The following is a 72089-nucleotide window of genomic DNA, read 5'->3' as shown; positions in this document are numbered from 1 at the left end:
CAATTTTGGTTTGCTGGGAAAATATTACTGGTACATTGTGTTATTACAGTACCCCCCCCCCCCCCCCACACACACACACACACACACCCCACCCAGATGTTGTATGTGGGGGATAGAGGAAGGGGTGGTCATAAAAAAAATCTGAAATCCAAGGGGGTTGAAATGTATGATTCCCACTGTACATATTTACATAGGACTTCATTTGGGATTAAGTCACATAACATAGAATATTGTCAATAAAACAATATTCATTCCTCATGTTACTGTTATGTCATTGTGCCTACTGTTTTTATTTGTCCAGGTTTCTGGATCATGGGTAATTCCCTTAAAATATCAGTTGTTCTATTAGAAATAAAGTACAGCTCACCACAGACACCAGCCGTGGCATCACAAACACAGAAAATAAAATATGGAGCTTGCATTTCCTTTTCCCCAGAGGGCCAGTGCACTTATTATTTGTCAGATTCACAGATGTTTTTGAAATGACGGTGTCTTGTGTGTGTTGAACCTTTACCAAAACTCTACCATGAGAGACTACTGCATTTTGCATACCATCTGATTGAAGAAGCCTCCATGAAATGAGGAGTCTCGTGAGTCTGAGGGAATTTACACTTCTGTTGGATGCTCTTTTCTCTGTATATGTCCATGATGTCGCTCTTGCTGCGGGTGATTCTTTGATCCACCTCTACGCAGACGACACCATTCTGTATACATCCGGCCCTTCTTTGGACACTGTGTTAACAAACCTACAAACGAGCTTCAACGCCATACAACACTCCTTCCGTGGCCTTCAACAGCTCTTAAATGCTAGTAAAACAAAATGCATGCTCTTCAACCAATCACTGCCCGCACCTGCCCGCCCAACCAGCATCACTACTCTGGACGGTTCTGTCTTACAATATGTGGACAACTATAAATACGTACCTAGGTGTCTGGCTAGACTGTAAACTCTCCTTCCAGACTCACATTAAGCATCTCCAATCCAAAGTTACATCTAGAATTGGCTTCCTATTTCGCAACAAAGCATCCTTCACTCATGCTGCCAAACATACCCTCGTAAAACTGACCATCCTACCGATCCTCGACTTCGGCGATGTCATTTACAAAATAGCCTCCAACACTCTACTCATCAAATTGGATGCATTCTATCACAGTGCCATCCGTTTTGTCACCAAAGTCCCATATACTACCCACCACTGCGACCTGTATGCTCTCATTGGCTGGTCCTCGCTACATATTTATAGCCAAACCCACTGGCTGCAGGTCATCTATAAGTCTTTGCTAGGTAAAGCTCCACCTTATCTCAGCTCACTGGTCACCATAGCAACTCCAACCCGTAGAACGCGCTCCAGCAGGTATATTTCACTGGTCATACCCAAAGCCAACTCCTCCTTTGGCTGCCTTTCCTTCCAGTTCTCTGCTGCCAATGACTGGAACGAATTGCAAAAATCACTGAAGTTGGAGACTTATATATCCCTCACTAACTTTTAGCGTCTGCTGTCAGAGCAGCTTACCGATCGCTGCAGCTGTACACAGCCCATCTGTACATAGCCCATCCAACCAACTACCTACCCCATCCCCATATTTGTTTTTGTTTTTATGCTCTTTTGCACACCAGTATTTCTACTTGCACATCCTCATCTGCAATCCAGTGTAAATTTCTAAATTATAATTACTTTGCCACTATTGGCCTATCTATTGCCTGACCTCTAACTTCATTTGCACACACTGTATACATATTTTTCTATTGTGTTATTGACTGTACGTTTGTTTATCCCATGTGTAACTCTGTTGATTTTGTCGCACTGCTTTGCTTTATCTTGGCCAGGTCGCAGTTGAGATCTTGTTCTCAACTGGCCTACCTAGTTAAATTAAGGTGAAATAAAAATAAATCAATAAGATGCCCTTCTGGTTGTAAAGATTTCCATCCACCAGCAGATGATCTCTTGGCCCGTTTTGCCTTTAGTTCTACTTCCCGCAGTTGCACGTCTACGGGACTCACCTCACTAACCGTAGCACCCTTTTCATCAGCCTCTCTCTTTGGAGTGGATTCCCTCCTCCACCAAAGCAGCCTCAAGCTACTCTTTGACTACTGCTTCTGACTGCGAAGGTGTTATACAGATGTCAAAATGCTTAGCAATGAGGATGAGATTTGCCTTGATACATCAGTCTTGTACTTCCCTAGTGGGTTTTTCTTCAAATGCTTTCACATCGAAGTCCGTGGTCTTTTGTTTATGCAACTTTCCACTTCTTCAGAGTGATTTGAGCGACTACAACAAACCTGGGACACAACATGCCGGACGAGACCCCATTTTGGTACGTTCCCCAATACGAAAATAAAAAAAGTTGCTCAACAGAAAAAGGGAACTAACAAATGAGTCACTGGGTTCTGAATGGCATCCATGTGGGGCCTACTGAGTGCTGGCCAAGCAACTCCAGTTGGGTCTTAAAATATCTCTTCTATGGACCCCCACTGGATTGCCTTATATCAGAAAACTAAAGTAGAAAACCCACACCTACAGTACGAGTCAAAAGTTTGGACAGACCTGCTCATTCAAGGTTTTTTCTTCAAAACAATGAAATAACACATATGAAGGACAGCAGCATCAGATGACCTGGCCCCCACAATCACCTGATCTCAACTGAATTGAAATGTTATCTTTGTTTTACTAGGCAAGTCAGTTAAGAACAAAGTCTTATGTTATATGATGGCCTAGGAACAGTAGGTTAACTGTCTTGTTCAGGGGCAGAACAACATATATTTTTACCTTGTCAGCTTGGGCATTTGCTCTTGCAACTTTTTGGTTGCTAGTCCACCACTCTAACCACTAGGATACCTGCCACCCCATGGTTTGGGAGGAGTTAGACCGCAAAGTGAAGGAAAAGCAGCCAACAAGTGCTCAGCATATGTGGAAACTCCTTCAAAACTTTTGGAAAAGCCTTCCAGGTGAAGCTGGTTGAGAGAATTCCAAGAGTGTGCAAAGCTGTCATCAAGGCAAAGGGTAGCTACTTTGAAGAATCTCTCATTTAAAATATATTTGATTTGTTTAATACTTTTTTGGTTACTACATGATTCAATATGTGTTATTTCATAGTTTTGATGGGTTCAATAATATTCTACAATGTAGAAAATAGTAAAAAATTAAGCAAAACCCTTAAATGACTATGTGTCCAACTTTTAACTGGTACTGTACATAGGATAAGTTGTGAAAACAAAAGTGGAGCAAACCCAAACAAGGGAAAACAAAAAGGTAAAGGCTCCTAAAGTGGAAGAGCTAAACATTGGTTTAGCGCTTCCAAAATCTATTTTTCCATCTCAAGTACTTGGCCAGAAGCCCTTAAATATCAGCTTTGCTAGCACAGGTAAAACGCCTTCTGACTAACGAGGACAACAGGTGCAACACATCCTGACTAACGAGGATGATTCCAATCAGCATGCCACACCCAAAGGGAGCCAAACCCAAAATATTTACGAAATTGATGGGAGAAACAGAATCTGTAACTCAGAGGAACAGCAAATTCCAGTGAAAATATCACCAGTTATATGTGGACAATTACAGCCCCTCTTAGATTGTACATGGAATTGGATGAGAAGTGCTCATCTGTCCCTGGAACCACTCTGAGATGGAGACATCACATCATTCTCTTCACTGATATGACAACATTGCTGGATTTAGATGACTTATAATGTTTAGGGATCTTATATATATTTTTTTTAAACAATCCTTTACTGTCCACTGCAAGCCTTACTCAACGTTAGAGCATCAAAACATTGCCTGACAGTAAATGTTTTAGCATTTGACATGTACTACAGTATTTTAAAAGACAAAGCCCAACTCAGTTTAACAAGTTTTGGATCATTTTATGATTTTCCTAATGAAATCACAGTGAGTTTTCCAGATCAGTGGCTGCATTTAATGGTGTTGGCCACCCTTTCCTCCAACAAGGTGTCCTCTACAAATCCAGAACTGCGTGGCATTGAATGGAACCAGCACTTCACAGTGAAGTGAAAATGCTTATTAGTCAAACAATCCACATCGGAATAATGTCAGCGTCAGCCAGTAGTGAAGGACGATACGCTGAAACCCCAGCACATGGAAACCAACTGTTTGATGTATTTGATACCATTCCACCTATTCTGCTCCAACCATGACCACAAGCCCGTCCTCCCCAGTTAAGGTGCCACCAATATCCTGTGAGGCCAAGGTAATGACAGTTATGTTTAGCAGCATATGCCTCTTACACTGAAAAAAATAAAGATTCTTCAATGGTTCTGTGGAGAACTCTTGCCCGATAAAGAAGCTTTGAGTTATGAATGGGGTTCTTGATGTGGCATATACGGTTCTTCAGAAATCAAAAGCATTGTTTTGTTTTTCAAAAGTTTTGTTTTTCAAATCCATTTAGGAATACTGGCTGTCCAAACAGCAAGTTACAAGTGACCAAATCGGATTTGTGCGTGTTCAGACAGCAGTCATTTGCTGACATGTCTATGCTAGTTGTCATAGTAATGATGGTTGTGTGTGCAGTAGTGTAGGCTGATTTGTGGGGGTGCTCATGCTTCATACCACTTAGAAGTTATGTAGCAAGCTAAAGCGACAACATTGCCTGCCAAGGACGTTTCCCAGTTGATTTGAATGTTCAAAATCATAGAGTAAGAACACTTTTAAAGCCTCGAAGAACAAGATGATACAACTTCAAAACAACTAATTGTTTGCTTAGCCACAGTAGTCAACTAGCTAGCTAGGTAGCTGTTTGGCTTTCTAGCACATGCACTAATTTGTTTGTGAACAATTAACAAGCTAGTTAGCTACCACATGTTCTTGTCAAACTGTCAACAGAGTAGCTAGCAAGCAATAAGAAAACCACATGAGGCCAAATAAATCAGATTTGACCGTTCAGTCACAAGTCGCATGACAGGAATTAGATTTGTATCTGATTTCAAACCACCTATGCCTATGGTTTGAAATGTGGCTTGAAATATCCTATTCCATGTGATTTTTGGCTGTTCAGAATGCAGGAAAAATAATAGATTTGAATCGGACATGCCCCAAAATTGTATTTGAGTACCTTCAATCCGTGTACAAGGCTTAAAATGTGTACAAGGCTTAAAAGGTTTTTGAATTGTATGAAAACCTGCAGATGGGTCCCTTTCATAGCACACAGCAAATTGGCCATTGTTAACTAGTGTTGATCTTTCAGTGTAACATTTCTGGTGTTGTTTCAAGAGTTAAATTAACACCATAGAGTTAAATTAACACTCAGTGGTGTCAAATAATCCCAGTGTTGGTGTTAATAACCAGAGTTGAACCAAATCCAAAACCACGCCCATCATTATCATATTTTTTATATATGTTTTATATTGTTTCAATATCTATGTTTCTACATGTACCTTGATTATGCTACTCAAATATAAATAAGATACATTTTCCTAAACTATTCCAATCTGTTACTTGGACTTATTGTACCTGCACTGAATTGGTTGTTCCAGTTTAGATGTTAATATCTTAGTCTTCCCAACCTGGCAGTTATTCTGAATGCAGGCTGCGGGTGGATACAAATTCTGAATTTTGGATATCCCCACTCTGTCTGGATTCCTATAGGAAATACACATTACTTTGCATAATGTGCCAGCATAATGTGACTTGCAGGCCTGATGTGGCCTGTAAAATGAGTTTCAGACCACTGTAATTAGGGTAAAACTCTCAAATGAAGGCCTTTCGAAATATGAGTTGTATTATCTTAAATAAATACATTTGAATGACAACATATTCAATTAGGATCTCACTTGGTGAAGACCACAGAACTAAAAATGAATTAATGCAACAACCATGTCTCTGTCAATAGCAAACACAGTCATGGGGGGTACTTCACTTGAAAGGCACCCTGGGAAAATAAGCCTTAAACCCCTAGAGCAGGACTATTCAATTCTGTTCCTGGAGGGCCAAAATATTTATTGTTTTGGATTTTTGTATGGTTCTTCAAAGAACCATCCCATGTATAGGTTCTTCAGGGACCCTCAAATGGTTCACCTATGGCATTGCTCTCAAGAACCTTCTTGAGTTCCTCCATGAGTTTTTAGCAAATTCATACATTTCTATACATTTTGGGATGTTACTGGTCTGCTTTTGATCCTTTTTCAAAAACTTTTCGTCTTGGTCAATCAGAGAGCTATGGTCATGTAATGCTGATCATCTTGTACATTGAACTATGATTCTAACACACCAATCCTTTGTTTCCACATGTTTAATGCAGAGGTATGTCAAAGCAGTGGGTATTTATGGGGAACATTTGCTGCGTATGGAAAAGTGTGGAATCAATTTCCCGCTCCTACTGATAATTGATGGCTTTTCTGAGTGTGCTCCTGGAGGGAAAGATGACAAGCCAGGTCTATCATATTTGGAACGGTAGTAAAGCTGCCAGGGCCTAATTTCCTGGAGGCTTCTGACCCCTGAGCAACCCAGTGTCTCTCTTAAATGCTTAGAGCCAACACTCATTCATCAACCAGGCCTGGAACAGGTCCAAAATGTCAATATCACTGTCAGACATATATTTCTATCTATAAACTGTATGTATGTATCTATATTTATTTATCTCTGTATGTGTTATGGTAAATGTGTAAAAATCTGAGATTATAGACACACTGTAGGTTTCCCTGTTGTACACATTTAACGTGACATATCTATGTATCTACAGTATATATCTTTCTATCAATATTCATCCATCAATCTACACTCTGTCTCTAATCACAGTGGCGTGTAAAAACCATTGGTTAGATTTACTGCTTAACTACATTTGTCTGTTTAACATTCTCCAAAACACCTCATCAGTGAGTCGGCCCTCTCAAAAGAATTGTCATCCTGTAAATCAGTCTGTCTCCAAGCGAACCTGATACTTTGAAAGTGACAACAACGACGACCTTGAGATGTATTTTTGTCAGACCTAAAACTGTCTCCCTCAGCAGTGAGAGATGTGCCTGTCCAGATGGTTTTGCGTGGCACCGTCTTGCTAATTGTCAGTGATGCCATCAAAGGGGATGTGGCAGACCTGACAACATAGCTGATGAGCAATGAGATGAGCATGATGAAATTAGAGCCGAAAAACATGTGACAGTTATTTTGTGCACCTTATACACTATAAAGTATATGGAAATGACAACTTAAACTCCCACATTTTTATCCACCAAAGAGATGAATGATATTGTGATATTCAACACTTCTTTCTGATGATTATTTCAGTTAGCAGCCATAAAATCGCTTCATTGAGTATTTAGCCAGTATATTGACACCTATTAAAGTATAAGGCTTCATTCACTGTCAAATGATAACACTTTATTTGAAGGTTAGCTACCTACGTAAGGACGTCATAACACATTCCTAATACCCAACATACCCCAACAAATAAAATCAAACATCAAATTAAGTGTTCCCAAATAGCTTACTATAAGATGCAGCCCCAACCAATCCCATGGCTGTTCATGCTGATTGTGTTACTTACAAGACAAACCATATGACACACAGGATGATCCTGACCTCAGACTGACATGTGCTAAAGTGCATTATGGTTATAGCTGGGATAAAGGTCATGTAGCCTGCTGTTATAAATGAAACAGGACAGCTCCAGCATACATGCAGTGTCAAGTGGGAGGAGGTCTGAAGGGAAATCCCCTTGGATCTTTTAGGGACACATGCAGAGATCGTATTAAAAGATCTTCCCTTCTGTCCTTGTGATTAGCAGACACTTAATCATCAAATTTAACAGAGAGAGTGCAAAGTATTTTAACCAGTTCATCATATAATAGAGATATAATAGACATGGAGATGCTGTGCCTCTGTGTTTAAATGTGACAATGCCCTTTTGATTTTCACTACTCTGTCTGAGCTAGAAGGTTTGAAACATGCCAGGGGGTCATAGGAATACTGCGTCATGCAGGAACAGTTAACGAACACTTCATACTGGCTAATTCATCTCTGCTCCATGATATTGTCTGGTCGTCATGTAAATTCTGAGGTCTTATTTATTCTATTTCAGAATTTATTATATCTACATATTCATTGCAGCCATAATGGTCTGTCAGCTACACTGTCAGGAGCAGCCAGTGTGCAAGCAGCAGACTTTTGCTCCGAGAGAACAAGAGAGAGAGAGAGAGAGAAAGAGAAAGAGAGAGAGAGACTTGAAAGGAAGTAAACAAATGAATGCAATGCCTCATTGACAGGGTTTTATTTGACCGTGGCCAATTAGAGAGCATCTGTAATTTAAAACATTCAACCTAAATAAAATAAAACTTATTTAGCCAAGAGCACATTTTTCTCATGGGACTCGATCTTTTCCTTGTTTTCATTCAAATTAAGTTTTTCCCTGTAACACACGTTAGTGGAGTGTGTACAGATATCGCCGTTGGTATATTCAGACTCAAATGCATGTAGATGGCTTACAGCATCTATCTACTTGGAAACTTGGGATGATAGAGAACGATGTGAATAGTTTTGTACTAGGACCGGGACGACACCAGTATCGAGGTACTTATTAGTATCGTGGCAAGTAAAGGAAACATGTAGGGAAACAGATCTAATGTTGAAAACAAACATCGTTATGTTGTCATCTAGAGACACAATTATTTATTTTCCAAGCTAAAGCACACAATGTTTTACATACATCAAAGAGTTTGGTCTGCTTCGTGTTTGAATTTTTGCCATGGGGAAAAAATATCCTGATACTGGTGTCGTCCCGGCCCTACTTTGTACATGAGGTCAAGGTTAGGGCCAGAAATCACAAGGCTCACATCTGTCTGACATGTTTGGCTATTGCTCTTTGTAATCAATATTTTTCCACCCTGTCTAAAGCAATGGACACTTGGCTGAAATATTGGTGGGCTGCCCTAACGACAAAAACCTGCAGCTCTGCTTGAGACAAAGTTGCAGTCAGAAATAGATTGACAGACAGTTGGCCGATGAATCACTCCCTCAACTAAAGATTAACATGGCATACCTCACAATCACAAACCGAGACAGCGGGGACTGAAAAATGGATACAAGAACAGTAGAAGACATGGCAATTGATCCGCACCAATGATAGCATCACGACCAAAACAAGATCCAGACCCAAATGCTTATTTTGACTCAGAGACTCAGCCACGTGAAAAATAGTAACACCTGTATTGCTTATACTGGTTGTTAAGCATTGGAATAAAATGTTGTGCAATATGCATAACCAAATGTTGGAATAATGAGCCATCTGTATGTGTGGTCTCCTCCTTGGAGATGCCAGGAACGGAGCCATCTGTGAGGCTGCTGCCAGCTGTTTTCTTTCTTATTACATGTATATTAAAAGATGGAGTTGTTGTCCTTTAAAAAAAAAAAAAAAAAATATGGGGTGGCAATGTCTGTCTGTAATCCTATTGCCTCCGTCATCTCCGTTAGACAATTTTGGGGGATTAATTTCCAACTTCCATTAAATATTAATGAACAGTTTAAATAGAACAGTGGCAATGCTGGTTAAATGTTTGTTGTTTCCTTTTCAGTGAAATGTAACGTCAAAATGTAGATTTCCGCCTAAATAGACATACCCAAAAGTAATTATTTATCATGGGAGGGCCATAAACAATACCTTGTAATGCTTATACTGCCAGAAATAATCAAATCTCACTTTTTTTGGTAAAGAATTTTTATAAATTACTGAGGTGTAGTCACTTTTGAGGACTCAAGCTCACAGTATAAATATGATTAAAAATGACAAAATCGTATATAATTGTTTGTCCTATTCAGCAAAAGTGGGGTAATATGGCTTGAAATGCTTTCGAAAATACACTGAGTGTACAAAACATTAGGAACAACTTCCTAATATTGCTTGGCACCCCTTTTTGCCCTCAGAACAACCTACTAGGTGTCGAAAACGTTCCCCCGTGGACGCTAGCACATGTTGACTCCAATGCTTCACACAATTGTGTCAAGTTGTCTGGATGTCCTTTGGATGGTGGACCATTCTTGATACACATGGGAAACATTTGAGCGTGAAAAACCCAGCAGCGTTGTAGTTCTTGACACACTCTTACCAGTGTGCCTGGTACCTACAGTGCATTCAAAAAATATACAGACCCGTTGACTTTTTCACATTTTGTTACGTTACAGCCTTATTCTAAAATTGATTCATTTGTTTGTTTTTTCTCATCAATTTGCGCACAATACCCCATAATGACAAAGCAAAAACAGGTTTTTAGACATTTTTGCAAATGTATAAAAAAACTGAAATATAACATTTACATAAGTATTCAGATCCTTTACTCAGTGCTTTGTTGAAGCACCTTTGGCAGCGATTACAGATTTGAGTCTTCTTAGGTGTGATGTTGTATTTGGGGAGTTTCTCCCATTCTTCTCTGCAGATTCTCATCAAGTTCTGTCAGGTTGGATGAGGAGCGTCGCTGCACAGCTATTTTCAGGTATCTCCAGAGTTGTTCAATCGTGTTCAAGTCCGGGCTCTGGCTGGGTCACTCAAGGACATTCAGAGACTTGTCCTGAAGCCACTCCTGCATTGTCTTGGCTGTGTGCTTAGGGTCATGGTCCTGTTGGAAGGTGAACCTTTTGCCCAGTCTGAGGTCCTGAGCGCTCTGGAGCAGGTTTTCATCGAGGATCTCTGTACTTTGCTCTGTTCACCTTTCTCTCTATCCTTCCTAGTCTCCCAGTCCTTGCTGCTGAAAAACATCCCCACAGCATGATGCTGCCTCGACACTGCTTCCCTGTAGGGATGGTGCCAGGTTTCCTCCAGATGTGACACTTGGCATTCAGGCGAGAAGAGTTCAATCTTGGTTTCATCAGACCAGGGAATCTTGTTTCTCATGGTCTGAGAGTCCTTTAGGTGTCTTTTGGGCAGTGGCTTTTGTCTGGTCACTCTACCATAAAGGCCTGGTTGGTGGAGTGCTGCAGAGATGGTTGTCCATCTGGAAGGTTCTCCCGTCTCCACAGAGGAATTCTGGAGCTCTGTCAGAGTGACCATCATATTCTTGGTCACCTCCCTGACAAAGTCCCTTCTCCCCCATTTGCTCAGTTTGACCGGGCGGCCAGCTCTAGGAAGAGTCTTGGTGGTTCCAAACTTCTCCATTTAAGAATGGAGGAGGCCGCTGTGTTCTTTGGGACCTTCAATGTTGCAAGCATTTTCTGCTACCCTTCACCAGATCTGTGCCTCGACACAATCCTGTCTTGGAGCTTTACAGACAATTCCTTCGACCTCATGGCTTTGTTTTTGCATGCACTGTCAACTGTTGGACCTTATATAGTCAGGTGTGTGCCTTTCCAAATCATGTCCAATCAATTGAATTTACCATAGGTGGACTCCAATTAAGTTGTAGAAACATCTCAAGGATGAACTATGGAAACAGGACTTGAGCTCAATTTCGAGTCTCATAGCAAAGGGTCTGAATACTGATACTGGTATTTCTGTTAACATTTCTAAAAACCTGATTTACTTTGTCATCATGGGGTATTGTGTGTAGATTAATTCGTATTTAATACATTTTAGAATAAGGCTGTAACGCAACAAAGTGTGGAAAAAGTTAAGGGGTCTGAATGCTTTCCGAATACTACCCGTACCCCATTCAAAGGCACTTAAATATTTTGTCTTGTCCATTCACCCTCTGAATGACACACATATCCTTATCCAATCCTTATTTAACCTGTCTTCTCCCATTCATCTATACTGATTGATGCGGATTTATCTAGTGACATGGATTCACCTGGTCAGTCTATGTCATGGAAAGAGTTTTGGAACATGTTCCTAATGTTTCGTACACTCAGTAACAATCACATTATAAACGACTTACTTTATTTCACCTATAAATAAGATCATGCTTAGTAATAGTACAAAATTGGCACCGTTTCGTATAACTTTTTTGGAGCGAAGCAGAGACGCCATTCAAATGCCTGCTGACATGGAGATTTGCAAGCGGAGCTGCGAGGTACACAGCAAGAGGAAATCTATACTTTGTCTGGATAGGCCACAAAATGTGACATACGGCTCCCTATGCAAATGAGGTGTCAGATTCCACATACTGCATCTCAGCTGAGAAGCAGAGAGCGGCATGTGAAGCGGGACAACCAGAGTGCACAGCAATGGATGTTGTGCCATTCACAGACTGCTCTGTACATAACAATGTCGGTCGGAACCAGTCCAGAACCGCTCAAAGTCTTTACATCTAAGATGTTTTAAGAGAGCTATGAGTCACTATAAACACAGACATAAAAACTGGAAAAATATTCATCAAATATCACCTATGACCTATGATACCATTTGTATGATACTACTTTATCAACTGGATCGTATCTTCATTATGCACAAGTATTATTCAAAATCTCATCATGAGATCAAATCAAATGACTTTCCATTTTCAGAGTCAATTAGCAACATATTGGTTTACCACAATCAGGCATTCATGCACAGCAGGCAACCTCCAACCTAAACTCCTCAAGTCAGAATCAGATCAGATCACTCGTAATTGAGGGTGGCAGAACTGCAGACCACCCTCTGTACCTGTCAACAAATTTCAGGAACTCAAAGTAAGCTGCATCAGGGATGCATCCTGCCATCCTGCCTGGGATAGGTGATGGACACAGAGAAGGAGCACTGGAAATGTCCATCAGCATCCTCTAGCCAGTGCCATGTGCTGAACAAGACAGGTCAGGTCTGAACTGACACTGACAAACCCAGGGTGGACACACTGTCGACACAGACTAAAGCAATGCCAAGGGACAAGTGACAGGCTACTTTGATGCCTTACCTAACTGCTCACTGCAGTAGGCCCACATGCCAACAGGGAGGCAGAAATAGGCACATGGAGTGGATACTCTCATGAATGTGAGTACACAGTACTACACACGCACGCACAGAACGCACACAAGCACACACAACCCACACACACACACACATGCACACACAGTTTTGTAGAACTGTGTGGGTAAAATCACTGGGGAAGCCAAGCCAGGAAAAACGTCATACTACAACCTATGTGGTGATAATAGCGTTGTTTGCTCTATACCCTTTAGTTCATACACCATCGTGATATACAATAAGACAGTGACAACAAAAAGACAACAGTCACACAGTGGTGGAATAAATTCCACGGCACAAACGTTTATTTCATCACAAGACCGGAAAGCAACATCTATCCAGTGAAGTCCACAAAGCAAATATTGCATTATCACCTGCAGCACGGTCAAGCAAGTGAATGTTTTCGACAGTTTACTAAACAACTACTGATTTTGAACCATGGAGTCACCTCAAGTCAGCAGAAAGACAAGAGGAGGGATGTCTATATACAGGGTGCTTAGTTTAACACGCTGAGAACCCCCCCCCGTAAAGATACTAAAGCTATTTAGTCGAATCAATGTTGCTAAATATCATGTGGCTGTCCATGGTACTGAGTTCTGTCGGTGTGGGTGTGGGTGTGTGCGTCCGTGTGCAAGTAAAACAACATGATTGACTCACCATACTAGACTAGGGCGGCAGGGGTGGCAGGTAGCCTAGTGGTTAGAGCGTTAGACTAGTAACCTAAAACCTAAGGTTGAAAGATCAAATCCCCGAGCTGACAAGGTACAATTCTGTCATTATTCCCCTGAACAAGGCAGTTAACCCACTGTTCCTGGGGCATCATTGAAAATAAGAATTTGTTCTTAACTGACTTGCCTAGTCAAATAAAGGTAAAAAGTAAAATAGTTGAACTCCAATGCCATTCTTCTCTCTTTCATGTTGACAAAATGGTCTATGGCTCTGTCATACATTCCACTTTTCGTTTTTGTTGACATAAACTATGTACCTAGCTTAAAATACTTGCTAGCCTGACTTCCTCCCATGGGCAACAATGAGCCAGCTAAGTTAGCTAGCTAACGTTAGTTAATGTGAGGCTACTAGGCTACATATTGAACTTCAATCGTTTCAGACCAGTGGCACAATATATTCACTTATGTTTTGATCGGAATTGGTGTCATAATCATTGGCTTGTACAGAGAATTAAGTCAAAACCACAAGTCCAAATCCCTATCTACATTCATGGCTTAAGAAAGGTCCGATTTAGTAAGATAGCTACTACGGGACATCAACACAAGCAGACCAGAAACAGACACGTTTTTCAGAAAAGTGATTTGATTGGTGTGAAGCCAAATCCAAATTGGCCTCCCCTGGGGGTGTTTTGCTGCGGAAGGATAACCCACAGTTGAGCTCAGCTCAACACTGATTGGGAAATTATTATTTTTTGCTCCAGAGCACCTCAGACTGGGCGAAGGTTAACTTTCCAACAGGACAACATCCACAAGCACACAACCAAGACAACGCATGAGTGGGTTTCGGGACAAGTCTCTGAATGTCCTTGAGTGAACCGGCCAGAGCCCGGACTTTAACCCGATCGAACATCTCTGGAGAGACTTGAGAACAGCTGTGCAGCAACGCTCCCCATCCAACCTGTTAGAGCTTGAGAGGATCTCCAGAGAAGAATGGAAGAAACTCCCCAAATACAGGTGTGCCAAGCTTGTAGCGTCATACCCAAGAAGACTCTACGCTGTAATTGCTGCCAATCATGCTTCAAGACGGTACTGAGTGAAGGGTCTGAGAACTTATGTAACTGTGATATTACATTTGCAAAATGTTCTAAAAATCTGTTTTTTTCTTTGTCATTATGGGGTATTTTGTGTAGATTGATGAGTGGGAAAAAAAAACAATTTAATCCATTTTAGAATAAGGCTGTAACATAACAAAATGTAGAAAAAGTCAAGGGGTATGAATACTTTCCGAAGGCACCGTACGTTGCAGCTCTAGACTAGGTAAGATGGAACAGTGTGTTCAATGCTCAGTAATTTAACAAACAAATTCCCTTTTTCTTTTTTAAGCAATTACCTGCCACAGGGTAACCTTAGAGGATCAAGTGAAATGTTAGAGATAAATCGTTAAAGACACTGACAGGGTATTTATCTTCACTCCTGCGTTAATGCCTTAGTACACACACACACACACACACACACACCCGACCTACACACACCCACACTGAACACAGTGGAGGGAGGTGGAGCGTTTTCGAATAGATCTGCTGCCTTGTCCCAGTGTGCCTCAATGTATGCGCTTGTAAGATCACTGTTGCGTGTGTCAATCCTCCAGTTGAATCATGTTCTTAAAGCGCTTCATTTTAAAATCAAGCATGAATAATTAAGTCATTTCACGAAGCTGCTTTAGCGATATATTACAGGAGAGGAAATAGGTCAAGCAGCTCGACGGTAAATATATTGTTTGAATGGGATATTATTGGGTTAAGAATGCACACTTTCATTTGGTAAGAAATAACCTAACCTTCTCACTTTCTCTCTTCCCAACACCGCCACCACCTTCAAAATTGACTAACAGGTTTGATTTACGTATGCCAAAACGGATATATTAGGATATATTTTCCAAAGCCATTGTTCAGTTAATGACTCCGTCCTTTTAGATAATAGACACCAAATGTAGAATAAAATAAAAAACCAACAGAGATATTTAGATCCAAATGCAATATTCTTGAAAGGTAAGCAGTGTCACTCTCAAGCATGTTAGTTTTGGGAAACTTTGACAAGGATTCCTCTCAATGAAGCGTCTGCTTCAAGGATAGCAATCTTAGCATGAAACAGTAAAGCATTGTTTTAGTCATTGTCATAAATATATGCATTTCAATTGAGTCTAAATTGTGCAAATTGAATCCCTGATAATACCCAAAGTTTTCATGCACAGCTAATTGTAATATAGTTTGATGTTTAATTCAAGCTCTTTGTCCTTTTAGCTCGTTTTTTTCCCTTCTTAACTGGGTTATATTTATTCGAATATTAAATCGGCATCTGCTGTTAACAGTATGCATATGTTGTTGTTCTACTTTGAAAATTATGACTCTCAAGACTTCAATCACCGGCTGTCCGTCTCACATGAAATTTCAGCTTTGAATCAAAAACAGGTTTGGATTCCCCAGGCCTTCCTCCTTTCATCATGGCTAGTGCATTTTAATTAGACTGGCTATGCAGCTCTGATTTGTAGCAAGCCTGCGTAACTAAATAGTTGAACCACAAGATGCAAATGAGTACTGGGTTTTTGGGTTCTTGCAATATTGGAAACAGTCAAGAGGAGGTGAAACTAACTGCTCTTAGTGAATTTTGGAACACTGATTTGCTGGAGAACACCCATGTTCAACATGAGGTCATGTTCAAAAGGTTTTTATTGTGTTTCACATATGATGTCGGTAAAACATTATTTAGACAGTCCATCCACAGATGCTCTACCAACTATTAACATTTCAACAAACTACCTACTAACCCTAACCCTAGTCCTAACCTTAACCCTTATCCCAACCCTAAATTGAACTCTTACCCTAACCGTAGTCATAACCCCAACCTTAACCCTTATTCTAAACCTAACCCTAACTGTAACCTTATAGCAAACAGATAGTTTGTTAATAGTACGATCGTCTGTAGAGCATCTACCGATGGACGATCTGGACTGTCCGAATAAAGTGTGACCCACATATCCTGCTGCGTGGTATATGAGGTATGTACTATTGTTCATGCAAAACAAAAGGGATTCAATCATGGTTGTCCAATGCAAAGGTAGGCCTATTTTACAGGTCAAAGGTAATAATGTACAATAGGTACATGGATTGAGAAGAATATTATAACCATGTTGAAAGAGTAAACTGTAAACATTTAACGGAGAAATGTTGAGGCCTTTTTTTTGACAAACAAATTGGATTGATTGATGTCTAAGTGCATGTTTGTGCCTTTCTTGTGTATAGCAACCATCAACATGTTTCGTCATTGAATGAGTACATGTGAGCAACATCATCTGCAACTCAATTTCAGGTAACAAATATGTGATTTGATTTCATAATGCCGGGGCTTTGATATTCTCAGACAGACATAGTTCAAACTACACACACATCAATGTGTCTTTGTTAACTGCCTTCTCAGCATGCAGGCGACACAATGCATCTAATTGCTGCTACGCTGATAATGATGGAAGGATAAAGCCACAAGTATCCACAGCTAGAAAAAAACAATCCCACCGATATATTTGCTACCATATGTTATGGTAGTGGATCATCAGCTCTGTGGTGGAAAACCCATAAGCAGCCAAGTAAGAGAGATGCAGCCATGTAAAACAGGAATGCTCGACAAACCTGGAAGAAGTGGGACTGTACTATATCATACACTACTGGCTACTAGTTTCAGTCGTTTGCAGCAATATCCCATAGACGTCAATACATGATTCACGCAAAATCATCTCACATTTGGACACATTTCACACAAACGTCGTATTCACACACACACACACACACACACACACACACACACACACACACACACACACACACACACACACACACACACACACACGCACTGAAGCTAAGCAGTGTTGGTCCTTGGATGAGAGACCAGATGCTGCTGGAAGTGGTGTTAGAGGGCCAGTAGAATGCACCCTTTCCTCTGGTCTAAAAACAAATGTCCCAATGCTCCTGTGCAGTGATTGGGGACATTGCCCTGTGTAGGGTTGTCACTCCCTGACCTTAGAGAGCTTTTTATGTCTCTATTTTGCTTTAGACAGGGTGTGATTTGGGTGGGCATTCTATGTTCATTTTTCTATGTTTTGTATTTCTTTGTTTTGTCCGGGTATGGTTCTCAATCTGGGACAGCTGTCTATCGTTGTCTCTGATTGGGAACCATAGGCAGCCCTTTTTCCCACCTGTCTTTGTGGATAGTTGTCTTTGTTTGTTGGCACTATAGCCTTAAGCTTCACGGTTGGTATTTGGATTGTTTATTGTTTTTGTCGGCATCATATAAATAAATGGAATATGTACGCTCACCACGCTGCACCTTGGTCCAGTTCTTTCAACGGCCGTGAAAAGGGTGCTGTCTTTCGGATGGGATGTTAAACGGGTGTCCTGACTCTCTGTGGTCACTAAAGATCCCATATCACTTATTGTAAGAGTAGGGTAACCCTGGTGTCCTGGATAAATTACCAATCTGGCCTTCATACCATCATGGCCACCTAATCATCCCCAGTTAACAATTGGCTCATTGGCTCATCATCACACCGGGTAAAATGTATATAATTACCTCATACCCCTGCACATTGACTCGGGACTATTACCCTGTGTATGTATCCACGTTTTTGTTACTCATTGTGTATTTTCTTTCTTATATTATTTTTCTATTTGTCCCTTGTTTAATTATTTTTTGTAACGGATGTCGTCTGGAGATAGAGAGGAGAACCAAGGTGCAGCGTGGTAAGTGTTCATGTCTTTTTAATAAACAAACTGAACACTGGAACAAAACAATAAACGATGTGAACAAAACAAAACAGTACCGTGTGGCCCAAACACTGACACGGAAACAGACACCCACAAACCAAAAGTGAAACCCAGGCTACCTAAGTATGATTCTCAATCAGGGACAACAATTGACAGCTGCCTCTGTTTGAGAACCATACTAGGCCGAACTCAAAAACCAACATAGGAAAACAAACATAGACTGCCCACCCCAACTCACGCCTTGACCATACTAAAACACAGACAAAAACAAAGGAACTAAGGTCAGAACGTGACATTTTTCTACTATTTCAATTATTGGGAAGGGCCCGTAAGTAAGCATTTCACTGTTGGTCTACACCTTTGATTTGACTTCGAAATTTGACATTTGGAGAAACGTGGGAAAACGTCTAATTCTGCAGTGATACTGTGAGAGCTTGTTGGGTAGAGAATAGAGATAAGCTGAATTGAGGGGTGGTGGGTGATGGTGGTTGTGTGGGACCTGTCTGTCAGTGTACACGCACATGCTTCTTTTGTACACACAGTCAGGCGCCGGGTTTGGTGTGAAAAGCTGTCAGACTGGGGTTGGATCTAAGCCATGATTGATCACACAGATTCAGGACGATTTCAGGAGGTCTCTGCCATTGTGGGCAAGATAACTGACATCCACATAAATGGGAGGATGGAATATTATGAGAAATTGTTTTTCATGGAGTGACGAACTAGGCAGGGTAAACCAGTTTCTCCCAAAGGGCCACATCCGTGAGATCATGTTGCACTGAGAGGCCTGCCAAAGTCATCCATCATATCACCTAAACCTGGTTTCTGATTAGGTCAGGAGTAGCTTCTCTATGTCATAGGAACACACTTTGTTGAACCATAAAGCTACCCACTTACCTCAATAATCTAGAAGTGAGGACACTGAAGCAGTTGGTCAAGTTGTACAGGATATTTCCAAAACATTAGGGTTATGGTTTTTATGAGGGTTTTTACAAGGGTGAATGTGAGGTTGATGAATATGACGCCTGCACAAGAGTCTCAGATTACAAAGATATACACATGCAGCTGTTGAATACTTGTTATACAACTCTATAACCTCATAATATCCCTGCGTGTCTCGGACACCAGGCGGTGTCAGAGACTCCCGCATCCCAAGTCATAGACTGTCCTCTCTGCTGCCGCACGACAAGTCCGGAACCAACAAGACTCTGAACAGCTTCTACCCACAAGCCATAAAACTGATAAATACAGTAGATATTCCACGTAGCTATTGGTGAACTATTTAACTATCTACGGTACATTGACCCTTTTTGCACTAAATAGTTTGAGTTATCACATAAGCTGCTGCTACTGTTTATTAAATATCCTGTTGCCTAGTCACCAACTAAGGTGCCACCAACCTCCTGTACTGTATGTACATATCTACCTCAATTAGTTCATACCCCTGCATATCAACTCGTTACTGTAAATCAAAATCTCAATTTAAAATCTCAAATCAAATCAGATGTTATTGGTCCGAAACACATGGTTAGCAGATGTTAATGCGAGTGTAGCGAAATGCGTGTGCTTCTGGTTCCGACAGTGCAGTAATATCTAACAAGTAATCTAAAAATTCCCCAACAACTACCTAAAACACACAAATCTAAAAGGGGCGAATGAGAATATGTACATAAAAATATATGGATGAGCGATGGCAGAGTGGCATAGGCAAGGTGCAATAGATGGTATGAAATACAGTATATACATATGCTTCAAGATGGCCAGTGATTAAACATTATTAAAGTGGCATTGTTTAAAGTGACTAGTGATCCATTTGTTAAAGTGGCCAGTGATTGTGTCTCCATGTAAGCAGCAGCCTCTCTAAACAGTGATTGCTGTTTAACAGTCTGATGGCCTTGAGATAGAAGCTGTTTTTCAGTCTCTCGGTACCAGCTTTGATGCACCTGTACTGACCTTGCCTTCTGGATGGTAGTGGTGTGAACCGGCAGTGGCTCGGGTAGTTGTTGTCTTTGATGATCTTTTTGGCCTTCCTGTGACATCGGGTGCTATAGGTGTCATGGAGGGCAGGTAGTTTGCCCCCGGTGATGCGTTGTGCAGACCGCACCACCCTCTGGAGAGCTTTGCGGTTGAGGGTGGGGCAGTTGCCATACCAGCCCGACAGGATGTTCTCGATTGTAGATCTGTAAAAGTTAGTCAGGGTTTTGGGTGACAAGCCAAATTTCTTTAGCCTCCTGAGGTTGAAGAGGCACTGTTGTGCCTTCTTCACCACACTGTCTGTGTGTGTGGACCATTTCAGTTTGCCGTTGATGTGTACGCAGAGGAACTTAAAACTTTCCACTTTCCCCACTGCTGTCCCTTCAATGTGAATAGGGGGGTGCTTTGTTTCCTGAAGTCCACAATCATCTCCTTTGTTTTGATGTCTTTGAGTGAGAGGTTGTTTTCCTGACACCACACTCCGAGTGCCTTCACCTCCTCCCTGTCGGCTGTCTCGTCATTGTTGGTAATCAAGCCCACTACTGTTGTGTCGGCTACAAACTTGATAATTGAGTTGGAGGCGTGCGTGGCCAAGCAGACGTGGGGGAACAGGGAGTACAGGAGGGGTCTGAGTGTTGAGGGTCAGGGAGGTGGAGATGTTGTTTCCTACCTTCACCACCTGAGTGTGGCCCGTCAGAAAGTCCAGGGCCCAATTGCACAGGGTGGAGTTGAGACCCAGGGCCTCCAGCTCGAGAATGAGCTTGGAGTGTACTATGGTGTTGAATGCTGAGCTGTAGTCAATGAACAGCATTCTTACATAGGTATTCCTCTTGTCCAGATGGGATAGGGCAGTGTGCAGTGTGATGGTGATTGCATCGTCTGTGGACCTGTTAGTGCGGTATGCAAACTAAAGTGGGTCTAGGGTGGCCGGTAAGGTGACTAGTCTCTCAAAGTACCTCATGATGGCAGAAGTGAGTGCTACAGGGCAGTAGTCATTCAGTTCAGTTCTTTGCCTTCTTGGGTATAGGAACAATGGTGGCCATCTTGAAGCATGTGGGGACAACACACTGGGATAGGGAGTGATTGAATATGTCCGTAAACACACCAGTCAGCTGGTCTGCGCATGCTCTGAGGACGGGCTAGGGATGCCGTTCTGGCCAGCAGCCTTGCGAGGCTTAACATGTTTAAATGTTTTACTCACGTCAGCCACGGAGAGGGGGGGGGGCGGCAGTCCTTGTTAGCAGGCCGCAACGGTGGCACTGTATTATCCTCAAAGCGGGCAAAGAAGGTGTTTAGTTTGGCTGGAAGCGTGGGGTCGGTGTCCGTGACGTGGCTGGTTTTCCTGTAGACCCTGCCACGTATGTTTCTTGTCTGAGCCGTTGAATTGCGACTCCACTTTGTCCCTGTACCAGCATTTCGCTTGTTGATTGCCTTGCGGAGGGAATAACTACACTGTTTATAAGCAGCCATATCCCCAGACCGCTTTCCAATGCATGGTTCGCGTTTTCAGTTTTGTACGAATGCCGCCATCCATTCATAGTTTCTGGGTAGGGTAGGTTTTAATAGTCACAGTGGGTACAACATCTCCAGTACACTTCCTTATAAATTCACTCACCGAGTCAGCGTATAGGTCAATGTTATTCTCTGAGGCTGACCGGAACATATCCCTGTCCGCGTGATCAAAACAATCTTGAAGCGTGGATTCCGATTGGTCAGACCAGCGCTGAATGGTTCTACTCACTGGTACATCCTGTTTGAAACTGGTACATCCTGTTTCTGCCAATAAGACGGTAGGAGTGAGATGGCGTCATGGTCGGATTTGCCGAAGGGAGGGGGAGGGCATAGTATGCATTGCTGAAGAGTAGCAGCGGTCGAGTGTATTACCCCCACGCATAGTGCAATCAATATGCTGATAGAATTTAGGTAACCTTGTTCTCAAATTTGCTTTGTTAAAATCCCCAGCTACAATAACTACAGCCTCCAGTGAAGTTACTTGAGGGCCTTCTTCGTGTCTGGTTGAGGGGGAATGTACACAGCTGTGACGATAACTGACAAGAATTCTCTTGGGAGGTAATATGGCCGGCATTTGATTGTAAGGAATTTTAGGTAGGGTGAGCAAAAGGACTTGAGTTCCTGTATGTTGTTATGATTACACCATGAGTTGATAATCATGAAACATACACCCCTGCCCTTCCTCTTCCCAGAGAGGTGTTTATCTCTGTTGGCGCGATGCGTGGAGAAGCCCGGTGGCTGAACCGATTCCGACAACATATCCCAAGACAGCCATGTTTTCGTGAAACAGAGAATGTTACAATCTCTGATGTCTCTTTGGAAGGCAACCCTTGCTCGAATTTCGTCTACCTTATTGTCAAGAGACTAGACAATGCCGAGTAGTATACTCTGGAGCGGTGGGCGATGTCCACGTCTACGGAGCCTGACCAGGAGGCCGTTCCGTCTGCCCCTTTTGCGGCGCTGTTGTTTTGGGTCGGCTTCTGGGATTAGATCCCTTGTCCTGGGTGATGGTCCAACCAGAGGATCCGCTTCGGGATATTCACGTATTCCTGGTCGTGATGTTGGTAAGTTGACGTTGCGCTTGTATCCAATAGTTCTTCCCGGCTATATGTAATAAGACTTAAGATTTCCTGGGGTAACAATGTAAGAAATAATATATTTTAAAAAACTAAATATTGTATAGTTTCCTAAGGACTCGAGCGAGGCGACCATCTCTGTTGGCGCCATCTTTAAAAAAAAAAATATATATAGCTAAGTTAGCATACTCATTGTGCATTTATTCCTAATGTTATTATTTTTCTATTATTGATCTTTTTCTCCCTCTCTCTGCATTGTTGAGAAGGGCACATGAGAACGCATTTCACTGTTAGTCTACACCTGTTGATTATGAAGCATGTGATAAATACAATTTGATTTGGTAATATAGCATTTACTATCTATGGAAATAATTAAAGTTCCTTTCTTCCATCATCTCAGAACCCTTGGTAAAAACAAAATGGAACTTAAATCAATGACATTTTGCACATTATTATCGCTGAAACAGCCCTTACATATCCTGGTGTGTTCTCTGGCCCCTGTCCCTTTAATAAACTCATGATTATCTGGTGTAACAAATGTCTGGCTGCCATCATCAAGTCCAGGCGAGGGAGGAGTTTTTAATGTTCAGTTTGTTCTATGGATCGATGTTTGCTGGCATCGCCTCACCCTGCCTGCTCCGTGCGTGATAGCCTACCATTAACCAACGTTTTACGCTCTTCCTTGAACACACGCTATTCAATACAGAGCGCTCTCAAAACCTGCCTGGCATCTGACGGACGTAGTCCCATGGCTTTGGTGGTCCAACACGAAAAGAAAAGAAGACAATCCGCCCTAGATGATCTAGGAACGGAGGTGAAAGAAGAATAACTGCTCTGACATCTGTTTTGCCTAGACAACGTTTTCTGACTCTGGATTTTATAGTGAGAGAAGTAGGCTACTCTAAATAAAGAGTCGCTCTCTCTGCATGGACTATCATACTAGACCGCATACCGATTTCACCTGGGCAGAGTGAGTGAGCTACGTGAACTACCAGTTCAAAAATGCCAAGGAGAAAACAGCAGGCGCCGAAACGGGCTGCGGGTAAGAGGACATTCACACCTATCATATTAGTCTTAAACAATATTAGATGTTGTTATTATCAAACTGATATTGTATATGTTAAAACAGAATAGCAGTAGACTTTGATCTGTATGATGTTTTGGGTAGTACACTGGCCCAAATCGAATGTCAAAGTGACAGTAATACCGGATGACGAAGGTGCAATTTATTCAAATATGATACTCGGCAATCTTTTATAGCCGAGTATCATATTTGAATATTTGGCTATCTTCGGCTATAATTTTTTAAGTTTTCTGTTTTTGAAGAAGAAGGACATGTGTTGTAATTTATTCCTAGTCGTTCAAAAGTTGGTTTAGTATAACGCAAAAGTGGTGTGTATTGCCATAAACAATTAAGACTTGCGTAAATGTATATTTCATGTGTGCTTCGGGTGGCTGTCCTAAACATTTGAACTTCCGATGAACTCTTTATATCTATAGCCCAGACAAATGGAGGACACAAGCACGCACACGCAGAGAGAAAATCTATTTTAAAATTTAAAAAATATATATGATTATTATTATTCAAGCATGTCACATTTTGGTTTGTGTGTGTGTGTGTGTGTGTACTGTGTTGTTTATGATGTTCATAAACAATTATTCTTTTTCCTAGATGGATTACACCCGAGACAATCATTGACAAACACTGTAACAGTGTAATGCACATTTTATGTAAATAGTTATACCTGGTTGTCACTCATCTGGATTCAGTCAGCTGAATACATACAATAGGCCTACACTTACAGTACAATGTGCAAAATATAATCACAAGAGTAGACCACGCTCTTTTGCCTACTGTAGTGCTTTGGGTCATCAGTGTGCCTATGGAGGGTTTATTATGGTGACCGACTCATTTGAGTGTTTACAAACCTGCTTACTAAGACCAGATAGGCCAGTACCAAAAAAAAAAAAAACCCTACTCTTTCGTTCATCCTTTGTTACCCCACACTGCAAAAATAATTCTTGTTATTGCTTAGTAATTCATCACTCGTATGATTAACCTTGACTTTGTTCTTGATGGTGTTTACACAATGGCATACTATAGTGCATCCAAGCTGCATTATTAAAAAGAGGGAATCAAAATAATTGAGATGATGGATATGAATGAATTGATGAAGGGTATTATCAGTGGAGGTGGTGGGATGCTGTTCAGTGGGTTTAGAAGTTATCGGTCCTTATTATGGTTGCGATGTAGACACCAGATGGTGATTGTTCTCTGCCAATAATGGCGGATCTTTGTATCCGCTTCAGATAGTGAAACCCTTATCTAATAGACACACTCAAGTGTATGTACACACACATACACACACACACACTTAGAGAGAGAGAGAGAGAGAGAGAAAGAAAAAAACATTACCAAACACAGAGACTCATCCTCATATTCATACACAAAATATTTGTCCCACATTCCACTCTGAAAAAAAGCCTTATCCCACTATTATTCTGGGAACTGTTGAGAGTTCCTAAGCGATCCCTTTACACGCTCTCAGCTGCCTCGCCTGTAATCTGGTAAATGTGTCAGCCCTATAGAGAAATAAGCCTTCCAGAAGAGTTTCTTCATTGTTGAGGTAATTGTCTTCTCTTTGACAGGCACATTCATCAGTGGCTTAATGGTCAATCAAAAGTTGGCAGGCAGAGTGTTTTCATTCTTTCCTATCCACTACATTAGGAATACTTAATCAAAATGTCTCCCGGTAATGGCTGTGAAGAGTTCATGACTGACTGATCCGTTGTCTGTGCCGATAGAAAATTAACAGCTCGGCACTGGAGAGATGTGGGCCTGCAGATAAACAAATTGTGCATTAATATTTCATCTTCAAGACCTGGGATGTGCTCTCAGGCGGCAGAATATTCCTGGGCTGTGTTGTCATTTCTCTCGCTCGCTTTTTTCCCTCTGTATTCTTGAAAGGTCTTTGCAGCTGTAACTCATTTCGCTTGATGACTTTACTGGGGTTACAGAGAGTGACGACAAATTGATTACCTGGCAGAGCAAGAATGGAGCGAAGAGAGACGTGGGCTGACAGTCATGTTATAATAATATGTTTAATGATGTGTGGAAGGGAACAAGGAGAGAGTGGTATTGAAATAAGAGATGCAAGGAATAGGTTTCATTTATATGTAGTGCTCTTGAAGATGTAGTTGGCCTATCCCTCTGTCTTTACTGCCCCTTAACATTTTTAATTTTCACAATCTCCTCAAGCAACAACACATTCATTCATGGGACATTTGGTTTTCAGGGTGCTTCTCTTCTCCTTGGAGAATAGTACTATTAATAGGTATGTTTGTAAATTTGATTAGATTTTTTCAACATTCATTGAGCAGAAGGTAACTTAAAGTGACAATTCCTTCCTGGCACACTGTAGAACACGCTAAACCTTTAGATTTAAGTAGAAAAGTTCATGAATATAGGAAGGAATATAGTAAACATTTATGAAATGTGTATTTTGGTTTCATATGTTGGATACACGTTTAACCCTATAAGTGGTTAGTGGACTAAATACATTTCTGAGTGAAAGTGGCCTTACGTTTATTTTGCGTCAGTGGAAGTATTTATCTTATCGGTTTTACAATATCTCTAGCTGTGCCTCAAACCGTTAGCCCAATTTGCTGTTAACAAGATAAACTGGAGAACAGACAAAGGCATTAAGTGTTGCAGTACCATTAAGTGAGTGACAGCAGCTTGTGGGAATTGGCTAGCTGAAATTCCTCCTAAGTGGTTTGTTCTGGAAACATCTTACCATTAAGGCAGATGTTGTTGATCCTAGTTTAGGTAAAAAGAAGTCCATTACATCTGTTTGATTTGACATGGATTAAAGGAAATTACACCACCAAATAAAATTGTGAGAAATTATCTGTTTTTCTGTCGAAGATTACCACCTTTGTTATTATCATGTTTTGTTCCAAAAATATAGACTTTGCTGCATGTCTTGGATTTTGGTGGCTTGGTTTTGCTCCCCTTTTTTAGCTGCCCCCATCGTTCGCTTATATTTGGTGTAAGAGTAATATGGGGTTGTATTGTTTGATCTCATTGCATTTCCACCTGCATGCCATGCCAGTGAGGTGAGGTGACAGCAGGTGTGGATAGCTAATAGTTTGGAAGGCTTTTGTTTTTCTGAGAGGGAGTCAGACAGGGCGGTGCACTGTCTAGGTGATAAGAACACAGACTACTGTGCCCTCCAGCGTACTGATCTCGCTCTCCTCTCCTCCTCTCCCCCTGTGTGGAAAACAGACTGTTATGATTGGTCTTAAGGCAAGTGCCTGACTGCTCCTCAGTCACAACGCAACTGCAGCCTGCTACCGCTCATTCACCTTGTGTTCCCTCTGAGACCTGCACTAGTTTCCAGGCAAATTACACAATTTGATATGCTATTGGGCTGGGTGATTCATGTGGATAATGTTTCCATGTGATCGTCACAGCAGAAAAAGACTATTTCTTGTTATGATTTATTTCCTCATTAAGGCAGACAATAACAAGAGTATTGGGAGAGTTTATTGTAAACAGGCTAAATCTCATTATTTCTACCTGACATCCCAAGTATGAAGGAAATTATGCCACGGCACTGTGTTTTGTCCAGATCCCTACAGACACAATGGGTTAAAGACCGAAATGATGAAAAGACTGAAGAGCAAAGGCAGTTCATCAAATGTACTTTGAGGATGAAAAATTGGGAAGGGACTATTATAGATAATATAACAACACTCTGTGGTCCTGCTTTTTGATGACATGAAGAACGTTTGTCCATGATGAAGTGCAGTGGAGTTTGTCTACTTGCAAAGTGCACCGCATTCTTATAAGAATGTAATAAGCACTTTTACCCTGTACATCACCTTCTGAAACACAGTTTACTCTTACACAATGAAGTTTAAAAAAATAGGACCGCTTCATGAGTTGTTGACTGAAATGTGTAGTTGTACACCAAAGTGTCGGCCATATGGCTCTGAAGTCAGGGCTGGATCAGGTATCCACCACCATATGCCTCTCAAATAGATATCCATACAGATCCATATCTGTTCTAATTGACACAATTCACAGAAGAATATCCTAGAAACAAAGATGTCCTCCTATTTCAGCGCTATACAAGGACTTACATGCCGCATTGCATTGTAAGTTACTTAAATTGCGAAGAACATAATAGCATAGAGCAAATGCAAAATGGAGGACAGAGAAACTATATGAACCATACAAGATAAACAAAAAGCCAAAACGCAGGGAAAATATTCATCTGAAGTTCTCTACGGCGTACCTGATTTGCTTCTAATCAAATCCTTAATGGGCTTCAATTAAGATGTATTATGCAAATTAACCCTCAGTAGTTACTGTCTGCAGTAGCAGGAGCTATGACAATATTTTGCTAATGGTGTGATCTGCAACAATTACAGAGGAAACTGATTTCATACTGTGCCTCTATGCTTTTCCTAAAGGTTAACAGGCAGTTCAATTTGCATTTAAATGTTGTTCGTATTTAGTTTATTAGTATATTGGAAAGACTCCATTCTTCTAATTATTTTCAGAAAGTTGGAACAAGGACCAAACAATCTCACTACATTTCTTCATAGGTTTAAACTGGTTTTTTTTTTGGTAATGTGCTGTTACGATGTGTTATTTTAAGAAAAACTATTGTACTGCTTTCTCAAAATTGACAGGCGTAACAAAATTGATTAGCAAATTCATCTATGAAAATTGCATTTGTTGAGGTAATCAGCGGGCTTAATTGCTACATTGCCCAAGCCGGCTTAAAACACCTCATCTCTATAATGCCAGAGGAATAGGAAGTTGGACACCTTGCACTTTCATTTAATATGAGCACTGATTGCCCGTCTGGCTGTTTTATAGCTGACACCTTTCGTGAGTCGTTCCACAGTGTAATTACATAGGACCTAATTTGATGAATCAACTCAATACTCTGTCGTCCAGGCTGACCTCCCTGGCCTATGCTCTCCATTCTCTAGACTGGTGTCAAACGGTGGGGCTTTCACTTTTGAAATGTTCACCAATTCAATCACATTTGGTGTCTAGAAGAACGATGCTGGGACCTGAACCTCTTAGTATACCACCGATCCAGGAATATACAGAGGCCAATAAAAACAGGATATTTCCAATGTCAATTACTGTATACATATTGTATTTGACAACCAATCAATTCCTTGATTCCCTAAGCAGAACCATATATCGATTTCTTCTGATGTTTGCCATTTTAAACCATGTTCTTATGGTAGCTTCGGTTCATAATGTCAGTTAATGGGCCTCTTTAATAACACATGGTAGTAAAGATTCATACTGTACAATATTTCTTCAAATGTGACATGGTTGGAAATACGTTAAATGTAGTACGAGTACCCATACAATGTGATAATGTAAGACTATCCTTGCTCTTCACTTTCCATTGGTGTGCTTTTCAAGCCTTGAGAATTTGCCTGCATTTGCTGAGCCAGTCTGTTGAAACTAACATCGTAATTGAGACTCATTAAATAGCACTGACAGCTTAGGTGTCCGTGTTGAATATAGAATAATTCTGTTGTACTTGCAACTTGATTAAGAGGACCCAGAGAACATATTAATGTTGTATGCCTTGGTCTTCCCTGGTATGTGGAATTCACAAGTAAATCATCAAAGGGAAACACCTGTATAATGACTTTGTACCACATATGTACATATTAGGTAACAGTTATAGGTTACCCACGTGCATAGTACTTATCACTGTTATTTCCGTTTGCAATAAAATACAATACTACACAAACGATTGAGTAATTACTGCATACGTTAATAATATGTATGTAATAACTTGTAATATGTATGTAAAAGCTTGTAATAGCCTGTTACTTTGTAATTACACACGTTTTTCCACTGGTAGTTACTCTGGAACCTAACTTAAAGTGTCACTGTGAATACTCAACATACTCAACATACAGTAACAGGCCCATTCGCATGCAACCTAACATGTGAATCATGTTAAGTTATTATTGTATTTATTCATGCAGGTCACAATGTATTTTCTTAGCTACAATAACAGTCGAGACAGAGTTTTGAAAAATATGCATCCTGTATCATCTAAGCTAGCAATGAAAGGAAATTGGAGTTGGTTCAAAATTGACTGTCCTTGTAATGAGCGTATGATGAATGGTATAATTTAAGGAAAGAAAATGTATGCGGGCAAACCCAAGATATAATGATTCTGTTGCATTTTGATACACCATGAAGATTGACTAATTCCACTTAATATCCCAAGAAATCTATGATCGCACGTCACTCAGTAGATATTTTCTAACATTGTTATAGTCTTGTGGTAACCTGTCTCACATGTGTGATACATGAAAAGGGCGTAGATAGTATATTTTATATTTATGAGGATATGTTATGCTTCTGTTTAGAGACCAGTGCAAAAACATTTTCAAATAATTTAGCTGGAAGCAGCAATGAACGGGGTTCACAGGAAGACAGAAAGGACACAAGATCAGTTGGATAACAAAGCAAGCACTCTATCATGTAGGAACTATCTTCCTTTATGTGCAATCAGTGAAAGCATTGCCCCATGTTTATCTCATAATACCACAAGGATGACACAAGTGAATTAATAAACTAGTGCTGTAGGTTGGTTATTATTTTCAAATATACTAGAGGCTAATTCATTGAGTATACATGTACTGAACAAAAAAACGCAGCATGCAACAATGACAACAATTTTACTGAGTTACAGTTCATCAGTCAATTTAAATATATTCATTGCACATTTTAGAGTGACCTTTTATTGTCCCCAGCACAAAGTGCACCTGTGTAGTGATCATGCTGTTTAGTCAGCTTTATTTAGCACACCCATCAGGTGGATGGATTCAAATATTTTTAAAGTATTTTTAGCATTAGCATATGTGCTAACGTGCATCTATAGGTACAGTGTAGCCATATTTTTATGCAGCATCTATTTATCAAAACCATTAAGACTGATGTAATGAGTGAATCTGACGTATGGATCATGAGAAGAAGATGATTGCAGATGATTTTGAGCATTTAGCGTGACCTATGCAAGAATGAGTTGTTAATAGTTTCCTTGTTGTTTGAGATATCAATACCAAATTCAGTGTGGTTCATCTTAGGGATGACCATGGTAGTGGTGTCATACTTTTGATGTATTTTTTTGGCATATTTTAGCTTATTAGCGCATGGTATAATCTCTAGGTCAAACCCGGTGATAGCTATTATGCTTATAACATTGCCCCCTATAGGCCAATCATTGCCATTATTTTTTTTACCAACTTACTCATGGCCTCTACTTTCTGTGTGTCAAATTAGAAAAAAAAGTTCCCAATCTATGCTTGAGTTATTTGACCATGTCATAAAAAAAGAATAACAATAGGTTTCAGAGCTTCGCTGCGAACCCCTGATTATTTAGGCATTTTCTTAGCCTTTTCCTCACCTCTTCTTTAAGATGATCGTCTCACACGTAAGAAAGAACATTAGCTGTCACCAGGAAAGGTTCATGTGGGTGTTGGATGCCGTGATGATGTCACAGATGAGATTTAGAGAACCGCAAATGTTTCATGATTGATTGGACAAATAAATGTCTGGCATTTCTACAAGGTTCTAAATAACACCCAGGCAACTTTTTCCAAAGAACTAGTTGGTTAAAAAGGTAGGTACTGTGATTGAAAAGGGATTGAATTCATATGAAACCAAAGTAAGATTTTTGTTATTGGATACAAGTCTTCAAGGTAACATGTATCTATTGAATACCTATTAATACCACTTACATTAGTAATAACACATTAGTAACTGATTATCCACGTACAATACAGTATGAGCAGATATAGATTAATCTGTGTCCTCTGATACAGGAATTTCAGGGAAGTGTTGGACATTGGACAGATGCAGGCCCAATACACGATCGGACAGTAGGCCACAGAGACTTTGAATGTGTGAAAATGTAATGACTTGTGTACTAACTTTACAGTTTTCTGTACTGCATAAATTATATTGTGTTGTTTGTGTATTTGTATGCTGAATTTCCATGTAAATGGGCAATAAAGTATATTGTATCCTATCCCCTGTCGGTTGTCCCTGTGTTCCCTGCTCGTCATATTTCACATCACGTAATGTACATTCAAGCGGTCACTAACCAGGCCCCTCATAAGTTATGCTGTCAGGCTAGTGAAGTATCTCCACCTTTCTCTTCCTGTCTTTCAGAATGTACTCATAAACCAAAAGCAGTCGGGAAAAAAAAGTTTTGAAACAGTGAAACAGGGAGTTAGTACCTGAACCTGCCTGATAAGGAACGCTCATTTTCATTTTCTGTGGTAAAACCTTTTGCTGTACTGAACATGGAAATGAACTGAGTGAGAAGGCGGGTGACGTCTGAGAGCTAACTAGATCGTCTGGTCTGATGATGGCAAATAGTCTGAGGGGCCTGTGTGTGTGTGTCTAGGCCAGGGAGGCAGGGCTTTGTGGGATCAGCACTCTAATACCTGCCATTACACTGCCAGAGGGAGTCATTAAGGGTTAGCAGGATCCTGTTCCACATCATACTGTAGTTCAATTAATTCTGAGGGATAACGACAATATGCATTTCAATGGAAACCAGATCTAGATATTTCCCTGAACATACAGTGTCGATTTGTATGCGTTTCAATAAAATGTCAAATACAAAGGAAAAGGGATATTATATTAATAGAATATAGGAAGTTATTTAAAATTTAAAAATCCATGACTAATCTTTGTTATTTATTGTTTCCCTTTACACTTTTTTGAGTACCTGTAGTTGTTTAGGTATACTCTGGCATTAAATATTAGCATTGTGCTAACAGTGACGTGATCAGAAACTGTTGTAGGACGTCTTGTTGTGGGAGCTCAGCATTCTCCTTTTTGTTTGATCGAATTACCTCACAGATCCCTCAGGTTATTTTGGGAAGTTCTGGAAGATTGGCCATTTTCTCCATGACTGTCTGTGGTATAGTGTTTGGGACAGAGGAAAGCCATTGTGTCTGGTGGTGAGAGTGATCATATTTGGATTCAGCCACGAACCTTGGCCATAAGCCACAACAATCGTCTGTGAGTCTGTGAGTGACATGACCAGAACTCAGGGCTTTGGTGTCTCTTTGGTAACCGTTGCCTGTGGGGAGATCATCTCCACGACAACGTCACAGAGGTCATACACAGATCATAGCCCATCGCCCGGAGCCATGACATTAACACTGGACTGGCTCTTTCTCAGCTGAACTGCCTATCCCTTCATATCTACTGTACTATAAACATACATCTAAACGGTCTGAACCTCTATCATTGTTCTGTTTTCAGACAGACTGGGTTCAGGTCTGTTTGTATCCAACAACAACCATGGCATGTCTCAGCACAATATATGTATTCATACACAGCCTTGTAAGGCTGGCTGAAAGAGGCTTTTAGTGACAGGGGTTGATTACATTTGAAAAAGGGATTGGCTGTGATTGGCTGTTTGATACGTGAAACTATATACCAGATGGAACACATTTGATGTAGTTTATATAGATTGGGGGTTTGTTTGTAAACAATGCAGGCCTATCCATCTTACATTTTAACTGCATTTCCATCGTATTTTGACAACACTATATTTTTGCGCATGTGTTTGTGTGTACGTGCATATACATACATGTGTGTCTGTTAGCATGTTCCCTGCATGTAGCCCTCCCACCCTGGCACGGACCCAGCTGAGAAGGTTCCGGCTGTGTCCAGACGCATTCTTTAGGGACCTCATCAGGCACTGAATTTCCTTCCCCACTCTCCTTCTCCCTCTCGCCTGCCGGAGGGCATCCATATTCATTTCCTTCTCTGATTTGGGGGAAATGATGAAAGGCGAGTTTCTCTTCCCCCCTCTCTCTTATTTCCTGCCAAGTTTGCCTGCGTAACTTTACAACACAACGTAAATCTGAAAAGACCTGCACACTCATTCCCATTGGATTTGGACCCTAGATTATTTACACATGATCGTCATGCCACACCAAAGGGAAGAAGGGAAGCTCTATGTTAGGATGGATGATTACTGAGTGTCGTGTTGGGGAAGTGACTAAGTGGAATAAAATGTTTGACCTCTTTTATTTGAGATCCTTCCTATTTAGAGCGTACAGGTTCTCACTGAAAAAAATGTGAAATTACATTCTTCGTTGCTTTATATAATAAAGCTATTAGTGCCTGATGATATCATAGAGATAACTGTGATGGTTTGAAATAAATAGCCAACCCTATCATAAGACTGCTGGCTGTATATTACTGAGGAAATGAATGGTAATGAAAATAACAGTCAGTCAGTCATGTTACTCAACTCTGTAATTACTGGCATACTTTGATGATATGACACAGACAGTATACGCATCACCCTATTTATCCAAACCTCTGGTGTCATCAGCACAAAAAAGTATCCTTCCCCCTCTTCTACATATGCAGGCCTGGGCTGGGTGGCTTCACTATAGCTCTGTGATTCTGTATGGTTGCCATGTCAACTCTAAACACACATACACACAACCTCAACGCCTTAGCTTTGAGAGGATCATCTCCACCTCTGGCTCCGATCATGAGGGGTCTCTGTCTCGGCTCTGTTCAGTCAGAGAGGAATGTGCTCCCTGCTCTCTGCCTCCCTCCCGCCTTCAGGCACATTGAACAGAGTGTTTGCGGTCTGCAAACAGCCCACATTGATCATTATTCATGACAGAAAGTCATATGATGGTTTATGCTTATTCTAGCAAGAACAGAACCGTGTGTTTTGATCTGAGTAACAGAAACATAACTACAGTTACTGTAAAGACACCTCCTTCTTCTTTGAAATAGGGGATGTGATTCATATTAACAGTCATAATGTAGTACCTACTGTATTGGCAGCTGTGACAGTTATAAAGGCCAGATTCAGATTACTAAATGGAAACTGAAACTAAATATAATAGAAAAATAGTATAATTACAGTGCCTATATACGTTTTTCATTAGTAATGGAATCGTACACAGCAAATTTGAGATCAGAATTTTAACAGCCACAGAGTTAAATTGAACACCTTCAACATTTTCTTAGAAATTTGATGTGACCCACCAAAATAGTGTTAAACTATTGGGATGGGGGGAGGGGGGGTTGTTGTTGTCTGGTTTGTCAAATGATTAGTAATTCCCATCAGAATTGAGCCAGAGGAAGGATATCCAACAATTTGAATATTTTATCATCCACAACCTGCATTCAAGACGACCTTAACCATCTAAACTGGAACAATCGTCTCAGTAATGGGTGAAATAAGTCCATCTCCTTACAGAATGGATTAGTTTAGATTTTTATTTGTTATTTACTGATTAATGAATCAATCAATGTGCATGCGGAAACATAGATATTAAAACAAACTATTCTAGAAATCAACCTGCAACAAGGCATTCTAGGAAGAATGATAATGAGGCCCCTCACACGTCTTTTTAACTCTGGGAGGGTTAACGGAAATGAACTCGACACAGTCGAAGTAACAACAACACCATCAAGTATTGATTCCACAGTGATTGAAATAACACTTAATTTATTCACCGCATGTGGTGTCAATTTCAATCCCCCTGGTGTTAACCCCCCTAGAATCAACACTCAGATATAACGCTCACAACACATTTTTACCTTAACACCGAGATTTTAACACTTGCAAAGTTGCTTTGTACTAACTGTGTTAAGGCGTCCGTGTGTTTTGGTTCGGCTGGCGCCTACTGTAGCCAACATTCACTTGAAAAAATGAGAAAAAATACCGTTTATCAATCTTGAGACGCCGTAGCCAAAATAGTTCAAATGAATCTAAAATAACTCAAGAAATGTGCCATTCATTTGACATCTAACTAAGATGTTTGGTGCAGTATTTCCCAATGAAAAAATATGCATGAAAACAAGTCATCCCTTGTTGAATGACAACAAACACTTCGTTGAAGAATTTCTACTGTTGACCAATCACCGACGAAGAGGCATAGACTTTAGCTACTGACTTTGGCTTGCCTCTTGATACATTTTTGTGTGCACAAACAGCCCAAAAAAAACTTGCAGAAGATCAAAACAAACAAAAACGTCGAAATGTTTTGTCATAATATACAGTGGATTCGGAAAGTATTCAGACCCCTTGAATTCTTCCACATTTTGTTAAGTTACAGCCTTATTCTAAAATTGATTAAAATGTGTTTTTTCCTCAAACTACACACAATATCCCAAGAAAAAACAGGTTTTTAGACATTTTTGCATATGTATAATTTACACAAGTATTCAGACCCTTTGCTATGAGACTCGAAATTGAGCTTAGGTGCAACCTGTTTCCATTGATCATCCTTGAGATGTTTCTACAATTTGATTCGATTCCACTTGTGGTAAACTCAAATGATTGGACATGATTTGGAAAGGCACACACCTGTCTATATCAGGTCCCACAGTTGACACTGCATGTCAGAGCAAAAACCAAGCCATGATGTCAACTGAATTGTCCGTAGAGCTCCTAGACAGGATTGTGTCGAGGCACAGATCTGGGGAAGGGTACCAAAAAATGTCTACAGCATTTGAAGGTCCTCAAGAACACAGTGGCCTCCATCATTCTTAAATGGAGAGGTTTGGAACCACCAAGACTCTGGCCGTCTGGCCCAACTGAGCAATCAAGCAATCAGGGGAGGAGGGTCTTGGCCAGGGAGGTGACTAAGAACCCGATGGTCACTCTGACAGAGCTCCAGAGTTCCTCTGTGGAGATGAGTGAAGGACAACCATTTCTGCAGCACTCCACCAATCAGGCCTTTATGGTAGAGTGGCCAGACGGAAGCCACTCCTCAGTAAAAGGCACTTTACAGCCCGCTTGGAGTTTGCCAAAAAGGCACCTAAAGGACACTCAGACCATGAGAAACAAGATTCTCTGGTCTGATGAAACCAAGATTGAACCCTTTGGCCTGAATTCCAAGTGTCACGTCTGGAGAAAACCTTGTACCATCCCTATGGTGAAGCATGGTGGTGGCAGCATCATGCTGTGGGGATGTTGTTCAGCAGCAGCGACTGGGAGACTAGTCAGAATCGACTGAAAGATGAACGGAGAAAAGTACAGAGAGATACCTGCTCCAGAGCACTCAGGACCTCAGACTAGGGCAAAGGTTCACCTTCCAACAGGACAATGATCCGAAGCACACAGCCAAAAAAACGCAGGAGTGGCCTCGGGACAAGTCTCTGAATGTCCTTGAGTGACACAGCCTGATCCCAGACTTGAACCCGATCATCTCTGGAGAGACCTGAAAAATAGCTATGAAGTCAAACTCCCCATCCAACTTCACAGAGCTTGAGAGGATCTGCAGAGAAGAATGGGAGAGACTATAATCACTGCCAAAGTTGCTTCAACAAAGTACTGAGTAAATGGTCTGAATACTTATGTAAATGTGATATTTCACATTTTTATTATGAATACATTTGCAAACATTTCTAGATACCTGTTTTTGAGTTGTCGTTATGGGGTATTGTGTATAGATTGATGTGGAAAAAAACGATTGAATCATTTTTAGAATACTGCTGTAAACGTAGCAAAATGTGGAAAAAGTCAAAGGGTCTGAATACTTTCCGAATGCACTATATGCACAAACTGTTTCAGATGAGAAGCATGCAGACGCCTTTCTGTGAGCGAAAGAAGGTGTTGTGTTGAATTGGTGTGTGGACAGATATGTGCACCGTAGGGGTGTGACTGTGAATGTCTATCTTGAGTCCTCTCTCTGCAGGGGCAGAAGACAGTAGGTTGTGGGCAGTAGGCTGGCTCTGGCGTCAGGCACTGGGCTCCGGCCTGTGCTGTGAGTAATTGACCTGCTCTGATAACTCCTCTGAATGGTATAATTCAATGTAAAAGATGCACTGTCACCAAGAGGAGCTAACTGTCTCCCAGAAATATATGGGTGCAATTTTCGAAATAGCTTTATAGCAATTCTTGGTGAGGAGAGCGAGATAGTGATATTACTGCAGCTGAACACCATCTAGCACGTTTCCCCTCTGTATCTCTCTTCCTCTATTGAGTATTGTGAAGGATCGCATAGCCCATACATTTTAGATAAGGGAATATTTGAAACGGTACTTCAGTACAGTGCAGGATAGGAGGATGAAAAGCCACCCAAACATAAAGCCTCATTACCCATTTATACTGTATATTCTATCACTGTTGTAGCTAAAGGCGTCATACAGTTTCCTGGTCTTCTGTTAAATTACTGTAGTTGTGGCCCTTGGTAGTAATGGTGGTGTTTTCTCCAGCCACGACTTGTTTACACCTTATAATATGAACCTCAATTGTGTGATCCGTTTGTATTATGGTCGATATTTCCATATTGTAAGCACCAACGTCACCATAAATAAAACTGTTTTATTTCTGAAATTAATTCATTTACTACAATGTAGTAGACTTTCCCACACAAAATAGGAATGGGTGCCAATGACTATAATGTGGTGCACAAAATAAATTGGAATTACAACTGAGATTAGGATATATTACTTTTTCTTTAAATGTCATCTACAAAAACGTTCCCTACTAAAGGCAACTGGTTCTTTAACAATCAAGGTGCATTCAACTGTCTTTTTTATTAGAAGGAACAGCACACCGTTGAACCCGCTCATTGGATCATTCTGGTGTCTTTACTCGTACCAAAACAGAATGTGAACTCCTAAATAATAGAATTAGATGCTGTATAGCGCATCCCATAAATCGATGTTGACCCAAGCGTTTGAACAAAAGGAACACTGTTACATTGCCCATGTTAAAGAGCTGAGGCCACTCCCCTCTCTGGCTCCAAGTGAATACTCTCCTTTAATAGTATGATGGGTGGTAGCTGAAGAAGTGACTCATTTTGTGGGTTGATGGAGAGAAGAGGTAGGATGGGGTTTCTGTGACTGGCAGCAATCAATCACTGTGTGAGCGCAGGCTAATGAAGCGGCCTGTGGTTTATTAAAGGGCTAGCAGGGAAAAGATTACTGCGGGGCCTGGATTTCCCAGAACCAAACAGAGGATGGATACAGACAAGACAGACAGACAAGACTGGGCTGCTGTAGCTGACGGTTAGAGGGCCAGCCATAAAGCAATCAAGGTGTTTACTCAACACTGGCTCCTTTTATGTGACCTGGGTGTGAATGTGAATGCTAAGCTTTATACATTCTTTCTTTTAGTAGGAGGAGAGGCGAGGAAATCCAAATAACATAAACATTGTGTTGTTTGTGGATGTTTAGTCTTCGGAAAGTATTGACACCCCTTGACTTTTTCCACATTTTGTTGGTGTTACGTCCTGCGTTTAAAATGGATGAAATTGAGATTGTTGTTGTCACTAGCTCACACACACAACTCCATCATGTGAAAGTGGAATTATGTTATTTTTTTATTTTTTTTACAAATGATTCGTAAGTTAAAAGCTGAAGTGTCTTAAGTCAATAAGTATTCAACCTTTGTTATGGCAAAAGCCTAAATATGTTCAGGAGTACAAATGTGCTTAACTAGTCACACAATAAGGTGCATGGATTCACTCTGTGTGCACTAATCGTGTTTCACATGATTTTTGAATGACTACCTCATCTCTGTACCCCACACATGTGTAAGGTCCCTCCAGTCAAGCAGTGAATTTCAAAAAGATTCAACCAGACCAGGAATATTTTCCAATGCCTTGCAAAGAAAGACACTTATTTGTAGATGGTTCAAAATAAATAATACATTGAATATCCCTTTGATCATTGTGAAGTTATGAATGACCTTTGGAGGGTGTATCAATACACCCAGTCACCACAAAGATACAGGCGTCCTTCCTAACTCAGTTTCCAGGGAGGAAGGAAACCACTCGGGGATTTCACCATCAGGCCAATGGTGATTTTAAAACAGTTAGAGTTTAATGGTTGTGAAAGGAGAAAACTGAGGATGGATCAACAACATTGTAGTTACTCCACAATACTAACCTAATTGACAGAGTGAAAAGAAGGAAAATATTCCAAAACATGCATCCTGTTTGCAATAAGGCACTAAAGTAATAGTGCAACAACATTTGGCAAAGCAATTAAACTTTTTGTTCTGAATACAAATGGTATGTTTGGGTCAGATCCAATACAACACATTACTGAGTACCACTCTCCATATTTTCAAGCATAGGGGTGGCTCCATCATGTTATGGGTATGCTTGTAATGCTTAAGGACTGGGGAGTTTTTTGGGATAACAAATAAATGGAATTGAGCTTAGCACAGGTAAATCCTAGAGGAAAATCTGGTTCAGGCTTCTTTCCACCAGACACTGGGAGATGAATCCACCTTTTCAACAGGACAATAACCTAACACAAAAGGCCAAATCTACACTGGAGTTGCTTACCAAGAAGACAGTGAATTTTCCTGAGTGGCCGAGTTACAGTTTTCACTTAAATCAACAACCAAATCAAAAAGTTTGAAAACATTTATTTACAGAAAAATGGGCAAATGTTGCACAATCCAGCTGTGGAAAGCTCTTAAAGACTTACCCAGAAGACTCACAGCTGTAATCGCTGCCAAAGTATTGACCCAGGTATATTTATTTTCAACAAATAAGCAAAATGGGTCTAAAAGCATGTTTTCACTTTGTCATTATGGGGTATTAGGTGTGTAGGTGGGTGATAAATTCCATTTAATCCATTTTGAATTCAGGCTGTAACAACAACAAAAGTCAAGGCGTATGAATACTTTCTGAAGGCACCGTACATGCTGACGCCACAGATTGACAGTGTCTAGACAATTATGATAAACTAATCACAAGTTGGTTATTTGATTGGTTTCTGAATTCATGTAATAGTAGTAGACACATATAGTTAGCTCAGGTGTGGGAGTGAAACAATTTTCCATTGTACGATTAATATCATACGGTATGTTTATATAAATTACTTTTGATACTTTTTTGTTTTGTTAAAAAAAACGGTGAGAGCAATTAAATCGGTGCTCACAAAGATATCATTTGGAAGACAAATTAGTACAGAGGGAGTGAAAAATGCAAAGCAGATGTTTTTCTCGACATTTTTAAAGGCAGTGAAACACTATTAATGCCATTACAGAGACATTTTTATGGCTTTTTTTTAATCCCTCGACACACCCACCCACCCGCCCGGAAGAAAGAAAGCCCTTGTGGTGCAAAGTAGCATTTTCTTGATAGTAACAGTTTTACAGCATTTCATTTCCTTCTGTCAGTTATATACATGGTTTCCGTTGGTCTCACTCTACTCGCTGAAATATAAGTAAAGAAAGATACCGACACAACACTCTGAGGTAAATCAAGTTTTTTTTCATCTATGTTTAGATTGATGCAATCAAAACACAAAATGGCACTTAGTGATAATACAGATGCATCACAGCAATGGAAACATTTTCCCCCTTATTTACCATCACAGATAGTTAACTATTTTGTTGGTCAACATATTCTCACTTTTAAAGGCGTTGTTAACAACGACCCTGTTAACTATTACATCAATTCAAGTCAGACATCCTAACAACATATCCTGAACAGATTTACATGTGGCTGACCCAACCTGCAGTACAAAGCTCTGAGGAGCACTTCCAGAGTTCTGACTCTGGGATGAGGAGTAGATGAACTATATGTCTCCATCCCACAGTCCAGCCGGTAGTATATCAGCGGAATCGCAAGCCGCATGGGCGTGTGTCTGAACGTGCTGCTCATAAATATCCCCGTCCCCCCCATAGGGGCCCCTCTGATGGTGATGGCGAAAGGATGTCGCTGTCTGGATGATTGAGTGCTCCTGCTCCTGGCCCTGGGCACATCCCTGTGCTCAGTGCCCGAGTGGGAGGCATACCGCTGAGCAGAGCAGAGCACTGGGCTGGCTGGCTGGCCTGAAGGGGCTCTACTCCTAAAGCAGGCCGAGCAGGAGCAGTCATACAGCCACACACAGCATAGAAGCAGCACTGTGAACACAGAGCAAATGGGGTTTTGTCTGATATTAGGCCTACATCTATGGGGAAAAACTTACATACATTTATGAAATGTGAAAATCGGTGTGTTTAATCATATTGTTACCACGGATGTAGTGGAGAAACATCATAAAAACATTTAGTAGATTGTGCGATTTAAATGTTTCTTCACCTAGCCTCACACATACTATAAACTATCAATACAGTTTGTTGTGTGCCCTGCTAACTTTCAATTTCAAATAGGACTATCCCTCTCTCTCTCTCTCTATTCTCTCTCTCTCTTTCTCTCTGTTTCTTGCTTTTTCTCGTATCTCTCTCTCTCTCCTCTTCACTCTATCACTCACTCACACAGGAATCTGAGATAATCAAGGAGCGGTAATTAGCCTGACTTGCTTTATAGTAATTGAGGGCAGGAGGAGGTTGCTCTTTCTCAAATGTTTTTTTTTTACATTTATTTTATAATGACGTACTTTAGGTTGCTCAAGCCAGCTTGGTTATTTTTTTCTCTGTCTTTTCCTCAGCTTGTTCTCATACATTCTTTTGTTGGGGATTTTCTTTTTTTAAACAATGACCCAGCTCTCGTCATCAGTTAGTAACAGCTCAAGCCTTTGAGAAAGGGTAGAGTTCAGGTTTTGATACTGTTGTCTATTCCTTTTTAGGTTTAGTCAGTGCCTCAGTTCTTCAGCTGAGCTTTCAGCCTGAGCACTGACACTGTCCAGGTCCATCCTACTTGGCAAGAGACGCAGCAATAGAGAAAGGGAGAGTTTATTTCCTGTTCTTGTGAATCATATATCAGTACAATTCCCCTCTGTGCTGTTTGGCAACGGCGGAATGACGGGTGTCATTTATCATAAAGGCTGAACGAGGCTGTGGGAAAAGAGATTTTGAATTCTTTCGGAGGTGTGTGGATTCTCCTTAGTGGGGGATCATTAAACGCTGGAGTTTTTCGAAGGGGGATATGAGTAGTACCTCTCCTAGATGTTACTTTGTGCCCTGTTGCACTGGTTGGCTCAATCACTCAATGTCTCCAGAAAGAAGATTTAAGAGTTTTCATATCTCAATGGAGACAGAAGGCTTGTGACATGTCGTTAGCGGTAGGATTTTTCAGCCTGCTGGTAGATCCACAACTGAACATTGCAGTACTTGTTGGGTTGGCAATCTAGCATGATCTTGGTATCATAATCATTTTCTAACATCTGCTTATAATTACATAACATTTGAAGGGGCTAATAGCAGTACCTTGTCGGGTGTGAAAACGCCCAGGTGTGTTGAATTCTGATTAGTTATCAAATAGAGCTACTGGTATTATTATGAAATGTTTTATTTTATTTGAACTGATATCTGTAAAGAGTTTTGATATCCAGTGGTTTCTGTGGTAGGTTTTTGTTTAATTGACACATGGCAAACATTGAATAATCATTAACATACTCGAAACAATCAAAACACACTACCAACTGTAAGATGAGGAGCTGCAGGCATTTTGATCTCTTTTGGAATATTTTTCCAGCTGTCTCCAGCATTTACCGTTTCTCACGTTTTTGAATATGGGGGATCACACAAAATCTTTTCTGATGCGCTGTCACCAAGTCTTCAGCTGCAGTAGCAGAAATAAATGTGTCAAGCCGTAACTTATTCTCAGAGAAATACCTCCTTCCCTTCCCCTTTTTACCCCTGCTGTTCTAATTGACTGCAAATCTCTGAAACCTGTGAACACACACACTGAACTAAGTACATCATGAATCAGGTTTCTATAGACAGACCCAGCCTCCCAACCCCCAACCCTCCTCTTGTGTCCACCCCATCAAGAAAACCCCCTTAACCACCACTTTATTGGTTTTTGTGGGTTTACTGGAATGTGGAAGGCAATCTTTGTTCATCTTATTTCCCCCAAAATCAAATCTAAGTTTATTGGTCCAACTAAAGGTTTTATCAGGAAGTGATACTCTGTCGCCATCCAATGACAAATGACGCGAACATACTGTAGGCCTATAGGAAATTGCATGCTCAGAGCCTTCCAACTGTCAACAGTGTTAACTGTCTCTCATATGGAGATCACAATGTTAAATGTGCTGTCACCAAGTCCTCAGCTAGAAATAAATGTGTTGAGCTTAGGTTATAAAGTACCTCCATCCCCTGCTGCCCGGCTGAATAGAGATCCATCAAATCTGGTGAACACATAAGCAAACCTGATCATACTGTGAATGTGCACTTGATTGAAAATATGTTCAGTTTTCACTATGTTGTTGCATACAGTATTAGAATCTAAGTTCAATGAAAAGGCATAATTGACCTGTAAAGGTCCAATTGTGCCATTCACTTCCTGGGTTTACTTCACACTGTTTATCAGACACACAAACATCAGACCAGGTTACTAGCCACTGTAGACAGACATCGTCGCTCCCTTCACAACCTTCACTCGCACTGAGTGCAGAGGTGTGTCGGGGAGTCTTCTAAACCCAACTCAGAGTGCACAACCTTTTCAGGTAGCAGTAGAGTCTGGGGCCGGTATCTTGACATGTAAGGCTGCCACTTCCTGCTGAAGGAGAGTGTAGCCGCCCCTGAGGTAAACGAAAACATTTGGTTCTTGCCAGACCTGCTCAAGTCACGTCTCAACTGGGCCACATGGGCAGGCAGGTGACACGTGTACCAGAGGAGATCTAGACTAGAGACTGTAGTGTGGTGCTGGCCTACTTTTTTCTACTGTCTCCATGCAGGCCTGGGCCACAACCCAGAAACAACCCAATGAATTCTCATTGGCTCAGAAACACCCTCCTTGCATAAAACATGTATAGGTGGTTTACAGGGTTTGTTCAGCCTTTAGCCACTGCCTTCACAGGATCAAACCATTATCCAATTTCCCTACAGTGCTACAGTAACATACTGTGTATGAACTGTAAGTATCCTAACAGTATTAACATAGCACTACTACAGTGGAAGGAATGGAGACACAGAGCATCTTCTTCCTGGTGTCTAGTGTATTGATGTTCCGTAGACAGGCATGACTAATCAACCTGCTGGTCTATCTGTTTTCTACTCTGAAAATTCACCATGGAGGGTTGAGAATGTGTCACCAACTCATATAAACGTTTGCAATTACTGCACAGCCCCCTTATGAATCCCTTAGGGAACCGTGATTGCAATTAAAAAGCATGGGCCAAATGTTAATTAAGTAAACTGCTTGAAACGGAAAACAATGAATGCTTGAAATTCCTTGACTTATAACCCTGTGCTACAATTTAAGTTCCATTTTATCTTTGTTGCCTGTTGCACATTAAGATAATGATAATGCTGCATTTCACTGGCATACTCATTATAGTTGCTGTGTCTTAAAACAAATGGTTTTGTTTTTAAAGTATAGCTATTCACATTTGTTGCGGATAGCTGATATCCCAATTTGAAAATGAAACTCTAAAATACAGCTTTCTTTCAGAATCGAACCCCCACCAATTGGACGCGATGGTTTTATTTTTTGTGTCGCTCGTCAGTTGAGTGAAACCTTGTTGTAGAGAGTAGAAAAGAGGACTTCAGTTCATGGGGTTATTAAATCATTAGAGGAATAGCAGCTGAACTTCTGGCTATCCTCTGTGATTGATGACCCAAGCCTTATTTGCTGAGGCGGAGTGTTTGTTCCTGTGTAATTGTCTACCAGATGGCTAAGCTAAGTGTTCTTAAATGCCTTTAGACCTGCAGGGGTCTGGGGTCCAAACATTTTCAGTACTAATGGTATTGTTGTTCTGAACATCCTGCCGTTCTAAATGATGTTGAAGATCAAGATTCACTAGCAAGCTTTTGAGTTTAAATAATTTGTTTAACCTAGATGTTTTCCGGTGACTGTGTTTGTATGCTCTTTCACTAAAACAACCCTTGAAATTCGGAAGAATAGAAAAGGGAATTAAAAATAACAGATTTTGTAGGGTATCCACCAGCTACGCTACCTGGGGTAGAAGAGTCAGATTGGAGCAGAAAATGGATCTAGGTGGCAGTGCTAGTCATCAATCACAGCCCCTCAAGGGGAGCTGCAGCTAAAGCTGGGCTGAAGTGCTATCTGTCAGCTGCTGCTCTGATATAGGCCTGACACCCCCAGAGAGGAGAGAAGAGGGGCCCTATCAGTGCCCATCAGCTCATAGCCCAGCTACAAACTGCCATGTAAACACGTGCAGGTGCTCCTGTCAAAATAACCCCTGTCCCAGTTCAGCGGGTCACATTATTTCCACAAATGGATGGATAGTCGTCCTTGTTTAGTGGGAGGATAGAGGACATGGCCTGTTCTGCTTCGCGTTGCATTGTGAGGTTTTACTGTTTTACACTTCTATCTCGAGGCGGCTGACATTTTTAAAATAGGTTTGTTTATAAAGGCTGGATTTGGAACTGTATAATATTATTCATCTACTGTGTGTACTGTCTCTCTCCCTCCGCATCCTACTCCTGAATAAAGCCACCAATGTTGGTCAAGCCTCTGCTGTCAATACCTCTCAAGATGGATAGTTGTTCTGCATGCTTATTGATTCAGCACAGGCAAGAGCTATAAGTATCATTTGTCATTTCTGGAATTATTTGGAGTCCTAGTTAAAACCCAGAGTGGGGGGAGATAGCCATGTCTTGGGGGGTGGGAGGTACTGTAGGTGGGGTAGGTTGTCTGACGCTTTGATGAATGACTCCACGGGTTTTTGGTTTTTACTGTGAGTGCCGGGGCCCTTAAGCTGCTATTTGCTTTTACCACGGTCCAGGAAAAACAATGCGATGGGCCCAAGGACTGAGCAGCATCATCCTGTCATGTGCAGCTACAGCCACAGCCATGCAGCGAGCAGGGTGGTCTGAGCTGAGCAGAGAAGTCAGGAAGAGGGACAGGGTGGGCCTTAGCCTTAGCCATTACATGCTGCATTTGCACCGACACAGTAGACTTCAGTTCAGCCTGTTGGTGGGTAGGGCACGTTGAATATGATTTTTCCTCTTTGAATACAAAACAATATTATTCAGGATACATCGAATACAAGTATTCAGGATGCTTTATCGAAAACAGACATTTTGGTAAATTGTAAGATAAATACGACAAGGAAGAAACACTGTGGTTTAGTAGTCAGGGCTACAGTATTATCCCCATGTGACTTCACTTTGATTATGTTCCACTTTGGGCTGGGAGCCAACAGGAGAACTGGCTTCATTACTGTATGGATCATCTTTTAAGACCATTTAAGATCACAGGGGCCAGAGTCACAGAGTCAAGTAATGACTGCTCCAACACTCGCAGAGGTTCGTTAAGCTCTTTCTTTCATTCAACTGGACAGCACTTCTTAGATGGGCTTGTTTTCTCTGTACAGAATACGCCTACCACCAGTGTTATGACATACGGTGGATTATTCTTTTTTTTATTTGTAGGAGATATGCTATTTGTTTGACTTCTGAGCTCTCCCTCAGTGGCTTGAATTTGAAGAAGAGAAAAAAAAGAATATGAGCCGGGACTGCAATAAGAAAACAGAGAAAGGAAAACTGAAACAGATGAATTGACAAGCAATTACTTCTGTTGTCCATCAAACTGTCTTGATTCCGTTGTTGGATCAAACATGATTGATATACAATGTCAAAATCCCACCTGAAAATGATTACTACTGCGTTTGAAAAGCTGTTTGTGTCAATGTGCATGTGAGCTTGTGTATACTATATTCACAAGTAGTCACCAATATGAGTTCTACTGTCACAGCTTTTCAACTCTTGATGGCCATTGTGTCTTCATTTCCATTTTAGCCTGCCAAAATAGATTTTCCCCCAGCTGGAGTGAGAGTGCTTTGTCTGTCCTTCGGCAACATCGGTGAAAATCCCCACACCCAGTATACATCCCAACTCTCCCCAATCTCCTACAGACATCGAATATAGGACACTTAGGACAGTCCACCAGGCCTGCTACATACTCACCATGTAGGCCGCGCACACGCAACAACCCACACGGTAATGCGCCCCCGGGGCACTACCTGATGTCACAGTGTGTTAAAGCATCCATAAGAGAATCCCCTTGCTGTTAATCTTCCAAAAATCTAAGTGTTAGCATTACCGGAGCAGTCGTCTCCATTTTGTTTGCATGAGCAGTGACACAACGCACAGCCGATCTCGCCTGCATTCAGAATCCCTGAAACTAGTGCATGAATTGATGTCCCTCGCTTTCCTCCGCTTGCTAATACCTTTCCTAGAACTTGAACAAACAGTGTGCGCTTGTAGGACACATACGGCAGATGTTTAGGATTACTTTCACCTCGGTGCTCCATTGTGTACACTTTAACAGAGCTCAGCTGATGTGGAATGGCACTCATTCAGCCTCACTGCTACTCCAGGGTTCTTCTAGCTTTGTTTTCCTCCATAGAGCCAATCGTTGTGGTCAAAGACTGAACTGATGTTTATTACTCTATTGAATCAGCTTTTTCCCCCCAAATATGTCATGCCATCTGGGACCTCTATACCAGGCGGTGTCAGAGGAAGGCCCTAAAAATTCAGCCACCCGAGTCATAGACTGTTCTCTCTGCCACCGCACGGCAAGCGGTACCGGAGTGCCAAGTCTACGTCTTAAAAGGCTCCTTAATATCTTCTACCCCCAAGCCATAAGACCGCTAAACAGTTAAGCGATTGGCTATCCAAACTATTTGCATTCACATACTTTATAACGCTGCTGCTACTCGCTGTTTATTGTCTATGCATAGTCACTTTACCCCTACCTACATGTACATATTACCTCAATCACCTCAACTAACCTGTACCCCCGCACATTGACTCGGTACCGGTACCCCCTGTGTACAGATGACCTCTTTATTGTTATTCTATTGTGTTATTTTTTTTTTTAATTGCAACTGTTTTCTTACTTAACCAACAATGCCGTTTTTGAGGGCTTGTAAATAGGCATTTCAATATAAGGTCTACACCTTGTTGTATTTGGCGCATGTGACAAACAAACGGTTAGTGTGTACCTCCACGTTATTATCACTGTGTAGGTGTGTAGGCCCGCTGTATGTTTTTCTCAGTGTGTGTTGCCGGGTCTGTTTGCACACGTAAAAACAAATGGAGTAGGACCTCCTTGATATTGTTGAGGAGTGACATTATCTTTAAGCAGTGCACTTATCTAATCTGTCCGCTGTGCTTTGGGAAGCCGGAGGATGCGGCTATACGGGACAAGAGCAGGGAGAGGGGACAGGGATGCTACTACATCTTTAATTACCATTGATATCGCCACAGAGAGAGAGGGAGAGAGAGAGAGAGAGAGAAGGGAGGATAGAGGAGTAGAACGAGGGAGGGGAAGCAGAGGGGGAGAGAGAGGACCCGCCGTGTTCACTTTTTAATTAAGGCTCCGTAGTGTAACTCGTCAATGTACATTATTGGAAGAATGAACGTCAATGCCACCGCTTCTCCTCCTTCTCCTTTATCTCTGTCAATGATTCAAAGACATGATTTATGGTTCGTCTCCGTCTTTCAGGATCATCCATCAAGTTCCGGCTCTGCCGGCGCGCCACCCGTTGTAAATCATCCTGAAAGCCTGTCACTCATTTCCATTAACGTTCCTCTGTTGCTCTGGTCTCCGCCTTCCTCTCAACCTTTTTTTTCTCTCCTCCTTTCCCTCCCTCCCTCCCTCAGTTCAAAAGCTACAGCCACACGGGGTATCGGTTCCGTTCCACTGCCTCGTCCATCCGCCTACCTTCTTTTCAATAAATGAACCAATGAATAAAAAAGGCCCTGCACTCGTCAGGCAGGCAGCTCCTCCTCCTCCTCCTCCTCCATTACGGTTGAACACCACAGAAATGTCACTGCTGAGAAGCTCAGGGTAAATGAGGATATAGCGCAAAGACAACATTTGTGTTGTTGTAGGTCTACTAACTTTGCAATGGAGATATTATTGGAACACCTCTATATGCATGTAATAATAAACGTAGCCTACTCAGATGTTCCATATGTATTTGGCTGTTAGTTCCACTGCCTCACATCTAAATTATAAGATATATATTTTTTTCACTCGGTTACATACAAATATTACTGAACTCTAGAAAATCAAACAACCTAAAATAATATCATCCTAAAGTAATGTAGCCAGGGTTACAAGGTTATGGTATGTACAGTTATTTTTGTAGTGAAAACAGTATTAGTGGTAGGCCCCTACCACTAAATGATATTGCTTTACTTTAAATGTTACTGATTTACAAACCGAGGCCTACACTCCAACAATGTACTCTTTAAGCAGCTCCTATAGAAATAGGTTTTTATGAACTGAAACATTGACTCAATGGAGTGACTGTCAATCTCTCAACAATAGCTGATGTGCCTCCTCAGGGAGCTTCAATTCACTGGCGTGTTTCTTTTTTCATTCTAATCAACATCTAGATATCAATGCTGCCGAATATCCACAAACAGCAGAAAGAAGCCAGCCTGTATTGAGAGGAAACTTTCAGTGATTGGGTGCCAACACATTTCACTATTTGGGCAGCCATTGTTCTCAGAACGGGCTGTCAAAGTGACAATGCAGCGCCAGGCAAATCCCAAAGTTTACGCTTTTCAGAAAAACAGCAGGCCCTAATCATTTTGCAAAAGGACATTTGACAACAAATTTGCCTTTAAAATGAATGGGATGGAGGCAGAGTGTTTTTGAAGCATTTCTGCCTTTCTTACTTTTTAGCTCGTCTCATCCCCCAGAGCTGCTGCAGGTTTGGCGGGTCTGCTTCTCCCCTTTACGCTTGCCATGAAACAGCCTTTGGTCCCACAAGAAACCATCTGACAGTACCACGCTTCTGTTGCAAATTTACTGTGTAGCCTCATTGCCACTTCTTCCCTTCATTAAAAACAATCCACTATTAATGAATTTGGAATATTTAAAAAAAAGCCTCCCTTTTCTGAAAACTGCTTGTATAAGAGAATGCCTAGGCTGGATCCCATCCAGAATATAATGAAGGATCCATAGAGAGTCAGAGGAGGGAGGGAGAGTTAGTGAAATGCAGATTGTTTTAATAGAATACGCATTCTTGTCCAGGCAGCTGCAGTATCAGATTCATCAGGCTAGGCTTGACCTTGACTGAGGTCTGCTGTTGTTGATGGCCAGTTTTTTGGCTCATGTAAAGTTCATGATGCTGTAACTGTGACTGTATACATTCACTTATCTCAGGGGGAAGAGGAAATGTAACAGCGAGTGTCCTACAGTCCATTCGGAAAGTATTCAAATCCCCTCACTTTTTCCACATTTAGTTACAGCCTTATTCTAAAATTGATTAAATAAAATAAAAATTCCTCATCAATCTACACACAGTACCACATAATGACAAAGCGAAAACAGGCTTTTATATATTTTTGAAAATGTTTTAAACATAATAACAGAAATACCTGATTTTCATAAGTATTCAGACCCTTTGCTACGAGACTCGAAATTGAGCTCAGGTGCATCCTGTTCCCATTGATCATCCTTGAGATGTTTCTACAACTTGATTGGAGTCCACCTGTGGTCATGATTTGGAAAGGCACACACCTGTCTATATAAAGGTCCCATAGTTGACAGTGCGTGTCAGAGCAAAAACCAAGCCATCAGGTCGAAGGAATTGTCCGTAGAGCTCTGAGACAGGATTGTGTCAAGGCACAGATCTGGGTAAGGGTACCAAAAAATGTCTGTAGTACTGAAGGTCCCCAAGAACACAGTGGCCTCCATCATTCTTAAATAGAAAAAGTTGGCCACACGGCCAAACTGAGCAATCGGGAGAGAAGGGCCTTGGTCAGGGAGGTGGACCAAAATTCCCGATGGTCACTCTGACAGAGCTCCAGAGTTCCTCTGTGGAGATGGGAGAACCTTCCAGAAGGACAACCATCTTTGTAGCATTTCACCAATCAGGACTTTATGGTCGAATGGCCAGACTGAAGCCACTCCTCAGTAAAAGGCACATTACAGCCCGCTTGGAATATGCCAAAAGGCACCTAAAGGACTCTTTGGCATGAATGCCAAGTGTCACGTCTGGCTGAAACCTGGCACCATCCCTACGGTGAAGCATGGTGGTGGCAGCATCATGCTGTGGGGATGTTTTTCATCAGTAGGGACTGGGAGACTAGTCAGGATCGAGGGAAAGATGAACGGAGCAAAGTACAGAGAGATCATTGATGAAAACCTGCTCCAGAGCGCTAAGGTCCTCAGACTGGGGTGAAGGTTCTTCTTCCAGCAGGACAACAACCCTAAGCACACAGCCAAGATAACACAGGAGTGGCATTGGGACAAGTCTCTGAATGTCCTTGAGTGGCCCAGCCAGAGCCCAGACTTGAACCCGAAACATCTCTGGAGAGACTTGAAAATAGCTCCCATTCCAACCTGACAGACCTTGAGAGGATATGCAGAGAAGAATGGGAGAGACTCCCCAAATACAGGTGTGCCAAGCTTGTAGCGTCATACCCAAGAAGACTTGAGGCTGTCATCGCTGCCAAAGGTGCTTCAACAAAGTACTGAGGAAAGGGTAATATTTCAAACATTTCAAAAATGCTTTGCTTTGTTAATATGGGGTAAGACCCCAATTTGGAAAGACCCCAATTTGAAACATTTTAGAATAAGGCTGTAATGTCACAAAATGTGGAAAAAGTCAAGGGGTCTGAATACTTTCCGAATGCACTCTATGTCTGGAGTGAGATGGACCGCCACCGGCATTTTTATTTCATATTGTATTATCACATGTTGAATAGTCTCTGATATGATATATGTTATTGAGAAAACACTGTATCACTACACACATCATATAGAAATGGACCAAAATATAATTTAATTGATTTCATTTTGGAACATATTCCAAAAAGATTAAAACCAAAATATATCCACATATATAAAAAGACATATGCAATCAAATGACCTGGTTAAATTATTGTGGATCTTTTAATGAGTTTGTATGTGGTAGAACTGCTGGGCATCATAAACTCCCAGTCCAATCAGACAAGTGTAGAATAGATTGTCACATACTCCTATCAGCCAGTGGCTCATAAAAGCTTTGAACAAAGGCCTAATCTGTACGAGGCAGTGGTCCTTTAAACGATGGCCCACTTTCCCCTACCCTGCTTGCCTGCCTGCCAAGCCACGCAAACATTCCTGACTGACATTCAATCAGGGAAATTTGAACCGAAGCAAGATGGTCTTTTATTAGTTCCTCCCTGTTTGCTTGACTGGTCAGCTCCAATATGCGAGGGTTGGATGAGTGGCGTACATTAAGATGATGGGTTCTCTCTCTGATAAGGGTGAATGAGGGGTAAACTGCTATTCTGCAGAAAGGAACCATCAGACCTCATCATGTCGCTCCTGGAGAGCCATGTCACAAGCTCTTCAAAAACCAAGTGACAAGAGAAAGTAGAAAGCTGCAGCACTGGGCTGGACTGGGCAGCAGCTCTCTCCCTTACTCAAATACAAATGTAGTTGTTTTTTTGAAAGTCAATTTAAATGCAGTTTATTAATTAAACTCAGCAACAACAAAAAACGTCCTCTCACTGTCAACTGCGTTTATTTTCAGCAAACTGAACATGTGTAAATATTTGTATGAACATAACAATATTCAGCAACTGAGACATAAACTGAACAAGTTCCACAGACATGTGACTAACAGAAAGGGAATAATGTGTCCCTGAACAAAGGGGGGGGTCAAAATCAAAAGTAACAGTCAGTATCTTGTGTGGCCACCAGCTGCATTAAGTACTGCAGTGCTTCTCCTCCTCATGGACTGCACCAGATTTGCCAGTTATTGCTGTGAGATGTTACCCCACTCTTCCACCAAGGCACCTGCAAGTTCCCGGACATTTCTGTGGGGAATGGCCCTAGCCCTCATCCTCCGATCCAACAGGTCCCAGACATGCCCAATGAGATTGATATCCGGGCTCTTCGCTGGCCATGGCAGAACACTGACATTCCTGTCTTGCAGGAAAGAACGCACAGAACGAGCAGTATCGCTGGTGGCATTGTCATGGTGGAGGGTCATGACAGGATGAGCCTGCAGGAAGGGTACCACATGAGGGAAGAGGATGTATTCCATGTAACAAACAGAGTTGAGATTGCCTGCAATGACAACAAGCTCAGTCCGATGATGCTGTGACACACCGCCCCAGACCATGACGGACCCTCCACCTCCAAATCGATCCCGCTCCAGAGTACAGGCCTCGGTGTAACCATCATCCCTGGTGAGACAAGACTGCGACTCGTCAGCAAAGAGCACTTTTTGCCAGTCCTGTCTGGTTCAGAGACTGTGTTTGTGCCCATAGGCGACGTTGTTGCCGGTGATGCCTGGTGAGGACCTGCCTTACAACAGGCCTACAAGCCCTCAGTCCAGCCTCTCTCAGCCTATTGCCGACAGTCTGAGCACTGACGGAGGGATTGTGCATTCCTGGTGTAACTCGGGCAGTTGTTGTTGCCATCCTGTACCTGTCCCGCAGGTGTGATGTTTGTATGTACCAATCCTGTGCAGGTGTTGTTACACGTGGTCTGCCGCTGCGAGGACAATCAGCTGTCCATCCTATCTCCCTGTAGCGCTGACTTAGGCGTCTCACAGTACGGACATTGCAATTTATTGCAGTCCTCAAGCCTCCTTGCAGCATGCTTAAGGCACGTTCACGAAGATGAGCAGCGACCCTGGGCATCTTTCTTTTGGTGTTTTTCAGAGTCCGTGGAAAGGCCTCTTTAGTGTCCTAAGTTTTCATAACTGTGACCTTAATTGCCTACCGTCTAAGCTGTTAGTGTCTTAACGACCGTTCCACAGGTGCATGTTCATTAATTGTTTATGGTTCATTGAACAAGCATGGGAAACAGTGTTGAAACCCTTTACAATAAAGATCTGTGAAGTTATTTGGAATTATCTTTGAAAGACCAGGTCCTGAAAAAGGGATGTGTTTATGTTGACAATTTTTGCTGTTCATAATTAAATGTAGTTTTCTTTTTTCTAAGAAAGGATATTTAGCTTTTGCCAGAAACTAAAATCCTTGAACTTGGACAGCAGTGCCACTGCCAGTGAGGCAATATTCACGTGGTTCCATCCATGTTTTTTGGTGAAGGGGTGTAAAACCTCTCCTGACAGCCCTGAAAGGGTGGCCCCACTCTTCTGGTGAGATGCAACATGAAGCAATAGTACTGCCTGTGTGGCGGTGGCAGGCAGGCGGCATGGCGGCTGGCGGTAGCACCGTGGCACGCTCAAAATGATGACTTAGGTGCTGGAGTGCAGATTGGAATGCTCTCCCGCCGCTCACTTCCAATTAGGCAGCGGACCGAGTGATGCGTCTTGGAGCAGAAGCTTCTAGCAGCCAGGCATCAAAAAGAGCAGCGTCGCTCAGTGACATCATGGAGGGAGGGACGGGACTCCTGGAGCTATGGGACTCCTGGAGCTACTGTAGGATGGCAGCCACAGCTTGATGTGACTAAGTAAGAATTGTGATTAATATCGATGGAGAGACAGGGACACACTAGCAAATACCAGCATTTATATTTTGTAACATGAAAATCCCAAAATCTAAAAGATAAAATCTCCAATTAAGCATGCTGTTTTTGCTACTATTTTTCTCTTACAGCGTTGTAACACAGCCATCTTACATGCTGACCCGAACGCTCGCGTGCGTCTGCGTGCGCCATGCATGTTGATTTTGTCCGCCAACACCAGACGCGATCAGTACACGCAGGTTGAAATATCAAAGCGAACTCTGAACCAATTATATTATTTTGTGACCGGTCGAAAAAGCATTAAACATTTATGGCAATTTAGCTAGCTAGCTTGCTGATGCTAGCTAATATTTCCTGAGATATAAACGTTGGGTTGTTATTTTACCTGAAATGCACAAGGGCCTCTACTCCGACAATTAATCCACACATAAAGGGGTAAACCGAGTTTGTTTCTAGTAATCTTTCCTCATTCTTCTTTTTTGCACTTTATATTGCAGTTGGCAATGAACTTTAAGGTGCATTACCACGACCAACTGCAATGGAGTGTGGACTTCAGTTCATCTTTTAATCACTCACGTGGGTATATGGTCCTAAAAACCAAAGAGGAGATGGGAGAGGCGGGACTTGCAGCACGTCAAGCATCACAAATAGAACCAAGTTCTATTTTAGCACCTGGACACGCACACGAGCGGTGTGGGTGCAATGATTGAATAATGATTGAATAATATGCATTTATTTTGAAACGCTCGCGAACGCGACGCGAGCAGCATGTTAGGGTTGTGATTGTGTTATAGACATTGCAAAGAGGCTGCTATCAAGGTGGTAGAGTCACGTTTTCAAGTAGTTTTTACCCTCATTAATGAACAGAATGTTGGTTTGTGAAAAAAATAACATTCTTTGATTAATTGCCATAATTATTGTGATCATTTTTGCCCAAATGAACAGCCAGATGGTAGGATATGGTGTCATATCTGTGATCCTATCATATTAATCTGGGTATGAGTCCTTCCCAGTACATCCTGCTGCCTTAAGCAAAATTCACAATCTGCCTTTCTTCACATTGTCCATGTTGTCTGGTTTGAAATGGTAAGGTTCTCTATTTGAGTATATTAGACTATTAAATATTTAATGTGCGGGTGTATGAAAGCAAGGCATTTATCTGCATGAATAGCCCCTGTTTAGTGAAGTAGGTAATGCACTTTAAGTAACATCCCTTTCATGCATACAAAAATTAACACTAATCTCTGAGTCGTATGGTTTTGCACTGCGGCAGTACCCTCCGAGAGATCTTAACATAACCACTTTGTGGAAAGGTAGATAGGTTTTTAAACTCCTTTTACAGCATTTAAACCACTGTATGACTGCATCTTATGGTTGTTGGTAACATAACAGTGTTGTTCTGGGTGTATCTATGACTGTGGGGTTGACGTATTGTATCTTGCTATATTTTATCCAGCAGGGGTCATGAGGAAACGTTTTAACACATTAGGCTAGGTGGTGAGAAAGGTCATACAAGTTATGTAGGCCTACTGAATTCACAATCAAATAATAAAGATATATATATATGTTTTAATATTTCATATTACCTTCTAGTAATAATTAATAAGAGACAATAACTTACTGTAAGTTCAATGATTATTTCCTTACTTTATAGACAGTATCCTTCACTTGGGGGAGTATTTGTCTTCTACCTTGACGTGAAACAATGAAGGAGTGTATTTACAGAGTTCACTGCTTTACAACAATGTTACGGTATGTGATCAAGTAAGAATGAATTCATGCAATGTCGGCCATGTATCCTGCTCTCAGACTGATCTTGATAAAAACAGGGTACCGTAACACCTGGCTTTACCTGACTGACATCTCTGTCAAATATTACATCTCTGGCATGTTGGGTTCAGATAGTTTTATGATTGCCTTGTGCATCCAGCAGAAGTTAATACTGTACATAATGATGACAAACCTTGTCAGTGTCGGGGTTTCCGTTAGCCGGACAGCACGAGAGCTGCTGCTACAGCATCGTAAACATCAAATGCATAGGCAGTAGAAGGCAAGCTTATTTAGTACGTTACACACCGCTTTGCAATGAGCTGGGTGCAGTGTGCATTTTGAAAACACATTTTAATTGTTTGAAACCGGAATGTTTCACTACATATTATGAGGCATGTCTGACCTTGCTTCAAAGTAGCCTAGCCAAAATCATATCCATGGAGGAAATTATTTTATATCAACTTTCTTTCATTGTCCAGTAGCCAAAGTCACAATCCTAGTCATATTAGCAACCAATGCTAGTTGTTGCATACTAGATCTCTCCTCTCTCGGAATATATAACAGATATTTTAATCTCTGTCACATGAAACCGCTTGCATGTGCGATGCAACGTGTTTCCCAGTAATTACATTATTGAACGAATATTCGCGTAGCCTACTGCTTTGTAATGTGAAGAACTAATAGTTTTTCAACATTTTATGCTAAATGTTCTGATTTGTTGCATCAGACTCTTTATGTTGCCTAGGCCTGCTAGTTGTATGAATTTGGGATCTATCGTCCCACAACTGTCCCAAAGTCTGTTTGGAACAGGCTATTTCTTTCTTGACAAGCTGACCAATAGAATAGGTTAACTTTTCTACTATGGGGGATAGTAGACTGACATATGCTGATTTTGCTGTTCGTTACGTGTCTTGTTGGCTGAGGAAAAGTAATGCGGACAATCATTCTAACACCTTCGAAGTGAGCATCAGAATTCGGTAAGAAAGAACTCACACCGTTGCATCATCAACTTGCATGTTCTGTTAATATGAATTACCATATTCTTAATGTGATTTCTGTCATTCTGAGCATCGTGGGTGGACGCCCTAATCAGGTTACGCACCCGATAGATATGGGTCTAGTATATTTCTCAAATGTCCGGTAAATTAAAGTCTTGCGGTAAATGTCCGGCGCCACATTTTCCTAACGGAAACCCTGGTAGGTGCGTAGCCATCTTGCAGACAGTATGACGTCAACAACAAAAGTATAGTTTTAGCAGATCTTTGATCAACATTAAAGTACAGTGTGTTTGGCCCCCCACAGCTTCGTTTTGAGTAGTGTCTCCCTCCAAACGTCTGAGCTCTCCAGCTCTATAGGATTCTGAAAAGCAACCTACATCATACCTTAGTTACTTTAATCATATAGCAAAAATCTATGGTGACAGCGAATTAGAAGGCTCATTTACGAGTATATCGACAACAGTCTTCCAGAGGATGGGGTGAAGATTGGACTCTAGCATGCTCGGAGATGTCTGTTGATTGCTTCGCTTGCCTGACCTGCTTTGTTAACGTGTAGAAGCTACGTTCTTATGTGGGACACCGTAGACGGACGGGTCTGCTGTGTTTTTTTTTCTTCTTTTCTAGCGTGGCATAAATCCGGGAGATGAAAATGTCACGGAGCAGGTTCATTTTGCAAAGAGGTTTTGATTGCAATGTGCGTGTAATTGATTGTTCCAAGGACAGGGGGAAATCTAGAAATGTCATAACAGTCCTGCTTAGGTCAGTCCCACCGCCAGGCAATCAATGAGAACTAAAAAGAGATATTGATTTGCGAGCAGGGAAAACTGTAGCTTGAGACAACCGGAGAGCAGTTGGGGAAAGTGGCACAGACATGCAGACCTGGCACTTGCAGATATGAATTACCCAATGTTCTGTGAGATAGTATTTCCTGGGATATTCAGAGTATCGCAGGGTATTACAAGCAAGCTGTCCATTAGCTAAACCCCTCAGGCTGCTCACTCACATTGCCTTGTCACTTTAATAAGGGAAATGTTGACCTTCCATGGGATAAATGTTGATATCTTTGCCATTACAAAAGTTAATAGCAGGCTAATAGTGGACATTGAATACTGTTACTGGGGAAACGTACTGACAAATTTCTGCACTCTGATTGTCCTGTGTTGAGAGTAGATTGAAGGAAAAACGTAAAGTTCTAGTGGTACATTTTAAAATGTTTCGTATTGTTGTCCATTCAGTATAGCTTTAACAGAAAACAAATAATTCCTATAAGTATGAGAACATGATTTCTTATACAACTACTACCACTGCCCATTCAGTTAGCTGTGCTCTCAACATTGAGTAAAATTGCACTTGACTCCCAAACCGGCTGCCACTCCTGGATATTCAGGCCTTGCTGTGCCAGGAGTTTGTTCAAACGGATTCGTGTTATTATCACTTCAAGTAGCTGATTTATGGTGGACACCCTAGGTTTTTTCACCTCTGCATACTTCTGTCTGAATATATACATTTGTAGTGACACAGATTGGAGGCTTTACAGGGGTTTATGACATGCTAAATCTAATTCCTGGCGTGCCAGCTCTTATTTTGTAAGCCTAGTTGAACTGAATGCTGCCCTTAACATACTAAAGTCACAACATTTGGTCAGTAGGCTTAGTTTGAAGTTTAGGAATAATGAATAAAAGTCATACAAATGATCATAAAATGTACTTGTAGTATTACGTCTCGTATTTTGACAGTTATAATTCTATAACTGCCGGAATTATGTTGACAATCTATTGCTCGTGTAGGATATTCCACGGTTCTATTGCTACACATGTATTCTCCATGTCAGAGATGAGGTCTTGTAGACTGGCCCTAGCTTACACAATGTCTCTGCCCTTGCATTGAAGAGTCATGCTCCTTGGCATCAACCAAGGGTTGGCAAACTGGAGTGGTGGATAGTGTGGAAGTAGACGTGTGGGTGGCGTGACCCCTGACAAAGTTTAATTGGTGCCTTTGGATGTATAGAACTTCTGATCTGAGGGGCAAAATGGCAGGAATTGCTGTTAATTGTGTCAATGTCATCTGGAAATATATCCATAGCATAATGAGTGATTATGCTAATGTTATATGGCAATCAGTCTTGTCAGTCAAACCATTTATTGGGGAAACATTTTTTTTTTGGTGTAATTATTATTTAATAAACTGCAGGTGATAATCTGTATCATAATGTGTGCGTTCAGTCAACACCAATCAAAAATAAAATGACATTATCTTGATTCACTTTTTTGTTTGTATAGCATTGCTGGATTTCATAGTGCTCTATGGCAGGGTAGATAAAGCTACTTGAACGTGGTAAATCGTATCATCTAATTGCCATGAAATAACCATTTATTGGATGTGTGTCCGCATGCTCCATTGCTGTATGATTGCGGAGTGTCTCTTAGTTAAATATTTATTCATGCTAATTCCTAAAACGTTAATTAGTTATAAGAGCTTGCTATTTCCATAAAGTGTCCCATGAAGAAGAAAATCAGTTTAGGCTATATCTGCAATATTTCACCAGTATACTGTATTACATCCTCAAATAATCATTCAAATGTAAATGTTACATATGGATGGATCATTTTACAGAATTGTGAGCATGCACGTTTGTCATGGGAAACTCAGTTATACGGTAGGGCATCTTTACTCCATTGATTTTCCATAGGACCATGCTTGACAACCTCTTGAAACTTGACTTGATAATGCACATTTTATCAGTCAATGTTCAGTTATGGAAGACAGAAATTAAAGGTTCTACAATCATTTGAACTTGGCAAGAAAAGCTATGCTACATTGACTTCTGTCCATAGTCTCTCTCAAGACTCAAAAGAGAAGACATCAACTAGAAACTTGTCAGAGCCGATATTATTCTCGTTTTTCACTGAGAACTATATATAAAACTATCAATAAAACATCTCTCTGTACTCTGGCAAAACTCACTCCCTCTTCACCCTGGAAGGGTGTTTTTGAGACCATCAACGATCTCGGTTGGCCAATCCAGAAATCTCTCCTGCGGTAGATCAGGGTCACAGCGCATTGGGGAACCTCTGGTGTGCTGCATGGCTCCTTGTTCACAAAGGCCCCATTCTGCATGTTTGTTTTGAAAGGCTGAGTCCCATCTCCATCTTCATCCATTAGCTGGCAAGGAGTTCACCTCCAGGGTTTCTCCTGCGGCACTTGTGAAATATTGATAGAAAAGGCTTATTTTCAGAATGCGAAGGAGGATGACATTCTACATTCTATGGGCCGACCCAGTGTACTGAGTGCTACTTACATTCAACATTCCACTCCATAGAGTGCCCCTAACTCAAAATAAAAATATTACCCACATGAAATGCATAAGTGCCTGGACAAGGCCATTGTGTCCTATTTATATTTAACTAAAAGCACATCTGCCATAACTTCTCCCAAAATGCACATTTTCAAACATGAATTTGAAGAGGACATAACGGATTATATACTGAACAAAAATATAAACGCAACATGCAACAGTTCAACATGCAACAGCCCTAATCTATTGATTCCACATGAATGGGCAGGGGCTCAGCCATGGACGGGCCTTTAACCCACTTGGGAGCAAGGCCCGCCCACTGGGGAGCCAGGCCAGCCAATTAGAATGAAGTTTCCCCCACAAAAGAGCTTTATTACAGACAGAAATACTCCTCAGTTTCATCAGCTGTCTGGGTGGCTGGTCTCAGACGATCCCGCAGATGAGGACGCTGGATGTGGAGGTCCTGGGCTGGACTGGTTACACATGGTCTGTGGTTGTGAGGCTGGTTGGAGGTACTGATAAATTCTCAAAAAATATGTTGGAGGCAGTTTATGGTAGAGAAATTAACATTAAAGTATCTGGAAACAGCTCTGGTGGACATTCCTGCATTCAGCATGCCAATTGTACGTTCCCTGAAAACTTGAGACATCTGTGGCATTGTGTTGTGTGACAAAACTGCACATTTTAGAGTGGCCTTTTATTGTTCCCAGCACAAGGTGCACCTGTGTAATGATCATGCTGTTTATTCAGCTTCTTGATATGCCACATCTGACAGTTTGGTAGATTATGTTGGCAAAGGAGAAATGCTCACTAACAGGGATATAAAAATATAAAAAATTGTGCGTATGGAACATTTCTGGGATCTTTTATTTCACCTCATGAAACATGGGACCAACACTTTACATGTTGCGTTTATATTTTTGTTCAGTATATATGACAAAGCTGACAAACTGCATATACTGTAAGATGTCTCTTCGAAAGTGTTGTGACTGCTGTTGATGTGTTTTGTGTATCCATATTGTGGATTGGCAACTTAATCAACAGAGAATATTTTGATTGTATTGTATTGATTATAGTTTTGCTGATATTACCTTTTGACCAACCTCATCAAAATAGCCTAATATGCTGTATCGCAAGTAATACAAATTAGATGATGGTTACTGATTTAAAAAATACTGTTGTTTAATTATCAGTTAATTGATGTAATAGCATTTGTGCCCTATGAGTGTGAACGAACAGGTGAATAATGAAATAGATAATTGCTGTTTACGAGACTGTCAAGGGCAATATAACAACGTGACAGGTTGCCAGTAATCTCTCGGTATTTTAGATAATGATCTAGTTATAATAAGTACATCTATTTTCAAACAGTACTGTTTCTTTGCTGTGATTAACAATATAATTTGTTAATAATTAGCCACATTTAGGTTTTATTTAGCATAAAGCACTTACATTTGTCTGTCAACACAGATAAAATAATTTTGTTACAGACACTCTGTGACCACTTAAATGGAGAAATTATATATTTCAGCCCCCCAAAAATATATGAAATTGAAGTAAACCCCTCTCATCTTGCAGGGCTCTGGCTTTTTAATTTATTAATAGAACACTTGTGAGAAATTAGAATATCTATGTCTGTGTAATTTGCTGCAACACAATCTGGTAGGTCCACGCATGGCAAAATATTATCTAAGAGAGAAAGCTTACACTTTTTCATTGCAGTTTGGAGACACTCATCACTTTGGAATAGGCCATTTGCAAAAACACTTAGTAAAACCCCAGGAGAAATCAATTGCATTTTGTCAGTCATTGGTCAAACGATTGTTGTAAACATCTCAACATGAGGCAGGGAAACCTTTGACACAGCACTAAGTCAATGGCCCGCCGTGAATCACAAGGAGCTGTTTGACCACCAGCAGTGTGTTAGTACAGGCATTATGTCCGTCCATATCGTTGATCCTCTCAAGTAGCTCTGGCCTGCATTGTGCAGCATTGTGTGGGTTTTTCAAAAATATCTTGCATGTTTTACATTGGAACTCTTTCAAATGCCCTGTAATGATTGCAAGGCAAATCATTTCCTTCTCCCAATGGTGATTTCTTACTATTATTAGCAGACTTGTACAGAGTAATAAGAAATGGTCACTGAATTGAATCTCTTCTCTCTCCCTCTCTGTTAGTATATGAGCCTGATGAAGATGGCATCATGCAAGAGACCATCCCTGAGGATGACAGAGAGAATGCCACTCCAACTGAAGAGGAGAGTTCTGAGAAGACAAGTCCCAAGGCCTCAGAGGACAAAGAGATGGACAACAAAAGCAGTAACAGCTACAGCTACCAGAATTCCCCCGTCAGTGTCCTTTCCAATCAAGAGGCCGAGTTGGAGTCACGCCTTAGCGACGCCAGCGATAGACTCTCGCTCTCAGACTTCAAAATGGCCTCACCACCTGAAAGTCAGAAAGTCGAGGAGAGCAGCGGTTCGAAACACAAGGATGACATGCACAGCAGTCTGGAGAGAATGAGGGCTGCGTATGCTAACTTTCTCTCAGATTCCTACTGGACAGGGATTGGGATGGACTTGAAAATTGGCAAAACACCCAGCAAAGCCAACTGTGACAGCACCAATGGGAGCACCAAGAATGAATTTGACTGGCACCAGGATGCACTCTCCAAAACCTTCCAGCAAACCCAATCCCCAAGGACTGTGTCCAAACCCAACCTCTTCAGCTCGGTCCACCTCTACAGACAGAGCAGCAAAGCAGGTGGGACGGTGTTCACAGGAGCAAGTCGGTTCAAGTGTAAGGACTGTAGTGCTGCCTACGACTCTATTGTGGATTTAACAGTGCACATGAACAAGAGCGGACATTACCAGGACAACAACCACGGAAAACCGAGCAATGCCTCCACGTCCTCCAAATCAAGAAAAAGAAATTTGCAAGACATGGAAGGGAAAGACGATGCACAGAAAGTTCTGAAATGTATGTTCTGTGGCCATTCTTTTGAATCCCTCCAGGACTTGAGTGTCCATATGATAAAAACAAAGCATTACCAAAAAGTGCCTTTGAAAGAACCAATCCCAGTACTCTCACCCAAATTACTGCCACCAGCAAAGAAACGGGCCTACGAAGCAAATAGACCTTGTTCTCCTGATTCTACGACAGGGTTAGCTGGTTACAGCGAGGCCCAACGGTCCGCGGCTATTTCAAATGCTAACAGTAATCGTTATGGTTATCAGAATGGGGCTAGCTACACTTGGCAGTTTGAGACATGCAAGTCTCAGATTCTGAAATGCATGGAGTGTGGGAGCTCCCATGATACCCTGCAACAGCTCACCACTCATATGATGGTCACTGGACATTTCATAAAAGTTACAAACTCCGCCTCTAAGAAGGGGAAACAGTTAGCTCTGGATCCCTTGGCTATAGAGAAGATGCAGGTATTAGCTGAGCCTCTTGCTAATGAAACTGAAGGCGATAAAGTGTCTCCAATAACTGCTTCCCCAGGGGACAGTGAGAAAGATAACCAGAGGGACGGCACATTGGACAAAATTGAAGAAAGTCAAGTGAAGGATGACAAGGCAGAGAGTAAGGATCAAAAGGCAGGGGAAGGGGCATTTAAATATCCATATCTCCGCGAGGAGGATCTGGAGCAGCAGGGATCGTCAGGTGGAGGAGGGGATATCCTCAAGTCTTTAGCCAACACAGTGGCCTCTGCAATCAACAAGGCTCAGACTGGGACCCCCAGCTGGAGTGCCTACCCCAGTATCCACGCTGCCTATCAACTCTCTGGGATCATCAAGAGCAGCAATCCCCTCTCAGCGTCTGCCCCTATTCAGCTAAAGCAGACATTCAACCACAAGCTCAGATCGATCGCCCCAAAGGGGAAGTTTCTTCAGGGCGCTGGGGGAGTTGAAACTCAGAAGGGACAGCAACAGCATCAAAATGCGGACATCAAAAAAGAAAAGGTTGGCATTAGCGATGGTAAAGAAAGTCCGAATATTAAGTTTGATCTGGCGGAGAATGATGACAGCGATTGTCAGGACAATTTCTCTACCTCTTCAAAGCTCGAAGCAGACTGTCTGAATGAAGGGAGTGATGCGATCAAAGGGAAGTTGAGCCCAGAGTTCTTAGACAGAGGCAAGACACCAAGCCCTCCTGCCAGCAATGGACGAAGCACTACTTCAGAGCTTGTCAATGACACCCCAGAAATACTGGGCATAAACCCTCTAAGTGCACTGCAGTCAGTTCTGAACAATCATTTGGGTAAAGCAAAAAAGCCCACCAATTCAAGATCTGAAAACAGTCAACTCTCTGCTTGCTCTCAATCTATATTCGCTGAACTCAACCGGAGTATGGAGAAACCAGCAGTGGTGCATGCCACCCCTGCTAGGAACAGAGTTAACAATGCCTTTCTGTTTACTGGCAATGATCAGCCAATAGACCTGACAAAATATAAACCTAACAAGCCAAGTTCCTCACATCTACGGCCATCTGCCCCAATGACACAGACACACGCTCTGTCTGACATTGCTGACATGGTCAAGGTTCTTCCTAAAGCCACCACACCAAAATCATCCATGCCATCGAGGATACCCACCATGAAACTGGAAACAGACGTGAGATGCTTTGAGGATTTGTCGGCTGAGGTATACTCGGTTCACAAGCGTAAGGGAAGGCAGTCAAACTGGAACCCCCGGCATCTTCTCATCCTCCAAGCCCAGTTCGCCTCCAGCCTCTTTCTGACTTCTGAGGGCAAGTACTTACTCTCAGATCTTGGTCCTCAGGAACGAATGCACATCTCCAAGTTTACTGGACTGTCCATGACAACCATCAGCCATTGGTTGGCCAATGTGAAATACCAACTTAGGAAAACAGGGGGAACCAAGTTTCTGAAGAGCATGGACACTGGCCATCCGATCTTCTACTGCAATGACTGTGCTTCCCAGTTCAGGACACCACCAGCCTTCATCTCCCACCTGGAATCACACCTAGGGTTCCAAATCAAAGATATGTGCAAACTGCCTATCGAACATCAGACGAAGGTAGAGAAGCCAGAACTGTCTAAGGCTCTCAGTTTCCGGGCAACAGAGACGCTAGTCACTGAGGAGGACGTTGACGCTAAGTTCAAATGTAAGCTGTGCTGTAGGACATTTGCTAGTAACCATGCGGTTAAACTTCACTTGAGTAAAACTCACAGCAAATCCCCTGAGAACCATTCACAATATGTGGAAATGGACAAAGAGTAGGAGTTGTTCATTTTTGCTAAATGTTTTGTTATTGATTTTTAAAACACGGGTCAGATATTTCAACCATATTTCCAGTAGCATTGTGTAGTATGCATAATGATTGAAAACATTTAATTGAAGATGACATGGACACACTGGCTAGACTAAACCCTAAAATGTTAAAGAATACACCAACTTATACCTTTGCACCCTGCTCAAATGCATCACCAGTAATGAAATGTATTAATGCTTGAAACATAATTGCTGATGTTTGCATGCAATAGCTATGGCTATGACTACTATTTATTTGTATGATATGTCACATTTCAGTTGTATTATTTCAAAGACAAAGTAATGGGTAAATTGTAATTTTTAACTCCTATGATACCTGCATAAATATGCAGTTTTTTAAACAGGTAGCCAGACACATGTTAACACATTTACTGAACTGTACAGTATATTGCTATGTAAAAATGTTTTGTGTTGCAATGATAGAACAGAAAAGCACTTTAATAAATGTTAAATCACCAGTTTAGGCTCAGATTCTGTACATGAACCCAACACATTTAGACAGGTTGGAAACAAGGATGTCTCACATGTAAAAGACACCCCACAAAAAATGAAGACAAAAAAATGATTCGTGTTTCATGTTAAAAGGATGACAGTGAGACAAATGATACCTGCACCTTTTTTTTTTTACCAATTGAAATAAAGTCTTAACATTTGCTACCAGCCTGTGTTCATTTTAAGTTTGCACCAGTCTCCTGTATGTCTCCTGAAATAGATTAACAATATATGCATAGACCAATGTGTGGTTGGGAGTGACTGTGTTTCTCATAGCAATTAAACATTTCCTTTTGCTCTTTTATTTCACAGCTATACAAATAATTGCCTGCTAAATTCATAGACATTTTACACAATGAATCCATTTTTTTTTTCAAGCAATCAAGTCCATCAATTACCACTACCCTTCACCACCCATCAAATAGGTTTTATAACAGGCGACTGACATTTGATGTCAAATGGAGAAAGAGCACATGGGCGCTATGGTGATTTGAATACTGTGACACCAACTTGCCCTCTATTGTTGGAAATGAGCAGGCAATCTCGATTGTTCATCAGATGACTCCTAATGCAGTTAAATATATTCAGATATAATTTCTCCTTGCATGTATAATTACTCTCATAGACCACACACCTCAGTGAACAGATTAAAGCTATAAATTATTTAATGCCTCGCCCCACCAATGGATCCCCTGATTCGTCTGTCGAGCCATTATGTTGTAGAGTAGCAACTTATTTTAAATTGAGGCTAAGGTATGGGTGGAACATAGTGAAACACTGATTGCAATAGTCAGATCTTTTGTGTTTATTAATGGAAATGAAATGTGAGATTGAATTGGCTTATTAAAAAGGAGATATGCCTCTGTACTGCTGCAGCTGTAATCATTTAGAATTACACAATTTAGCTTGAGTTGTTTTATCCTTTTTGAAATGTCTATAGAAATTCACTGCAATTCTGCATGTGGGGAAACAATATTATCATTCAAAGCATATGAAAATGTGTGGCTCTATCAGCAAGGGATCCACATTAGGCATAGGCTTAGCAAAAATAAAATGCTGTCATCAATGCAATCAGCAGGATTGTTTCTTACCTGAATTTGGTTTAATAAGTCAGTGTCACATTGGCTATGTATTGCTACTGTATGGAGAAGATATAGTCTATAAGTAAAGTATAAGTATATGTGACCATGAGCTAAAAAAATATTCAACAAGGTTAAAATGCCATTTCATCGCACCAAAAAAAAGTGGACTCGTATCAAGTAAGCCAGTCGGTGGAGCTGCCAAACAATCCATTTTTTTCTCATTTGAGATGTTTTCATTTTAATACAGTTGATCTAATATGGGACACCCTAATTATACACTTCCTTACACCTTACAGGCGATTATATATTGATAAAAGTCACCTTATCCTAGAGAGATTTACATGGCTATGTTATCAAAACGTCACGCCAGGGTAAAATCCCCTATGTGAAAAATGAATGGTGGAAAAACGATTGGAACCATTTCTCTGGTTGATCACAAGGTTTTATGGGTATTATGACACCTCCACTGTGGGGCTCTATACACAGTTAGCAGAGACAGTGGTATACACAGTACTGTACATCCAGAAGTTGTGGTGTTCTATCGATGTTAGATTGTATTATGTGTCATCACGTTCCCTCTCATCCATGAAACTTGAATGAAGGAAAAGTACATTAAATACATTTTAGCAAAATATTAGTATGTGTAATTCTCTGTCTTAGTCATATCGTGTTAAAGAAATTATTCTTACCCAATGTTTTGCAGACAATCAAAAGTAACAGCCTGCCTATACCATTATGCGGTACGTCTAGCTGTAAAATTGTTTTTGAAACATTTAAACCATCTTAAGGTCTATAAATGTCATGATTCTGATTATTCATAGTCTGATGGATCCGAAACATCAGAACAGCTTACACTCTTCACACAGGCCAGGGCTTGGGGATTCTTAAAAAAAAAAAAACGTACTAATAGCTTAGTAGAAAAATCAAATTATGCACATAAGTATGCTTGCATAGCAGAGGCGGCTGTGAAAACCAAACTTAGCAAAAATTGATGCCAGCTCTCATTTGCAAATCCTTTGTCAATCTGCCATTAAACATGTTGTCTAATAATGATAAGTGTACACTCCTAGCTTCCATTGGCATGCTTCCCTCTGATGTTGATGTGCTGTAATGGGACAAATGTACACTGGAATTTGCCTGCTTGGATACGCACAAAACATTTACTATCTGCCTGACTTTGTGTCCTTCTGTGGCTTTAGACAAGGATGTCTTTTCTGCATTATCTGTGATTCACAGAGGGAAAAGAGGGGTGGAAAAGCTCATCACACAACATCATAATATGTTCGTCTAATTTGTTTAATGAATGACTACTTTCAACAACAAAAAATGACCTGTTAGTCGAACGGTGTTAGCGAAAAGGGACGGAAACCGAGCCCTTGAGTTTAATTTCTTCTTCCCTGAAATCCTTGATGATTTGTGATGTCCTTTTTAAGGCATCCTGGATCTCTCCTCACTACTGGGCACAGATGTCAATGCGACGTCTATTCCACGTTGGTTCAACGTAATTTCATTGAAATGACATGGCAACAATGTTGATTCCGCCAGCGTGTGCCAGGTGAGTCCTTACTTCCAGGCCTCAATTGTCAGTTCTCATGTACATGCCTTTATTACATGGGCTATGACTGGATGGAAGACGTGGTCTAAATGAGTAGCAATCTCCATTCCACCACCTTTGGGTAGGCCTATCTGTCGCATCTTTTCCGTGAGATTGTTGTGTTGTTTGCAAATTTGCTAATCACGCGAAACACTTGATTAACCTACTGCAAGACATTTGCTCAATCAATTAAGCCGCACGACTCTGCATGTTCATTGTGCATCATGCATATCAACACCCGGGTCATTTATCAATTATAGCACATGCATGCTTTATCAATCATGTAACCTGATACCTGATTCTAACGAGAACATACGCGGGTTGATAAAGGGAAGGTGAAAACCCAGGAACGGTGTGATAATCCATTTGCTGTCTTCAAAACTTTCTATCACAATAGTTCAAACTTTTTGTTTTCGTAATTTCATGATTTTCTGTCCCTCTTTTTTTGTCCGTCTCTTATGGTTCGACTTGGTAATGGTCGTCCTTTATTATTCATTTGGTTTCATTCCTGTGTTCAACGCAACAACAACAACAAAACGCATGTTGTTACTTCTCTGTGGGAGGAGGAGAACATTTGAAAGGCTTCACCGATGTGCCGGTCAGTCAATTGAAGTCACTTTTAAAGAGTCTCCCTCCCTCTTAAAGAACACTACATGACTAAAAGTATGTGGACACCTGCTCGTCGAACATCTCATTCCAAAATAATGGGCATTAATATGTAATTGGTCCCCCCTTTGCTGCTATAACAGCCTCCACTCTTCCGGGAAGGCATTCCACTAGATGCTGGAACATTGCTGCGGGGACTTTCTTCCATATGTATGGGCTCTGCGCAGGCCAGACAAGTTCTTCCACACCGATGTCGACAAACCATTTCTGTATGGACCTCGCTTTGTGCACGGGGGCATTGTCATGCTGAAACAGGAAAGGGCCTTCTCCAAATGAAATAAACACACACAGTGATTGTGATGATTTAAGAATAGAATTATAAAGACTGCACGGGTGGCTTTAATTCAAAAAATAGTTTAAAGTCCACATCTTTCGGTATTCCCTTTCCAAAATTTTTTTTTTTACAGGATGAGTTTGTCACAGAGAACTGTGGACGAATTATAGCATAGGAATGCATGGGCAACGTTTCATTGCCATCATACACTGGATGAGAGAAATAACACTTGATTGCCAGCAGTTCATCAGTGCATCCTTCAAATGTGTCACCGAGCGTGCCTCAAGGCAGCGTGCTGGCTCAAATTGAAGCTGACATCTCCCAAATATGAAAGCAACAAATCACACATTTTTATTGGGGCCTAATGTGCAGCCTAGCCCCCTTGCAGACGTCAGCACAATCACGGACGCCTCCCTAATTCATGCCGACTGGCTGCTTGTGCCTCCCAAGCATCTCCGGACTCACAGACCAAACGCTAATGGCTGGGCGCCAGAGATGGGGGTGACACCTATGCTTATCAGACGACTTTAATACGCTTGTAAAAATGGGTGAAGAGCGGGAGGAGATAAAGACATGGATGAGATATCAGTAGAGGTTAGATCTGCAATCATTTCGGTGTTCATTCGAATCAAATAAGGTTGTTTGAGGGAACAAAATGTGGGTACAAAACCAACTCTGAATGTAGCTTTATGTCAAAACATTCATGAAGGCCTTAATGAAGCCTTTATAAAAGCCTATATAAGGCCTACGTAATAGTATTCAGAAATAATTCATAGACAAATATCATCATATGTGGCAAATGCTTCATACTGTACTTCATGATGTGCCTATGATTAGATTTATGAAAAACAGAAAGGTGAAATTGAGGATACAGGATGCTCTTCATCCCCTCTTCTGTCTATTCGGCCTAGTCTGTCTAAGAGCTTACAGAGATAAATAAAAGGGGGGATGGGAGTACGAGAGCAGGCCCAGGGTTGCCTCTCCACCTCTTGCCCTCCTCTCCTGTCATCTGTTGCCCCACAGCAGGCCAGAGGTTGTTGGCGTTTTGCTCACTTGTAATCCGTCTCACTGTCAGACCAGCGGCTCCTGGGTCACCCTTCACTCACAGTGACATGAATCAGGGTTGACGCCAGCAGATTTAAGCCATTTCTCTGAGTCTGTAAACACAGGCCGAGTTCACATAGCAGGCCTAAAGCCAAAGAACAACCTGCCCTGCACTCCCCATGCCCTGAAACCACTGACCTCAGGACAGGTACATGACCCACATTATTGCTTTCAATTTACTCACAAAACCAAATTCAAATTCCATCCAATACCATCGCCAGCTGTTATTTGAATGCAATAGAAAGTGTAATTGTAATGCCCTGAAAGTTGATATGCATACTAAGCATTATATTCAACATTTACAATACAATAATAGCATGTGAAACAAAATGA

At 41.3% G+C, this 72089-nt stretch overlaps 1 protein-coding gene across 1 annotated transcript; it reads left to right on the top strand.

Moving 5' to 3' along the window:
• The first annotated feature begins 23444 nt into the window (after window positions 1–23444).
• Window positions 23445–67204, top strand: LOC115102489 (teashirt homolog 2-like). Its single transcript, XM_029622496.2, has 2 exons — window positions 23445–23896; window positions 63429–67204. The coding sequence occupies exons 1-2, from the start codon at window positions 23857–23859 to the stop codon at window positions 66491–66493; spliced, it is 3105 nt and encodes a 1034-aa protein (XP_029478356.1). The 5' UTR covers window positions 23445–23856; the 3' UTR covers window positions 66494–67204.
• Window positions 67205–72089: the final 4885 nt, after the last annotated feature.

This window comes from Oncorhynchus nerka, linkage group LG20 (genome assembly GCF_034236695.1).
Source record: "Oncorhynchus nerka isolate Pitt River linkage group LG20, Oner_Uvic_2.0, whole genome shotgun sequence".
In the NCBI taxonomy this organism is placed as follows: Eukaryota; Metazoa; Chordata; class Actinopteri; order Salmoniformes; family Salmonidae; genus Oncorhynchus; species Oncorhynchus nerka.
This window is presented reverse-complemented; position numbering and strand designations above follow the sequence as displayed.

Excerpts from the sequence above, each read along its gene's own strand:
- LOC115102489 (XM_029622496.2), top strand. The coding sequence starts at position 23,857 with ATGCCAAGGAGAAAACAGCAGGCGCCGAAACGGGCTGCGG. Across the intron at positions 23,897-63,428 it reads GGCGCCGAAACGGGCTGCGG|TATATGAGCCTGATGAAGAT; the intron begins GTAAGAGGACAT and ends CCTCTCTGTTAG.